General features: G+C 37.9%; 6 protein-coding genes across 7 annotated transcripts in view; 3 read left to right on the forward strand and 3 right to left on the reverse strand.

Moving 5' to 3' along the window:
- LOC126629619 (serine/threonine-protein kinase PCRK1-like) overlaps positions 1-1,851 on the reverse strand; it is a 3,509-nt gene extending 1,658 nt beyond the window's left edge. The window contains exons 1-2 of the mRNA XM_050299698.1: positions 1,378-1,851; positions 257-670 (exon numbers count right to left, since the gene is read on the reverse strand). Coding sequence (XP_050155655.1) covers positions 257-646 — 390 coding nt within the window. The 5' untranslated portion in view covers positions 647-670; positions 1,378-1,851. The remainder of the gene's footprint in view (positions 1-256; positions 671-1,377) is intronic.
- Positions 1,852-5,691: 3,840 nt separating this feature from the next.
- LOC126629614 (ABC transporter G family member 24-like) lies at positions 5,692-11,603 on the forward strand. The gene is made up of 14 exons (XM_050299692.1): positions 5,692-6,268; positions 6,514-6,590; positions 6,763-7,035; positions 7,165-7,228; positions 7,321-7,467; positions 7,664-7,698; positions 7,867-7,940; positions 8,112-9,037; positions 9,280-9,576; positions 9,699-10,193; positions 10,341-10,489; positions 10,583-10,872; positions 10,956-11,089; positions 11,241-11,603. Exons 1-14 carry the CDS (start codon positions 6,045-6,047, stop codon positions 11,395-11,397), a joined length of 3,342 nt encoding a protein of 1,113 aa, XP_050155649.1. The 5' UTR covers positions 5,692-6,044; the 3' UTR covers positions 11,398-11,603.
- Positions 11,604-12,980: 1,377 nt separating this feature from the next.
- On the forward strand, positions 12,981-14,870 carry LOC126630209 (pectinesterase/pectinesterase inhibitor PPE8B-like). Its single transcript, XM_050300322.1, has 2 exons — positions 12,981-13,389; positions 14,050-14,870. The coding sequence occupies exons 1-2, from the start codon at positions 12,981-12,983 to the stop codon at positions 14,757-14,759; spliced, it is 1,119 nt and encodes a 372-aa protein (XP_050156279.1). The 3' UTR covers positions 14,760-14,870.
- A 2,497-nt stretch (positions 14,871-17,367) lies between these two features.
- On the forward strand, positions 17,368-19,744 carry LOC126630210 (pectinesterase/pectinesterase inhibitor PPE8B-like). Its single transcript, XM_050300324.1, has 2 exons — positions 17,368-17,584; positions 19,047-19,744. The coding sequence occupies exons 1-2, from the start codon at positions 17,380-17,382 to the stop codon at positions 19,742-19,744; spliced, it is 903 nt and encodes a 300-aa protein (XP_050156281.1). The 5' UTR covers positions 17,368-17,379.
- A 9,496-nt stretch (positions 19,745-29,240) lies between these two features.
- LOC126629618 (ATPase GET3B-like) lies at positions 29,241-34,444 on the reverse strand. Its single transcript, XM_050299697.1, has 11 exons — positions 33,415-34,444; positions 32,198-32,409; positions 32,009-32,071; positions 31,726-31,836; positions 31,376-31,450; positions 31,233-31,301; positions 31,086-31,151; positions 30,360-30,434; positions 30,177-30,275; positions 29,824-29,958; positions 29,241-29,554 (listed from the first exon to the last, which is right to left on the reverse strand). Exons 1-11 carry the CDS (start codon positions 33,713-33,715, stop codon positions 29,417-29,419), a joined length of 1,344 nt encoding a protein of 447 aa, XP_050155654.1. The 5' UTR covers positions 33,716-34,444; the 3' UTR covers positions 29,241-29,416.
- Positions 34,445-34,967: 523 nt separating this feature from the next.
- Positions 34,968-37,215, reverse strand: LOC126629622 (uncharacterized protein C24H6.02c-like). 2 transcript variants are annotated; one of them, XM_050299708.1, is made up of 2 exons: positions 37,035-37,215; positions 34,968-35,674 (listed from the first exon to the last, which is right to left on the reverse strand). In XM_050299708.1, the coding sequence occupies exons 1-2, from the start codon at positions 37,111-37,113 to the stop codon at positions 35,196-35,198; spliced, it is 558 nt and encodes a 185-aa protein (XP_050155665.1). In that variant the 5' UTR covers positions 37,114-37,215; the 3' UTR covers positions 34,968-35,195. The 2 variants fall into 2 exon arrangements, with proteins under 2 accessions (XP_050155665.1, XP_050155663.1); XM_050299706.1 differs by having other exon boundaries at positions 34,968-35,692.
- Positions 37,216-71,216: the final 34,001 nt, after the last annotated feature.

Here is a 71,216-nt window from a genome sequence, read left to right on the forward strand (position 1 = left end):
ATCATTTCATAGTTTGTTATTTGAGTATCATATGCTAGGTTTTTATGAGAACATAATCATTCTTGTGCGAAATTGTGCAGTAGTTGTCAAAAGTTTAAAAATGCGTCGCATTCTTAACATACATAATCCACCTAAGTTTCACCGCAGTGCTGCTATTAATTTGGTTCCAATAACTCCAGCAATTATTACCATACTATTATCATCAGATTAGTGTATATCTTATGCGTATATACCAGCATAGAGGAAGAAGACTTGCCTGAAATCCCCGTTTACTCAGTTGTTTAACAGCTACATCTATTCTTTTTTGTTGATCTTCTGTGCTCCGGATATTACCCCTATACACACCGCCGAACCCACCCTCTCCAAGCATGAGGGAGAGACTAAAGTTCTTTGTTGCCGCTTTTAACTCTGAGCATGTGAATTCTCTGAGATTATTACTCTGTCTCTGAGACAATGCTGCAAATGACTTAGCAGACGATGTTGTGCTAAGTTCTGCAGTGGCATTTTGGGAATTGAACTCAGAACTTGATTTTCTTGGGTCGCGATCTAGTGAAAAGAATGAGGAAGCTGAACGAGTGGAGATAGACTTTGTAGTCTTTGGTTCATCATCCTTATCTCTGTTGGAGAATTTATAAAAACACTTCATTGCCAGCAGAAAGCAATGACCCCACTGCAATAGTTAAACAAAATTTTCATCAGGTCTTAAGAATTTCGGATATAAAAACAAAAATCTTGCATTTTAATCAAAACTCAAGTGATTTATTCCGAAAATCCCTCTTCACACATTCAATTAGCAACCAGTCATATCTTAAACCAAAAATCTATCAAGTCTCAAAGAACTTTTGAGATTGCTCACAGAATTTTTCTCTTTTCGATATATCCTGAAAAATTCCATCTCTCAAGTCTCAAGGAGACCAAAAATCTATTTAAATTGATACAAACACAACCTAAATTTTCATCTGATGTACCACAAACTTCCTCAAACCTTGATCCTTTTGTTTTTATTACAAACGATATTTCTACTCTAAACTTGAGGCGGAGGGTTCGAACACAGGATATAGTGGGATGAAGAGGAAGGCTCTAAGGCAATCCACCAATTGCCCTCAAACCTTTGACTTTTAAGCATTCATGTTCCAACTTTGGTCAAATTTGCAGAAACCAATTCACTCAGGCAAAACATCAAGACACAAGAACACAAAAGTCAAACCAATTAACATAAAAATCCAAGGATTCAAATTCTTGAAGAAACCACCAAAATATTGAAACCCCAGAATCCCAATTCCAGTCACTTGAATTATGGCATGCACAAGAAAATAAAAACAAAACAAAAAAAATACTAGAAAATTCAATTCACTTGGAAAAAAAGAAAAAACTTACCTCTCATAAATCACTGCAGGAAAAATCTGGCAACCTATGCAAACAGATCCTTGTAGCTTTCTGGTGTTGCTAAAGGGAGACCAGATATCCTGAAGAAAAATTTAGGAGCATCCAAGGAAACAACGAGCTCCCCATGATCTAAGGCAAGTCAATACAAGGCAGCTGGAGTATAACTCAGCTCAACAACTCAACAACTCGGAACCCCCGGGCACACACCAAAAAAAATAAATAAAAATTAAGAGAGAGAGAGAGAGAGAGAGAGAGGAAGAGACAGAAATATTGGTAAAGGGAAGAGAGAGCAAGAGATATACCCAAATAATAATTTATAAAAATAGGATGTTGTTTTGTTTTTGTATTTGGAGGAGGAGGACAGTGAAGAACTTTTAATATTTTGTGCGTGTGAAAGCGAAAGCGAAGACCGAGTGAGAAGAATGAGAGTTGGAGTGATGGATGGATAGCTTTGTTTTAAAGATAAAGGTTTATACTTTGGTGGTTTTCTGCCAAAGAACGAGTCATGATATGCTGCCAAAGCAAAAAAAAGAAGAACCAGTCATGTTCTGCACACTGTTTTATCTGCATATGCATATATATATATATATATATATATATATATATATATATATATATATATATATATATATATATTTATATATGGGAGGGATCCCTATTTTTCTAAAAAAATGGGAACACGCTCCCCACCGTTGTATTTAACTTTAATGAAATTGTGTGGTTGAGATTGTGTGGCTTGTGTTTTAATCTCAACCACACAATTTCATTAAAATCAATCTAACGGTAGGGAACGTGTCTCCAATTTTTTTGAAAAAATAGGGATCCCTTCCCTTAAGCAATCTGTGTATATATATATATATGACTATGTATTTATAAAAATATATACACACACACATTTGTGCTGTATTTTACAATGGAGGTTGTTGCCAGTTGGAAACCACACCCCAACATTAGCTGATTTTGTGGGGTAGCTTAGACCATAAATAATCCAAAGTTACCGATAGTTTATATATAAATTAGAACAGATATGATAAGAGATCTTTCTTAAAAATAAACTCATAATAGAGTCTTTGCTACATTATAGTTTAACATTAATGTATGTATCCATATTATAAAATACTGTGAAAAAAAATGGAAAGTTTATAGAGAATCTCACTTTCGCAATAGTACCCTTGGCAATTCTCAAATTAGAGAAGTAATGTGTCCCTAAAACAAGTGCAAGTTGCATGACATGCCCAAATGTTACCAACACCAAACGTATTAAGTTTCTCATTTAAGAGGGAATATGCAGTATTTATGTATCATCTATCTTTATCTCGCTTATCACATAACGAGTGGTCTAATTACACGAGTGAAATAGAAACAAGAATATATCTCATCAAACTTTTTCTCATGGAATGAGCGTTATGAGTGAAACTAATATAATCCATAGAATAAACTCTCACCACATGTAAGTTTTTCTCCTGACTTGATAACACGGCAAAACCAGTTCAACAAGGTTATCAAATACTGTGGACACATTTCATCTTCTGTTTTTATCAATCCGCCAGGAATGTGTTTTAGGTAGTTGAAATTGGAGTGAGGATCCTCATCGGATCCTCAAATCACATCCATTTCACGTATATTGTGCGGTCTGAAATCATTGTAAATTTTTTTATTTAAAATTGTATATAAACAGTATCTGACGAAAACTAACGTCACGATATACGAAGAACGAATGTGATTAGATGATTCTCACAAAGACAATTCGACGAGGATCCTTTCTCCTGAAATTATAAGAACTAACAAAAACGAAATTTAGATATTACGTAGTTATTCCAAACTTAAAAATCTACTGCAATCCAGAGTATCGTAGTGTTACAATACATTCATCGCGAATTTGTATGATCATTTTTGCTTGACAAATACATTAGACAAGGTTGTACGGTACAACTGGGCGAGTGGGCCCCCTTAACTCTGCAAGCAAAGTCTAGGGATTACGCAAAGCCTTGTTATCCCCGGACCATTTAAATTGGGACTTGGATTGTTTGCCCTCCTAGTTGTGGTGCCCTTCCATGCCCTCCTATTTTGTGCGGTCACGGTTAAGTCACGTCAATATTTTATATTAATTTTTTAATGAGATTATAAGATAAAAAATAATAAAAATATAAAATATTGACGTGGCTTAACCGTGACCGCACAAAATAGGAGGGCATGGAAGGGCACCACAACTAGGAGGGCAGACAATCCTTGTCCTTTAAATTGAGGCAGGTAGCCAGCCAGAGGACTGGGATCCTTCTGACCCTAAATTTAAAAATTATATATTTATCCAAATATTCGATCAAAATAAATAAATATATCATGCAAATTCGTGCGCATAAAATAATTTTCATTCTCAGTTGAGCCCATCCGAGACAAAACTGACTTATCACTAAAAGTAATAGATTCAACAAAAGTCGCTCAAGAAGTGTTTGTATAATGTTTCAAACGTGAAAGAATTTTATGAAAACTCAAAAAATCTTAGCGGGTGTTTGTATAGTTAATCTGATAAAGTAATATAATGATGGACTGGGCTCCAATATCTAATTTTAGACTTTGGAACAAAGGCCCAACAAAGTAGCTGAGGCTCAACTAAACGGGCCTTAGAAAATACAGTTCACATTTTTTGCTGTGGTTTTTTCATTTTTGTACACCCACAACTCTTTCTCTGGACACCAATTACTACGCCCACCCCAAGTTAATTTTCAAGTTTCTCTGGACACCCTAATACGATTAAGAATATACCAAAAATTGACCTTTAAAATGGTTTATTTTAAAAAAAAAAATTTAAAACAAGGCCACAATCATTGGCCTTCTCCCCCGCCCCTCTCTGTTCTATTCACATTGAAAAACATGGTCCTTGAATTCAAATTCTGTCAGAATTTCGGCGGATCTCGAACCAAATTAACTAGTGTTATTTTCATCCTTGTTCTCTCTACAAGCTCATACTAAGAATTCGTCTCTAAAGTCATTGTCGGTTTTTGGCTCTTTACGGCCAACCCCGGCCATCATGGGTGGAAAGACCCACATCTCAGCTAGCTCAACAGCAGGAGGGCCGGTCCTGAGAATTTTGAGGCTCGGAGCGATGCTAATATGTGCTCTACCTTCATATAAAAATAAAAATAAACTATTTGTTTTCACACGTAAGACTTCGTTAAAATTATACTTAGAAAAGCACTTCAAACACAATAATTTAGAAATACGGAAAAACTAATTTATTTTGTATTGAGAGAAGGGAACCAAAAAACCCCGGGCTTACAAGTAGATAGATTATGAGTTTTGTTTTCCTTCTATATGAACTTTTAAAGTGTTTTCATATAAATCATGATGTGTTTTTCTTATTTATTACCCTTGTCACTATGGAAATAAAAAAATTAATCATATTTTCTAATTTTTAGTTGATATGTATAAGCAATGAATGAACACTAATTAAACTTGATAGGACTAAAAAAATTAATCATATTTTGTAATCCTTAATTGATACGTCGAACCTAAGACATTTCAATTACCAGTGAAAGGAATACCACTAAATTGTAGTACTAATTGTGAGCAAAGGAAAACATTGGATACATCAAAGATACACCTAATTGATCTAGCAGCTCAGCTTATGAGTCTTGGATCTGTTGCGGCTAGCCTTTTTGGTGTTCAATGTGTTGATGCTGGCACCTCACTGTCCGACGAATTTTGTAGGTGGTCTTGGCCTGAGTGCCTCATCCCGCACTTGGAGTTGATCTGCTGATCCCTTCTCGGAGTAATGTAGTTGTTTTTCACTCGCCTTATGTGCATCATGGTGGCGCTGTTTGTTTTGACTAGATTGGTCTTCGCCTTTGTGTGATGCGTTATGTAGTCTCGTTTGTCAATGATGACTTGATGTGGCCTCGCTCTATCGTGATGACTTTATGTGGCCTCGCTACTCAACGATGACCATTGTGGCTTTCGTTTATTGTGACAGATCTGTACTGGTGGCACTTATGCTTTTGGCAATTGTGTGTTCGTGGTTATGGTAGTCTACTAGGGGTTTACTCTTATTTGTCTGTCTGTACAAATTCCTCCAAATTAATTTATTGGTCACTGGAGCTTTGTACCCAATGACACCCTTGTAATTGTTTGTGTTGATTAATGAAATACCACAATATTGTTTCTTGTCAAACAAAAAAAAAAGAGTAAATATTCATTAATAGAAAATAAGTACGTTAATCAACACTTGAATAATAATTTAATCATTAACAACTACGCCATATAATTAACAAAATATAATAAAACATTCTCCTTAATATTTAGACACGGACAATAAGACCAGACATGTCCGAAAGCCGTCACGAAGCAAAATCTGTAAGTTCAGACGTGCTTTCGTTTACTTCAACTCACAGGCCCCACCGCACTGCTTTTTCGTCCTTCAATCTCTCTCCCATGTTGTCTGCTCTCTGTACCTCCTCCAATCTCCAAACCCAGCATTCAATATCCAAACCCAGCATTCAGTCCTCCCCAGATCCTTATACCCAGCTCCAAACCCAGCTCCCTTTTTTTCTACTGATAAATGCATGAGTTAATTTCCAAAACCCAGAACCCAATTTTTTTCTTACACTTTTTTGGACTAAATTTGCAAAACGCTTTTGTAATTTGGTGATAGAATTCCAAAAATGATCTCCAAAGGCGCCAACTTTGGCACATTTGTTTCGGTTGGGGTATTGGTTCTGTGCTGGGTGCACTTTGTGGAGTGCCAGGATGTGGGGGACTATGACCAAATAGACAACCCGGCAGTTATTCCTCTCATCACTCAGATTGTCTACGGCCGAATCTCTAATGTCACTGCAGTCCTCAGCCGACAAATCAGCAATCGTTCCAGCTTCTGTGTGAAGAATCCGTAAGCTGCTTTGTTTTCAACTTTACTATTTTCTGTTTGGTTGCTGAGAAAATGAACATACGGGAAGAGAAAAAGAAATCGAATTGTGTAATTGAGGTGTGAAAAGTCAACTCAAGTTGACTAATGGAAACATTGATTAACTGAATTAGATTAATTTGATAGTTTATGTGTAGATATATTGTTGGACTCGTTTCAATTTAGTTGTGTGACAGAGATTAGTTTTGATGATCAAATTTGTGTTTCAGGGAAGCCGATTGGAACGAGGCTTTTAATTTTTCATCCAATGTGGATTTCTTAACTTCCTGCATTCAAAAGACTAAAGGTATATAAGTACTTTTGTAATTAGAATGAAGAATAAATTTTTACTGTCTGGTTGTTTCTTAAGTAATGCGGGGAATCGAAAAATTGAAAAGATTTTTCATAGGTTTCGTATCTTGGCAGTCGAATGTAGGTATTTGATTTGCTTCAGTTTGATAATTTATGATGTTCAACAGGTGACGTTACGCGGCGGTTGTGTACAGCAGCTGAAATGAAGTTCTACTTCAATAGTTTCTTTGAAAAATCTGAGACTGCAAATTACTTAAGACCGAACAAGAACTGCAATTTGACCTCATGGATTTCTGGGTGTCAGCCAGGATGGGCTTGTCGTGTTGGCCCAAATGAGCAGGTTGACCTCGAAAATTCACAGGACATCCCTGCCAGGACTCAGAGCTGCCAACCTTGTTGTGAGGGTTTCTTTTGCCCCCATGGTCTTACGTGCATGATATGTAAGGCCTTTTATCTTAATATCCGAGTAATCAACTTGTACTTTGTTTCTGTGCAATGTATTTTCCCTAATTAAAGGATGCTTCTGATTATTTCTTTGTTTTCGTCCAATTGCCATCACGTTCTTGAAGCTTGCCCATCAGGTTCTTATTGTCCCCAAGCAACGCTGAACAAATCCACCGGTGTGTGTGAACCGTAAGTTCAGATTCTTGCTTTAATGATCTCTTGACTTACGGTGTTCAATAGCTTATTATGTGTAAAAGTTATATATTGATATGTTTTTGCAGATACAATTATCAATTACCTCCGGGGCAACCAAATCATACTTGTGGAGGAGCAAATTTATGGGCTGATGTTGGTAGTAGTAGTGAAGTCTTTTGTTCAGCTGGATCATATTGCCCAACCACCGTGAAAAGCATTCCTTGTAGTAGCGGGTATTGAATTTCATTCCTACGTCATTTATGGAACTTGTTCGATGTTTGGTTGATTGTGTTCTTGTTATGTTTTTCAGTTATGTTTACAAGTCTGAACTAGGATCTGAGATATACACTTTAGATGATAAGTTAAAATTGGTCTATGCTACCTTCATACTCTATGTTCTTCCTAATCTTTTTTTTCATTCAAGTGCAGACACTACTGCAGGATGGGTTCTACATCTGAGAAACGTTAGTTTTATTTCATTCTATTTCTCGAACAAAATTTTGATATGTTTCTGATTGCAGCCCTTTTTATAAGTGGCCACGCAGCTTTTCCTTCTAACCTGGGATTTGCACTTTAATACAATCTGCAAGCATAAAGAAGCTAACCTTTTGCTATTTTATTTTATGTTTCAGGCTGCTTCGCTTTGACTTCCTGCAATCCAAACACTGCAAATCAAAATATGCATGCATATGGAATAATGCTAATTGTAAGTTGGCCATTTTACTTACTAAACAAAAACTTTATTTTTCAATTTCATAGCTGCACGTTATTGATTGTTCATGTGAGGCGCATACTGCTCATTTGAATCAAAGTGCGTATCTGAAATGACGCAATGAAAAAATGAATTGAAATTTATGATTTTTAATTGCTTATGCAGGCAGGTTTGAGTACTCTGCTACTTATTATATACAATTGTTCAGATCAAGTTCTGACCACTAGGGGGAGGAAACGGGCTAAATCCCGAGAAGCAGCAGCCAGAAGTGCAAGGGAAACAGCAAAAGCACGCCAAAGATGGAAATCTGCAAAAGATGCTGCTAAGAAGCATGCAAGTGGATTACAAGCTCACTTATCACATACATTTTCTCGAAAAAAGGACAGCTCAGAACTTGAGAAACTTAAGATGTTGACTCAATCTAGATCTGACACAGATGATGACCTTTTGATATCACCACATCCAAGTAGATCCGGTGTTTCTCAGTCCTCACCTGTGCCATCAGAAGGAAAGAAAAAGGAACCTACTGAGCTCATGCAGATTATGCATAAAATTGAAGAAGACCCTGAGGGTTATGAAGGTTTCAGTATTGGAGCTGAGGATACGAATGTAGGAAATGTGCCAAAAGGAAAGACGATCAATACTCATAGCCAAATTTTCAAGTATGCTTATGGTCAACTTGAGAAAGAGAAGGCTCAGCTGCAAGAGTACAAGGACCTAACCTTCTCGGGGGTGGTTAAAATGGCTACTAATAACGAAATAAGGAAACGGCCTCTCATTGAGATTTCTTTCAAAGACCTAACGCTTACTTTGAAAGCAAAAAACAAGCATCTACTGAGGTGTGTAACTGGTAAAATTAGGCCTGGCCGCATCACTGCTGTTATGGGTCCATCAGGGGCTGGAAAAACAACGTTTCTTTCTGCCCTAGCTGGAAAAGCAATTGGATGCAATAGGACTGGTTTAATTCTCATAAATGGAAAGAATACATCAATCCATTCGTATAAAAAAATCGTAGGGTTTGTGCCGCAAGATGATATCGTGCACGGAAACTTGACTGTGGAAGAGAATCTATGGTTCAGTGCTAAGTGCAGGTAACATTCATCTCTTTACTGATTCTACTCTAACAGAATATATACTATTCACATGTTCGCCATCTTTGCTACTATTTTTTTGGTTGTGTGATAGTTTATTGTCAACCTGCAACTAAAAAGTTTACAATGAAGTGATGGTACACAATTCATGAACCCCAAGCAACCATTATAGTATTGTGTGGTTTTTCTGCAAAACGCTGCTACATCTTGATGATGAACTTTTGTTTTTTTTTTTTTTGAAGATTATCCGTGGACTTACCAAAACCGGACAAAGTTTTAGTGGTTGAAAGAGTTATCGAGTCCTTGGGGCTTCAAACAGTACGTGGTTCCTTAGTTGGAACGGTAGAGAAGCGAGGAATTTCTGGAGGCCAGAGGAAACGTGTAAATGTTGGCTTGGAAATGGTTATGGAACCTTCACTTTTGATTTTGGATGAGCCCACATCCGGTCTAGACAGCGCCTCTTCTCAGCTACTTCTTAGAGCACTTAGACGGGAAGCTCTTGAAGGGGTAAACATCTGCATGGTGGTTCACCAGCCTAGGTAATCATTCAAAACAAGGTTCTTTACTCTTTATACTTTGAAAGTCCACCATTTCTCTCTCCTCTTTCGATATGCATATAATTCTTATATACTTTGATTAATGCAAAACCTTTTTGCATCAGCTATGCCTTGTTCAAGATGTTTGATGATATGGTACTCCTGGCAAAAGGTGGTCTTACTGTTTATCATGGACCAGCAAAGAAAGTAGAAGAATACTTTGCAGGCCTTGGGATCAATGTCCCAGACCGAGTCAACCCTCCAGACCACTTCATTGACATTTTAGAGGGTATAGTCGCAACGGAAAGAAGCTCGGGAGTGAGTTATGATGAGCTTCCCATCAGATGGATGCTTCATAATGGGTACTCAGTACCTCCTGAGATGAGGCAGAGTGCCACCGGACTCGCAATGTCATCGATGGATGAAAATTCAAATCGTGAAACAAATTCTTCTGTTGATGATATGATGGAACAGTCTTTTGTCGGAGAGGTATGGCAAGATGTGAAAAGTACCGTGGATCTGCATCGTGATAAGATACAGCTTAATTTCTTGAAATCCAAGGATTTATCGAACCGGAGAATTCCAGGTTTATTTCTACAGTACAGATACTTCCTGGGCAGGTAAGGAATCAAGATTGTGCCAAGTTAAAATTTTTTATTCCACAGAAATTGCTTCATTATTGAAGTCTTCAAAATTGAAACCATGGTGTTTTCTGCATTCTTATTGTAATGCTAATGGTTGATCCTCTTTATTTGATGTCATGACAGAGTTGGTAAGCAGAGACTACGGGAAGCTCGCATGCAAGCAGTGGATTATTTGATTTTATTTCTTGCTGGAGCCTGCTTAGGATCACTTTCAAATGTCAGCGAGCAGACCTTTGGTGCAGGCGGTTACACTTATACTATTATTGCAGTTTGTGAGTACAACCAATTATAAGTTTCTTTTTTGTAGACACAAATGCACAAAGCTTTTTTTCTTCCTAACGTCTTGAGTCTTGATTTGATTTCAGCTCTACTGTGCAAAATTGCGGCTTTGAGGTCGTTTTCTCTAGACAGATTACACTATTGGAGAGAGAGCGCTTCGGGGATGAGCAGCTTGGCTTATTTCCTGGCTAAGGATACTATTGATCATTTTAATACAGTGATCAAACCTGTAGTGTATTTGTCCATGTTCTACTTCTTTACCAACCCAAGATCTAGGTTTGCAGATAACTATGTTGTTCTGGTCTGCCTCGTGTATTGTGTAACTGGTATAGCCTACGCGTTAGCAATCTTTTTCGAACAAGGTGCAGCCCAACTAGTAAGTATCTCATTCATATTCTCAGTTTCCCATTCGGTTTTGGCACTCCATTGATATTTTACTGACAAACGGATTGCTTGCAGTTATCGGTACTTCTTCCAGTTGTTTTGACTCTTATAGCAACACGGCAGCAAGATAGTGAATTTATGAAGATTTTAGCTAAGTTGTGCTACCCGAGGTGGGCTTTGGAGGCATTAGTGACTGCAAATGCTGAAAGGTACTCCACAAAATTTATCTAAATGGAACATGCGAAATGTTTACGAGCTTTGTTTGTGAACTAGTATACAGATGTATATACTTGGAACTTCTAGTCGATTGTTTAAAACTGTCATTTTGATCTGTATGCTTTTGTTTCCTTTTTGCTACAGGTATGCCGGAGTATGGCTGATAACTCGCTGCGGGTCACTTCTAAAAGCCGGCTATAATCTTCATAACTGGAATCTTTGTATAATCATCCTAACATTCATCGGTGTAGTTAGTCGGGCGATAGCATTCTTTTGTATGGTGACATTTCAGAAGAAGTGAGTGAGATTATAGATCAACAGTCAGCGTTGATAGGGAAAGCATTGTCCAAAGCAGATAGGTAAAGTGTATGTTAGGAGCTATTGAGCACTACGCCTCGATGCTTTGTGTGGGTTCAGGTTTTGTTACTAGTAAGATGTATACATCTCCCATGAGATTGCTCTGGAAATTGAATGTGAATCTGAAGCTGTATATTTTTTGTAGGTTAATCTTTTTTAACTAGGGTTTCTTAGCTATTTTCCACAACCTCAGCAACCCTAAGACCGAAATAAAGCCGACAAAATTCGCACAAACAACTCACACCACAAAAATCTAGTATAAATCATATCTAAGTCTCGATCAAAGCACAAGAAACGAAGAAAAACAAATTGAATACTCAAAAATCTTATTTTGTAGATTTTGTAGACAAAAATAATAAAGAAAACTACAAATTGTCACAACGGTTACATAACTAAAGGACTACATCTCTCACTAAAGCACAGTGGTTGTTATTTATTTTTCTTATTTACTCATATGAAAGAAGTGGTTTCTAATATTTACTTAGCATTAAAAAGAGAACTAGCACAATAGTTAAATTGTCAAACCAGTTATCTTCATGGGTTAAAAGAACGTTCGTAATGCAAGGCTTTTGTTTATAACCAACAAATTAATTAAGTACTTGGGTTTTCATCGAAAATAATAGTATAAAAAGATGTGCACTCTTGTCTCTCTGCCATATCTTAATTAGCCCTATTTCTCATCATTTTTCGTTCTTTTTTGTTCACTCATGAGTCCATTCATGAAGTCGCCCTACCAATATTTCATTGTATTCATCGTTTGTTTTTGTCCTCTATCCACTAACTCATCAACATTGATCAAAGTTCCTTTGCCGGTATTCAAAAATTCGTTGGAGAAAACCATGGATGTTGTACTAAATGTTGCATCCACCATGTCACATATGCATGTTGAAATACATGATGGTCAAAATGCAAACATTGCTATTCCATATTGTGCGGATTTGCTTGGTTCAACGGCTCAAGTCTTGAATTGGTCCCTTTCAACAATTCATGATCTAAAAGGTGTCTTTTATTTTTCAATTTATTATCATATACCTCTAGCTCAATTTATCTCTTAGTTTTTTTTTTATTTGATATAGATATTTTTTTAATCAATATTTGATTTGGATTAAAACAAGTAAAAAACTGTAATACTTAGGGATGGAATTTAATTATTCCACTGTGTCATGCATGTGTTAGCGAGAGATTTTTTAGTATGCCCGGAACACAGGCACATATGACAAAATGTCCCGTATTTCAGGCGCATTGAAAAATCTCTTCAACAACAATGCACAATTCACAACAAGAAGTTGATCATTTATGTTGCAACTTTCTTAAAAGCTTCTCGTAAATCCTATAAATTGAATTCATCCTCTACAACATCATTAGTTAAGTATAATAATCGATTACAAATGTATGAGAATATATTCCATTAATTAATTAAAAAAAAGGTTGTTCTTTTTAACCTATCTAATGAAAATTTATACAGATGATGTGATTTCACATATGGGAGCATGGTCGAACACCTCTCTTTCAAGGCACAAGACATGCATGGAAGCCTTCGAAGGAACCAACTCCATTCTTGCAGGAGGCCTCAAACAAGTGACCACATCAATACATGGCCTTCTTGGCATGTTGCACGCGCACCAAACAGCTGATTTTGTTGGCTCTATTCGGACGTCTAAACACATTAGACCTTGGCTGCAGAGACCAAACTTCGTCGTTTCTCACGACGGGAGTGGAGATTTCAAGCTAATATCCGACGCCATCACGGCTGCACCCGATCATAGCCGGCAGTACTTTATAATTTTTGTTAAGAGAGGAGTTTACTATGAGTACGTGAATATTGGTGCCAAAAAGTCTAATCTGGTTTTGGTTGGAGAGGGCATGGACAATACTATCATATCTGGCAACAGAAGCAATGGGACTGGTTGGGGCACATCTGATTCAGCAACATTCAGTAAGATGCCAAAACTTTATCAAATTGCTTTTACAAAACAAATAAAAACTTTCGCCAATGAACACAAGATTAGTAGAACACTTGGCATGTTCTAAGGTCACAGGTTGTGGAAACAACCTTTTTGCATAGCAAAGGTAAGGTTGTGTACGATGGTTGTTTCCTCCGACCCTCGCAAAACGGAAAACTTTGTTGGCTTGGAGTTGCGCTTTTTTACTTGTATGTTCTGTTTTGGTACCCATCATAAGTGTTCTACTAATAGGCTATTGGATTATCAATTTGAAGATCACTTTTAAGAGTCTAAGACAATGAATATCAATAGGCTAATTGATTGCTAATTTGCAGCTCAACTTGTTAAGAAATTAAACTTAGAACCTCAAGCACAAGCGGTCTTGTTAACCGAGTTACAAGCCCTTGGAGTAGTAACAATTGTTTGAGTTGGGGGTATTTTCATCCTTATAATTTCAACTCATTAAAATGAGTTATTCTCTGAACTTTTGGAGAAAATGTTTCTTTTTTACCATTGTTTCAAGATTGCCAAATACAGTGCGTATCATTTATTTACTAACATTCAAAACCTAATTGTTGAAACTTCAAATGATGAGCTATTCAAATATTTCTCCCTATTTTTTGTGTGAATTAATTCCTTCTCTCTTTATGTAGCTGTAAAAGCCGACGGTTTCATTGCCGTCAACATTGGTTTTGTGAACACAGCAGGACCATACAAGATGCAGGCAGTTGCACTCCGGTCCCAAGGAGATCGATCAGCTTTCTTCCAGTGCAGTATAAGTGGGTACCAAGACACATTGCTAGTGCATGACGGCCGCCAGTTCTACCGAATGTGCAAAATAAGTGGCACAGTTGACTTCATCTTTGGCTACGGCACTGCCGTCTTCCAAAAATGTACAATTATTTCCAAGCAAAACGGTAAAGGTGGCCGAAACGAGATCACTGCTCATGGTCGCTTTAATCAAAACGACCCCACGGGCTTCTCTTTCCAGTTTTGTAACATTGTACATGATAATTCACATGGTACTGTATCTGTTGAGAATCAAACTCCCACGTACTTGGGTCGACCTTGGGGAAATTGCTCACGTACTGTTTTCATGCAGTCACAATTAGATGCAGTTATAAGGCCAGAGGGTTGGCATGAATGGAGTGGAGATTTTGGGCTGAAAACTCTGTATTATGGTGAGTACATGAATGAGGGGTTGGGTTCGAACCTTTCGCACCGGGTCAAATGGCCAGGTTACCATGTGATTACTGACCCATCTGTGGCTGATCAGTTTACAGTTGCCAAGTTTATTGGTGGAAATTCATGGCTGCCATCCACAGGCATCCCATATGCACCAGGGTTATTGAAGGATCGATGAGTTGAACCAAAGAATTAATTAACCGGAAGGAGATGCACGTTGGGAGGTTTGGTAAGGTTGGGAGAGTGAACCAAATCAACTTGCATTGGATCACAATTTCATTTTTCAATATGCCCATTGGATCACAATTTTTTTCAATGTAATTTAACCTTCGAGTTATTTGCTCTGCCCTTACATAATATCTTCTTTTTTTTGGGATCATTTTGGGGGGGAGGAATTCGAACTTCAGACATCCTTCAATAATGAAAAGAAAGTATGTATCCCACAGAACAAGGAACATCAATAACACAAAACCAAACCCCGAATCTCTTGATTCTGAAAATATCAAGAACAAGGAGTGCAGTTTTCAGTTAGAGATATGACCTTGTGCATAAGAAAACTTTAATTCATTCAGTATTCAAGAGAAATGCACAGAACAAGGATTACACCTCCAACTTCTACTATTATTTAGAGGTAGCAGGAATACCACTTACATTGAACCAAGTCGACACCGTTATTTTAAACTACAAATTAATAAGATTCTAATTGTCAACCAAAACTCTATGAAATTACCATTCTAACCTCTAATTAAAACTGAAAAGAAATAAAAATTATGAACAATTTAGTGATTACATGAACACAAATTAAATAAAAAAACTAACTTCTCTCCTCTTCCTCTCTCTACATCTCTCACCAGAAAAATCCTCAATCGCTTCTCCAATGTCTCCTCACGCTCAACTGATCGACTTTCTTAAAGCCACCCAATGGAGGTAGTTCACCGATGGATGACCAAGACTGAAAAATATGGTTTAGATTTTTGTCGCAAGCCCTATATGAAAAGGATTGTTTTTGCTGATTTGGTGACCATGTTCGGCATCATATTCACAAATATCCCTAAAAAAATGCATCTTTTTCTTACTTTATAAACTGTGCTGTAGTTTTGTGAATGCGACGAAACGTAGAAAATTAAAAGTAAATTTAATTGCACACATATCGCGTGTGTGCCATTTGCTAGTTATAAATAATAAACCATATATGTAACACACTATTACCTGAAACTTTTTAAATACAATTTATATTACCACTTTAATTTATACTAATGTGAGGGTTTGAATTCAGGATCCAATGAGTTTAAGAGGAGGATTCTAACCATCAGGTAAATCCACCGCATGCAATATATGAATGGATTCCCCATGTGAAAATCTATCCCAATCCAATAGTCCATGTGGTTAACTTTTACTAACTAAATAATTAGTATTATTCTTCCTCACTTTTAATAGAAAAGTCATCGTTATAGCCAACTTGACTAAACTTATGTATGCATGTGGTAGCGGCCATATCAAGGTACCTTCAAATTATAAAGGCTATTTTTTGTTATTTTTGCATAATTAAGATATTAATTAATGTTTATTTGAAAGCGATAGTAAATGTTTCAGGTTTTAACCATAAATCATAATCTACAATACATAAATATATCAGATTTGGCAACTCCTTTAATAAAACAAATTTGTAAACTCTTTAATATTTTTGCAAAAAGGGAGCATTCTTCACAGTGAGTGTGTGGTGTGTGTGTGTGTATAATTTCTTTGCTTCAACCTTATTTTCTCATGATTTGCATTTTCTGGTACATTCTGCCATATATGAGTCCATTGGTCATGAAGTCGTCCTACCATTTTATCATCGTTTCCATGATTTTTTTCTGTTCCCTATCCATTAACCCGAGCGCTAATAATGTCGATCCCCACTTGATAAATGTTCCTTTGCCTGTATTCAAATATTCATTGGAGCAGACCATGGAAGCTGTGCAAAATGTAGCCTTAGCCATGTCAAATATGCATGTTGGTGAAGATGCTAGAAGTTCTACTGATATGGTCATTTCATATTGTGAGGATTTGCTTGTTGAAATTGCTGGAGTCTTGAATTGGTCCCTTTCGATAATTCATAATTTAACAGGTTCATATACATAATGTCACATTTCATTTGTCTGTTTCAATTTTCTATTTTATATAACACTATGCATTCGAACTTTAAACTTCTTCCCAACAGTATAGAGAATACCTAACAATAGCTAGTTGGTCAAGAATTAAATCAAAGGAATCGGATTGAGGGGACAGAGAAAATGGGACAACCACTCCCTACATAGAATTTATAGACTACGTACGTACACTTCCATTCTTCCAATAAGAGAACAAAACTCGAACTTAGGATGTTTTTCAGCATTGGATTTAATAGACATATATACTACTTTGATTTTTTTACATTGATTTATTTGGTTACAAAAATACCATGTGTAAATGGCACACGTGTAAACTAATTAACCTAGCTAGCTTCATAGTATTGTATATATGGCGCAGGTGATGTGGTTTTCCATATGAGAACATGGCTGAATACTTCCCAAACCAGAGAAATGACATGCATGGAACCTTTTAAGAATGGTATGGACTCAAAGATTTCAGAGAGCCTCAAACAAGTGACCAGACTAATCGATGAGGTCATCGGCATGATCCAAGTGCAGCATCACCATCACCAAAATGTTGCTCAGCCTTTACTATTACCCGGTGGGACGAAATTCGAAGACCCAAAATTGTCCAGCACGCCAAATGCAACAGTTTCTCAGGATGGGAGTGGGAATTTTAATCGAATGATGGATGCCATTGCAGCTGCACCAAGTCATGGCCAACAGCGGTTTGTGATATTTATCAAGAAAGGAATTTACAAAGAATATGTCAAAATTGATGCCACAAAGACTAATCTGGTGTTGATGGGAGAGGGCATGGACGTTACTACCATATCTGGCGACAGATGCAATGGTAGTGGTTGGCAAACACTTGATTCAGCAACATTTGGTAAGCTATTTATCAGCAAGCTGAATTAAACAGAGATGTGTAGTGTGGTTTAAAAAAAAAGGAGTAATTAGGTTTTCATCCTTATTTTTACTACTCTATTGATTAAAACCTTATTACTTTTCAATTTTTGATCAAGGTCCTTTGTATTAATAATATCATTAATTATTTCAATAATAAAATATTTTTTATTTCTAAATATATTCATTTAATATTAAAAATGTTACAATTAGTATATTTATATTTATGGCTAAATTTTTTATCATATATTTTTATTTTTAGTTTGTACCCATTTTTAATTTGCAACCCTTTTTTAATTTGTACCAATTTTCCTTTCAATTTTAATTTGTACCCATATATTAATTTCTTTTTGTGCCCATATTTTTTAAAGTTTTATTTGTATTGTACCCATATTTTTTTATTTATTTGTACCCATTTTTATTTTTGCTAAATGTACCCATTTTGAAGAATGTACCCATGTTTTGATACAATAATTTTTTGGTTATTTTTTATGAATGTACCCATGTTTACACACACACACACACAATAGTATATTTATATTTTAATATTTTTAATCCCACAAATTATGGTTTTTTATTTAAAATCTCATTACTATAAACAACTATAAATTTTAATTTTTAATTTAAAAAATATAGTAACGTACATAGAAATAAATTATCAATTAATTTTAGGGACTTGGATCAAAAATTGAAAAACAACAAGGTTTCAGTCAAAGATTGTTCATAACTAGGGACCGCATCTAAAGTCTCTCAAAAAAAATGTATGATTTTCATTTCCGTTAAAAATCTGTCATGTAATTAATATTATGCATGATTAATTTTCGTTGTCGCACCGGTCGCTAATGAACCCCATAACAAATTTTTTTTTTTTATGATGAATTTGTCATACTTCACCTATTCCTAATTTTGTGAGAAACAGATCCTCGCATATATAAGAAATGGATTAGATATGACAACCCAAAATAATAAAGTTATGCATTCGATCACTAGATTATCATAGCCGAATGTCCATGCATAGAAATCCATGCTTCGATATTTTTTTTTTAGTATATCGATATTTTTATACTAAGGAGAGGAGGAGTTCGGTTAAGTCACACAATGGACAGTCTAATTTGGTATCAAATTCGCCATATACGAGATTCGAACCTAAGACCTCACACTTTCAAGTAAAGAGGAATAACATCAGACCGTATCACTGAGTAGTCCATGCTTTGATACTTATTGTAGGAATTTAAGGCCCATTTGGATTGCAAACCTAGGGATTTAGATAATATTCATTCAATCAATTAATCTTATATTTTCTAGTATTTATAAGAAAACTTTGTTGGCAAATTCAATCTTTTCTTTTTACTTCTTTTATATGTTCCAAAGTGTCCTTGTAAATTAATGAGTTATCATATATCCACTTATTGACTTTTGTTGTGAATCAATTCCCTTATATATAGCTGTAAATGCCGAAGGGTTCGTAGCAATGGACATAGGGTTTGAGAACACTGCCGGGCCAAATAACATGCAAGCAGTTGCACTTTCATCCTGCGGCGACCAATCAGTTTTCTACAGGTGCAAGATGAGTGGATATCAAGACACATTGCTGGTGCAGTCCGGTCGCCAGTTCTACCGAGAATGCACGATCAGTGGCACCATCGACTTCATCTTCGGCTTCGGCACTGCCGTTTTCCAAAACTGTAACATTCTTGCCAGGAAAAACATTGAAGGTGCGCAAAACACTCTCACTGCGCATGGTCGATATGCGGCAGATTCTTCAGGCTTCTCATTTCAATTTTGCAACGTTGATGCAGACTCCGATCTAGGGGGTAATGTTACTTCTTCACCCACGTACTTAGGTCGACCTTGGGGAAAATATTCACATACGATATTCATGCAGTCATATATGAGTGATGTAATAAGACCGGAGGGTTGGCTGGATTGGAATGGGGTTGGTGAGCTTGACACTTTGTATTATGCTGAGTACATGAACAATGGGACGGGTGCGTCGACTGTAGGTCGGGTCAAGTGGCCCGGCTATCATGTAATTACCGAGGCATCCGATGCCGAATTGTTTACTGTGACCAAGTTTATTGATGGTGACTCATGGCTGCCATCCACCGGTGTCCCCTACGCACCAGGATTGGAGCAAGTTTGATCACAGTTTGGGAGCGAACAAGTTTAACCCCACCAAAAATTTAATATTAATGCAAGCCTTGCAGAGTTTCCTGAATTCAACTGGCCTGATTGAATATATACCAGCCAAGTATACAACATAGGAAGATAAATACAATTAAGAATTAACCTTGATCAATTAAAATATATAAAAAAATTCTATTTAGCTCTTTTTAACCTCAATTTTCAATCCTAGGAACAAAATAATAGATTCATACCCTCTTTTTACAATAATATATTTTTTTTCGGACAAACCATAGATATATTATTAAATTCGAATTGAAACATTTGTATCAGCCACTAAAGTATTAAAAAGTCAAATTGACTTTATATAATTCCATCTATGGTTACCGCTGTGTCGAGAAGCAAACAAAGACAATGTGTGCTGCTCCATTACACGTTGCGGAGCCACACCAAAGGTTACAGTGGGCTGTAGCCCATGGAGGATTTGTAGCAATATGTATGTAGTTTAGTGTATTGCCTAATATAATAGACAAAAAAACTGCAAGAACAATTATGTTAATGAAACTAGCTTAGTAAGTATTTAGCACAACTAAAAATATAAAAATTACCATAGAAATTATAATGTCGTTTTGTTCAAAATTATTGTACTTTGATTTAGTGGGTTTTATATTGTTTTCAATCAATTTTTTAAAGATACCTTTAGTTCTACTTTCATTTTTTTGTTTTGTGCTAGTTGTTTTGTTGTAATTGAGATAGTCCATGTATCAAGTCTTCTATCTTCTTCTTGTGTTTGCATCTAAATATATGTGAAACTAGATGATTTACTGCAATTTTGTAGTTTGTAATTGTGTAGCTTATTGAGTTCATGCCAAGCGAATTTTAAAGTATACAAATACAAAAGTTAAACTTAAATGTTTGCATACAATATGTATGTAGAAAAAAAAAATATATCATTTGATTTTAGGGGGCTTTTTTAGTTAGCCCACCCATAAAAAAATTATGGCTCCCATGCACATTCTAGGAGCAAATGTATACACTACAAACCTAAGTTGTGGTAATCTTTTAGGGAATTGTTATTGGCACTCCAAAAATCTCATTTTGCACTCCAAATTTTCTATAATAAGAAAGAAAAATACACTTGTGAGGAGTGTATAATGAGATTTGTGGAGTGCTAATAACAGTTCCCTTCTTTTAATGCCAAATTAACAACAATCCTTCCAAAATTACAGAAACCTTTCTTACAGAATCCCACCTAATGCAGTAATCAAACCTCTGGTAGAGCTTGTAACCAATAGGAAAGAAATCCCATTTAAGATTTGCTTTTATGGTTTTTCTTTATTTCAATGGAAACGTTTCAAGTTCAATAGGAAAATAATTATGGTTTCATTTCTTTGAAAGGAAACGTTTCATGTTCAACAGGAAATAAATCTATAAGAAAGAAAATGGTTATAAAAGATTGCCAACTCTTTTTATTTGCATATATTATTACACACACACACACATATACATATAAGAGATTTTTCTTCATAGTGCAACCGTAGCTTTATCTCACTCATCCTCCACATATTCTGGTAAACCCTAAAGCCATGAGTCCATTCATGAAATCATCGTTGTCCAACTATCTCATGTTTTCATCTTTTATTTTACTTGTCTATCCATTGACACACTTGCTGAAAACACCAATCACTTTATCAAAGTTCCTTTGCCCGTATTCAAAAGGCAATTGGAGAAGACGAAGCTAGCTGCGCAAAGTGTGGCCTCGACCTTGTCACATATGCATCTTAGTGCAAATGATCAAAATTCGACCAACCGGATCATTGTGGTTTGTGAGGAAATGCTTAATTCAGCTGCTGGATTCTCTGGTTGGTTACTTTCTACGCTTCCTGATCTTAAAGGGTTCATGTCCGTAACCTCTAACTTTAGTTTAATAATTTATCTCTTTTAATTAGCTTCCTAACATGCACATTGTGTTAATGGTGCAGATAATATCTTTTCTGAAATGAAATCATGGTTAAGTCATTCTTCCCCAAGTATGTGCGCGTATCAATTTGAACATGGTATCGACTCAAATGTTGCAAAGAGGATCTACTAGGTGACCAAGTTAATTGATGACCTTGATACTATCCGATGACAGCAGCAATATTAAACTAAATGGCAAGGTCAAGTGAAAGTTTTTCTCCATATGGCAATGCTATTTCACAAGTTGAGAGTCAGAATGTTAATCGAATAATTGATGAGACACTGGTTGCCAATAAAATCCTTTGTAGAAATTGTGGTTCAAATTTTTCTCCCTTTTTTTTGGCTCAATTGTATTTTTTTTTTTTTTACATAAAGTAGTAATAATGGAAAATGGAAAATGGAAAATGACAATATATTTTTGCATTGAGACATTTGCAAATTCTAGGGGATTTAGGCATAACGAGGAAGAAATATATCACAAAGAATTAAATAAAAGGAATTATAAATTAATGTTGCAAATCCATTACATGAGCATTACAAATATATGTAAGCTCATCTCCATAGAAGATAAGTGTCAACAGAATAAGGAAAACGTTATTAGCATTCCAAAAATCTCATTTTACACTCCTCATAGATGTATTTTTCTTTCTAAATATAGAAAATTTAGAGTATAGAATGAAAATTTTAGAGTGCCTGTAACAATTCCCTAGATTAAAAAGACAACAAAATTTTACCAACGGATAAGTTTTATCTGATATGCATTTGACACCTACCATTCTAGGCGTTTGTTTTGACAGTATAGCCCAAACGTCAAATCCCTTCTATTTGAATTGTTTAATAAATGTTTCTCACAGGAAGAGGATCCTCTCCTGAGCTCAGGATGGGGATCCTTTTGACCAACTCATCTGGACCGTTCAAATTTAATCCAACGGTTGCACTTATTATAACTTTTAGAGGACCCTCCTGTTTGGAGCCGTTGGATTAAATTTGAATGGCCCATATAGGCTAATTAGGAATCCTGAGCTCAGAAGAGGATCCTCTTCCCTTCTCACAATCCACCAATGATATGGAAAGGGATCCTCTCCAGATCTCTTCCACCAAATTCACCAAATCCACTAATTCGGACCTTTAAAATTTAATTCAACGGTTAAAGCGATTATAACTTTTAAAGGAGATCCCTATTTTTAACAGTTTGATCAAATGTCAAGAATCCGGATTCGTGGATTTGATGGAAGGGATCCGTCCCTTTCCCAATGACATGATATACCCAGCCCAATTTACAAAAATTTTTACAAATTTTTTAACAATAGGGACCCACAATATATAATAAAAAAAATTGACTCATCCTTTAGAAAAAAGAAAATTTAGCATCTAACTTTCAAGTGTTTTGATATAAAAAAAGGGTAAATTACATAAAATTACCTTAATTATTGGGTCATTAACAGTTTCATACCTCGTCTTTAAAAAGTTTCAATGTCATACCTTATCTTCGAATTTGTTGCAATGTCATACATTTCGTCAGTTGTCTGTCAATTCCTCTGCTAAATGCTAATGTGGCATGAAGCAAGGCCCACTTTCTATTAAAAAAATTAATTAAATATTAACTAAATAAATAAATAAATAACCAATACCCATATCCCATCACCTTACCCCCACCCCCGAAACCCCATCCCCTTCATCATTCATCATCTTCCCCCCCCCCCCCCCCCCGCAACGCCCTTTCTCCCTCTCGAGCCTCCCAACCACCTCCCGAGCCTCCACTCTCTTCACCTCCCCTCCCATTCAAAACTTAAAAAAAGAAAAAAAAAACGAAAAACCAGTTGATGTGGTTCGACTTCGACGGGAAGGATGAGGTGATCTGGGGAAGGAAGGGTTGGGTGGGGTGCGACGATCTGGACAATATGGGTTCAGATTTGTTTCATATATATTTTTTTTTGAATGGGAGGCTAGAGAGTGGATGAGAGGGGGTGGGTGGGAGGCTCGAGAGGGAGAAAGGGGGGTTGGAGGTGGGGATGGGGTTCTGGGTTTGGAAGGAAGGTTTTTTTTTTGGGGGGGGGGGGGGATGACAGATGGCGAAGATGATGAAGGGGATGGGGTTTGGGCAGGGGGGTGGTGGGGTGGGGTGATGGGATCTGGGCTTCTTTTGTTTGTTTGTTTTTTTATTTTAATTTTTTTAATATTTAGTTAATATTTAAAATATTTTATTATTTTTTAATAGAAAGTGGGTTCGCCTCATACCCCGTCAACATTTAACAGAGGAATTGACAGACAACTGACGGAAGCTATGACATTGCAACAAATTCGAAAATAAGGTATGACATTGAAACTTTTTAAAGACAAGGTATGAAACTGTTAATGACCCAATAGTTGAGGTAGTTTTATGTAATTTACCAAAAAAAAGAGTAAATTGTAGCAATGGTCCCTCACTTTAATCAAATTGGAACAATGGTCCCTCAACTAAAAATCCATTACCATTGGTCCCTCAACTCATCAAAACATGTAGCTATGGTCCTTTTTATCAACTTCGTCAAAATTTTGTTAAAATGAGTTATGTTGGAATGATCATTGCTACAATTAGGGTCCCTTAACTCATCAAAACATGTAGCTATGGTCATTTTCGTCAACTTCGTCAGAATTTTGTCAAAACGAGTTATGTTGTAAGGATCATTGCTACAATTGGGTTAAAGTTGAGGGACCATTGCTCGAATTGGGGTAAAGTTGAGGGACTATTTCTCTAGTTGGATTAAAGTTGAGGGACCAATGGTAATGGATTTTTAGTTGAGAGATCATAAATGCATGTTTTGATGAGTTGAGAGACCAATGGTAATGAATTTTTAGTTGAGGGACCCTTGCTCCAATTGAGTTAAAGTTAAGGAATCATTGCTACAATTTACTCAAAAAAAAAAAAAAAAAAAAACAAACAAACAAACAAACAAACTTTCAAATGTCTTTCAGCTCTCATTTGAAATTTGACAATCTAAATTTAACTTGTCCATAAAAAATGCTCTAAAAAAATTTGTAAATGAGTCATTTGCAAATTATTTACACATACTTTTATAACGTTCATGTAGATGCATTTTTAATCACTTATATCTAAATTTTGGTAAACAATTTCTTTATCATGTTGTCTAAAGTCCTTAAAATTTGGAAGCTCCTCACTGAATACCCTGAAGAAAGATTCCTAATCAACTTGGCAAGGTTTTTGTTTATATTTTTATTATTTAATTATCTCTTTTTGTGAAATCCCGTTCCTGGATTTCATTGTTATGATTTACGTATTTGAATAATTGAGATTTTGTATTATTGTTCAAGAATTTATTTTAATTTGTTTGAATTTAGATTTTTATTAAAGTAGTTACGAGCCTTGAAGTTTGGAAATTAATTATTTAAAATTCGTAGACCATTCGAGGTTTATATTTTCGAATAGAGCTCGATCTCACGAACGCGTAGGCGCAAACCGTTCATGAAACGAAGTTATAACGAAAGAGTTATTAACGCTTAAAGTTAGGGATATTTTAGTAAATTTGGCCCTCATTAGAAGGCTCCATATTTTCTAGAATGATCAAATTGTGACACGTAAACGATTGAGATGAAAAGAAAAGAAGAGAAATGAGAGAAAGGAGAGAAAGGATGGAGGGAGGAGGACCAATCAAAAACAGAAGAAAGGAAGGGAGATGAGGGAGGGGAGACGGAGGGGAACCCGGACCCCCCTTCGATCCAGTTGCATTTTTTACCCGACCCGGCCGTATTTTCCGATTCCAGTCACCTTTGATGACGGGACCGGTGCCAAAATGATCCTTACTTTGAACCCAATCATTCTCCCTCCCATTTCCACCTGAAAAATTGTGAAAATTAGCTTGATTTTAGGTGAAACCGCACCGGTGGGTGCACGGGATGGAAGTAGCGATTCCGCCATTTGGGAAAAAAACACCATCAACTACCACCATGGATAGACTTCCCTTAATCCCTGGAACAAAGCCTAATCAGTTGTAGTGGTGGCGAAACACCGGAGATGACAGTTCGAAGCTTACCCATTTTAGGGTTTCTGACCGGTTTAAGTGAAATTGGGGCCTTTCCCAGCTAAATTGGTCTTGGCCACATGTATGAAGCTTGCTCCACTCATTGAGGTACACATTTTTGTAAAATTTGGTAATTTTTGAAAATAGTTGAATTTTCCTGCAAGTCGGGGCGGCCGACTGCCACCTGTGGCGGCGAGTGGCCAGTGGACCAACGATGTCTTTCTAAGTTCAATTAAATGCACTGATTTCATAATTGATATCTGTATGACGTGGTTTGATTGTTTGAACTTAGTTTCATTACGATACATCACTTGACCAAAATATGAATCGGCGATCTGATCATTGGATCTTTACTAAACTTTAATACATTATAATACATAATATTTGAGGACCATAGGAACTTATGGATTGGGAATCCGACATACGGATCTTCCCGAATTGGATTTCTAAGTTTGTAAAATCAAATGTTGACCGCCACTTGAATTCGTGATTGGTGGAGATCTGACCATTGGATCGTGATGAGATTTTAGCATGTTGTTCTAGAAGCATAATGTGGACTTTGGAAAGTTACGGATCAGACATCTGTTTGGCGGATCTTCCGGTTTATATTTCTAGGGTTGTGGACCCTACTCTCAACCTTGATCGACGGTTGGCTTTTTAGTCAACTAGCCCGAGTTCTTCTAGCGTGTCGGTTATCTTAGAGTGTGGATAAGATTTCATGGAGCTTGATGGACTCATTGTGATGACATGTCTTCTTGGTTGACGTGTGACTCGATTTGGGTACTAGTGGCATCGTATTATATTATACTTGTTTATTAAGTATGTTTTGATTTATGCATTGAAAACGTTTGTGGAATATGGTTTGATTTGTATGATGAGTATGATGCGATGAAATGTGATTTGAAGTGCTTGTTGAATTGTTTGATGAAATGTGATTTGATGTGCATATTTGAAATGTGGTTGATTTGCATTATTGATATGATGTGATGAAATGTGAGGGCTAGTAGTGGACCGTTAACCCATTGTCAGGGGCTTTGTTGCTTCGAGACTTATTTCACATATCGTATCATTATATCATTTCTCGTTTCGTTGAGCCGTTCTAATTGTGTACCTTGTGCTCTGTTCCATGTTGAGCCGTTCTAATTGTGTATCTTGTGCTTTGTTCCATTTCTCGTTTCGTTGAGCTTTGGTATTTTGAGTAAGGGTGGATTTTTTTGCCAAATCGCCATACCAACCGAATTACCAACCGTGCCATACCGATTTTGTGCCAACGGTAATGGTACGGTATTGTACCGTACCGAAAGTTTGTGGTACGGTATTGGTAATGGATACTATTACCACGGTATTACCATACCGTACCGAAAATATAATATAATATATAATTTATATAAATTATATAATATATAATTATAATATAACACATATTTATAAATTATATATATTTTCTTTGTTTGTTAAATGGTTTTCAACTTTAATTCTTCTTGCTACTAATATGTTTTCTTCGTTTGTAATATAGGCTTGACACAAACTCAATCTTCTACAAGTTCAATGCCTCCTCCAAAAGCTTCGACATCTTAAACTTGAAGAATTGATCAATGAATTTTACCTTTTGAAGTTTAGTTTCAATTTTCCTTTGGTTTGAAACTTTAACTTCTATTTGGATTGTTAACTTCTATTTGTTTTGGTTTGTAACTTCTATTTGGATTGTAAGCTTAATTTTCATTTTGATGCATAATTTGAATTATTGTGTGTGTGAATTATGAATGATGAATAATAGATGAATTTAGGCTACAATTTAAATTACTGCTTTATGTTTCCATTCTTTGTTTTAGGCTTATAATTTTCAAGTAATTCATCAACATTTCATGCGGCTGTAAATCCATTTGAAGGTGGAAATCCAAAATCCATTTGGGCACTTGTTATGAGAATTTTCTTCCGTCTATGCATTTGGTTTATATATCTTTGTCTTATTACAGAGGCACAAAATATGAAATGTTGAACAAAGCAAAAACAAATTTTGTCTCAAAATAAAGTGGCAATTACCATTGCCATACCATGCCAACCGAACATTTGGTAATACCGAACTTCGGTATACTGAAAGTTTGGTATGGTAATGGTAATAGATTTTACCAAACCGAAAATTTGGTACGGTAATTGGTACGAGGGTTTTGGTACGGTAACCGTACCGAACCCACCCCTAATTTTGAGTACTTGTTTCATGTCTTATTCTTCGAGCATTATTATATTCCTTGGCCCTCCGCTTGGTTCCATTGAGTGATTCAGAATTGGGTATCCGCTGGGGTTCCGTTGAGTGGTCTCATTCCCTGCTTTGTCTGGATTTCGTTGAGCGGTTTGCAATCCCTCATGATCTGCGATTCCGTTGAGTGGTCCAGAATCGTATCCAACTTGGATTTCATTAAGTGGTTATGCATTGTACTCCGCAATTCCGTTGAGTGGTCCGGAATCGTATCCACTCGGATTCCGTTGAGAGGTCCATAATCCTTTCTACTATGTGATTCCATTGAATGGTCTGGAATCGTATCCTAATTTGGATTTCGTTGAGTGGTCCAGAATCCCATTTGGTGTTTTGGTTCCGTTGAGTGGTCCGGAACCCGATGTTGATGGATTTCGTTGAGTGGTCCGAAATCGCATCATTTGACTTGTTGGATCCTTGGATTTGATTTCAGCTTATGAGATGTAGGCTTCGACCGAACTGTGTCGCTCTAGCCCTGCATTTCAGTGTTTTGTATGTGTTATTGATGATGTGATTGTGGAATGATGTTGGTTATAATTGTTGGCATTATGATTGGACTTCTTGATTAATATGGTTGAGAATATAATTGTGCTTCGTTCGTTTGTTCTTTGAAAATTGCATGATATGCATTGTGGTATATTGTTGAGACATAGTGATTTATGTGATGAATGTTCGAGTGTAGTGAATCAGTGAACTACGAATGGCTTGATCCCTATTGATGGTACGTAGGCAGTCTAACGAGGAGGTTAGATGCAGCCATAAAGTATACGAAAAATTACTATGCGAATCGATTCTCGAGTTGTAATTTGTCATATCCCGAAGGCGGGTTATGTTTGAGATACAGGTATTTGGTAACGTCACGTGTCTATCCTAGATGTATGTCGGGATCGGGACGTGGCTCTTGCAGCTCTGTTTTCTGTAGTAGTCATTAGCCTTGAATTATCGGTTTCCACTATTGAATTTTTATTTAATGTCCATGGGCTTTACGTTCGAATTCTCTCCCCGTTTATAATTCGAAAAAAAAAAAAGGCTTTACATTAAAAAGGAGAGGACATAAAATGATTTCATAAATGATTGTATCTTAAGAGAATTAAACCCACATCGGAAAAAAAGAAAAAAATTTGCGTACGCTCATAAATAGTTGGGCAACTTCCAGATTGCTAATAATTATATGAGATCTGGATCAAAATAATCTACTGACAAACCTACATACGGTGCTCGAATCCCCCTTACTATTAAGGGGGAGGGAGAGAGCTCGAAACTATTACAAAATGATGCAATACTGTGTCAAAAGAAAATTTTAATTTTTTTGGCCCAGTGGAGTGGAATGCCACTAAACGAAGCATTCAAACGAATCAACCAAATTTCCGAGATACCGAATGCTATTGAATCGAATGAATGGATAAACAAAAAAAGGTTATTTCTTTTATCATCTATTCATTCTGTGCAAAAAAGATGTTCATTTCCAAATTATGTCTCCCAGAAATCTAAGGGCAGGAACGCCTCTGATCTCCACATCAACTAGTGGAGCCTGGATAACTGTCAAGCCAGAGAGCTCTGTATCCTTCTGGATCATATTAAGAGCACGCATCTGATCCTGAGGTTATTCGGAAGAAAAATTAATTAGAATCCTGAGGTTAATCGGAATCGAACAAAATCGTGGATCTGCATAAAATCTAACGTAAAGTTTGTATGCACGCACGCACATGAGATGAAAGTGCATTTTCCTAAAACACTATTTTTTGCATGGTTTGGACAAAACTTCACCATTTTACTCGTCAATAAGCATGTGTCTTGACGCGTTTGCTAAAACGAGAGTTGATATATTTGCTACCTAAAAAAGAAAAAGGAGTCTCATTTACATACCTTTCTTTTAATTGAACAAAATTTGCAATCTGAGGCGGATGGGGGAAGAATCTGATTAACAATAAGTCGAGTCACAGGTACGCTTTCCTTCTTCAGAGAGGCATGCAACCTAGATGACTCACTAACGGCCATCACCTAGAGAACAAGAAAAAAATTGCAAACAATCAATTGGAAGCGAAAAATGCTAGTTAGGGATGAAAAACGTGAATAATATTATGCAGAGATCCATCTTTCATACAAGATTAGATTCTACATTGTAGAATGAATAATGTAAAGTGATTTCTATCAACGTATACTCAAGAAGGACCAAATTATAGCAGAAAGAGAAGTACGTCATATGACAAAGATCTTACCGTAGGTATTGTTACTATGACAAACTCTGTTGAATCAGTGTCACGAAAAAGTTCACGCACTTTAATCATCCTTTCCCTCAGTTTCTCTAATTTGTCAGCCTGGATTGAAGTTTTATGATAAAATATAAGTACACTTGTATTTGTATACATAAAGTATAAAGGCAAGTAACGACATAGGTTTACCGCGCCCATTTGGGGTTGCTCTTGCCCAAAAACAGATTTGATAGCTGAGGTGGCTGAAGATATCTTTTGTTTAAGCTGTATAACAGAGAATGTAATGATTAACATAAAATGTAAAATATTTGCAAATCAAGAGAATAACCAATTAGTAGCAAACATGTCTAGACATAACTTTTACGTATATAAGAATGCTAACAGACTAGCCATATGTTTACAAGGAAATACAAGACGGTCAAAATCAAGTGATCTAAGGATTTTTCTTCTAAAAATGTTCAAAAGATGTAGCTTACTTATCAGGGAAGGACCAAACCTTATAAGTCATAACGCAGCCGAAATAAAATAACGGACCTATTAAATTGTATTGACTAATGCTACTAAAGGAAAACTTGTGGACACCAAGATATTGATGATACCATAAGAGTGGCAAGCACTTAAGCTAAAAAAGATTTTAGAAAAGTGCCAAGAAACTCTGAGCATCAACACCTGTCTCTACACAGAGCTAGTATTTAAAACTTCTAAGAAAACATTTAAAAAGTCAAAAACAACAAAAGACATGCACGTACATTTCCTCACCAACAATACTTCTCAAGAAGATCATCAAGCAACACCGTCAATATTATAGTGTTTGTAAATAGAATCAAGTACATGGTGCATTTAACTCCAGAACAAGAAAGATGCCCGTGCACACACGCATATGCATAGTTATTCATTCTAAGTAGACATCATTACCTGCAATATCTTGCCAATTGATTGATCCAAAAAGTCTGGCAATGATAAAAGCCGCAATGTGTGACCCTGTTAACAATATCACATCTATAGCAAGCTATTTTTTCTTTAAAAAGTCATTGAAGAAAAACAGCAAGTATATTCTCTCACCGTGGGTGCAGTATCAAAAACTATGCGGGTAAACATGCTATATTCTGGGGCTTCAAGAAATTGTATCACCTGGAAAGAGGATTAAACATTAATAGAAGAGCAAAAAAGATTTTGTGTGTGTTGGTGAGCCAGAAAATACGTACTTTGGAAATTGCTAGAGCTTCATCCAAACCAGGAGGAGGTGTGTCTAGTAATTCTCCCAATTTTAAATCTCCTAACTTCAACCAGAAAAAGAAACACACAGGTGAAGAATAAGCAAGGATTATCATAAAGCATAAGCCAATCCCTATTGGTATAGATGCTCCTTTTACAGCTGCTATGTGAAAATCCAATATTAGTTAAATAATAATGTGAGCATTCATGTGCATGCACATGTGTGCAACCTATCAGTTAGGCCTTAATGCTTAAGAACATCTACACCACATAAAATGAGATCAAAAGATGATAAACACGATCTAAGGTTGCAATACCAATATCTCAAATAGAGCTTTACCTGTTCCGCAAGCATCCCAAGGCCCATACCATCCATGAAATCTTTGACTCCTGTTCCATCATTTTTCTGACTTACATTACGGAATTCTTCCCTTGCCTTCTCCGGGTTTATCTGTGGCATAGCTATTAGTTTAGTACATACACCATATATAAGATCACAAAACCATCTTAAGAAACAAAACAACAACTTTATCATTATAATGATCACCCCATCAAATAATAGCACAAACAGACGTATGTGAAGAAATTAGCAAAAGCTTTTATGGGAAGCTAACTCCACATACCTCAAGAGCAAAAAGTGGAGCTTCAGGCCCATCAACTGGTACAAGTGTCCCCCCAGCCAAATCCTACAACAAGATAACATGTATCATTATAATCTTGCGCACACACACATAGACATTATAACCAGTTAAATTCTGCTTTACAGGAAATGCAACTACTTCAAAACATTAATAAGTAAGAGCATTTTAAACCTGGGCAAAGGAATCACTCAAGGAATGTGCTGGATCAGTGGAAACCACAAGAGTGGGATGCCCATTGTTAGCAAATTTTACGGCAAGTGAAGCAGCACAACTTGTCTTCCCTACACCGCCCTTCCCGCCTAACATGTAATACTTTCTCTGAGTCCCAGCAACCATGTCATCAAACCCAGCAACAGCTTCTGCTGGAGTGGCCACTGATCTCACTGACAAAAATTAAGGCATAGTATAAGTGAAAAAAGACTCATTCTGACAAACTCAAGTTGAAATGAAAAACCCATGATAACATCACAGTACAAAACAAGTACTGACGCCTTTAATCAGGGACAAATGATTCTAGCAAGGGAACAGGATTCCATGACAGAAATAACAGTCAGTGTATGGAGGTGATTTTCCATACAAACAATTAAATATGTAGTTTGCTTGTCTAGACTCGAGAGGGAGGGAGAAATAAGTCTCATTTTTTTATATATTAGATTTCACCCACATAGGAAGTGGATGGTTTCAAAGCAAGAGAAAAAAATTCACAAAAGGGGAAAAATCTGATTCACGGGCTGCTTCCTAATACATATTTTGCAAGAGTACTCATCTTCTTTGCATCATTCCCATTTCTTATACACTGGATAGTGGATCATTCCAACTTATTGGTTATCAAAAATCAAGTTCTCAGACACGATCTTCACGGTTCCCTTAGATTTAGAGCCAAACATATTAACAGACTCCGGCATACATACATACCAAAGTTGAAGTTCTTTGAACAGAAACACTCATCCCCAAACTCAAACCGTTCCAATATGGTTACTTCAATGAGCTACTTTTACTCCAACAAATATTACAACAAAAAGAACCATTTCCTCATTCGAATAATCAAACGAAAACCTCCAAATTCTGTATCCCGTGTCTCCTTATTCGTCCATTTCCCATTCAACACCAATTTCCACTTCAATTCCTACCATATGTAATCCAATCCATTTCTTCTCCACCAAGCAAAACCAGTTGCTTAAAAACAATAATCAACAAAGCATCAACCAACTCGATACCGCTCCGAACCACACCAGTATTCAACCCATCAAAACCACCAATTCAAACAAAACCAATCCAAACACGAAAAGTTTCGATCTTTTTCCAAACCAGATAGTCAAACACATAAAAAAAAATAGACCCACATGACAAATAACAGTTGGTATTTGAAGATTGAAGAAAGAAACTACCTTGCAATTGGAAGAATTTTCTGGGGGGTTTTGCGGCGGTGGAAAGTGAGCTGAAACCGAAGCTTTTGGGGAAAGAGAGAGGTCTGAGGGTTTTGGGAGCATAAGATAGCAAACCCACCATTGTCATGGAGTTTCTGGCGGTCAAGTTGTGAAGAATTGGTGTGAAAGTGGAGGGAATACATGTGCTACTCGCCATGGTTTTTCTGGTTGGAGTTTTAGAGTAATTTCCGTTGGTCGGTTGGTATTTATATAAACTCGGATTGTAGCCGGATGGAGCTCGAGTACTTGACCCGTAAACCATAACCACTTGTCTTTTTTTTTTTTTCTTTCTGATCAATAGAATCTTCGTAATAATAAAACTAGTACAAGGCTCAAAAGGAACCCCATAAACAACAACAAATAAAGTAAAAGGCCCAAGGAAAGTGAAAGCAGCAACCCAATATACAACAGGAGGCCCTTACAAATTTAGGCATGTAGGCTGCAATAACAAACAACAAAAAAACCCTAGTCTCAAGCAGCATAAACAGACCACTGCTGCCGCCACATCCTCGGAAGCCAAACTTTGAACCAAGAGAACAAACACCAGATGCAAGTCCCCTTCACAAACATCTGCAAATAAATACAAACAAAATATCATAGATAGATGGTGAGGCTAAGGGGTATGTAAAATACTTAACACTTGGCCTTGATGGGGATTCGACAGGCCGGTTGGGGGGGGGAAAGTGAAGGAGGGTAGTGGATCTAGAATCCAATTTCTGATTGGAGGCCGCCGATCCGAGTGCATGGTGGGACGGAGATGGAGTATCGCTATTAAAGAGGAAGGAGGAAAGAAAATTAAAAGACAGAAAGCAATAAAAGTAAGTGAAAACCGCCGGATAAAGGGCATGAAGCCCAAATTTGAGACAAACTTGGGGGATAGTTGAGACCCGACTCAACGGAAATTGAGATAAACTTAAGGGAAAACTGGGAATAAAAATGAAGGAAGGAGACCGGAAATGGGAGAGGAAGATGAGGTGGATACTGGGAGGGGGATGGGGCATAAGAGATGAGAGAGGAGGAAAATGATGGAAAAGGCGAAACACTTGTCTTTTTTGTTTTCTCTATTACAAAAGTGATATATATTCTTTCGAATAGGCTAGATAATGTTTTCTCTATTACAAAAGCGATATATATATATATTTTTAATAGACTATATTATCTATATTAAAGGAGAGGGGGGTAAACTTAGCCTCACGTGGGCTAACAATAATTTGGTTTAAATTCGTTTTTGACGAGAATTGAATTAAAACCTCTCATTTACAAGTGAAGAGAAATACCACTAGACCGTAGTACTAAGTGGCTACCTTTTTTCTATTGTCTTGTCTTCACTTGTAAGTAAGAGGTGTTAAGTTTGATTATCGCTAATAGCAAATTCAAACCAACTTATTATGGTTGATTCATTATGAAATTTAGCCCATTCCCCCTTCCCAATAATGTAAATAGTACTAAAAAAAAATATTTACATTGCTTTAATTGGGATCAAATCAACCCCTTGCCTTTTCCTTAAACTCAGATTTACGGGAAAAGGCTTGCATATATCATATAACAGCACCAATCAAAATCGAATTATACATATGTGGGTTGCTTTTCTTGTATTTGATCAAAAACACAACCACCAAATTATACTAAAATTAAAATAATACTACATAAGGGTTAACGCCGAACACAGAAGCATATTTGTCTTAAAGAAAACTCTAATATACATGCCATGAAGCTTCTGAAACTATTCAAATTGCTTAAGTTCAACCCTGAAGTTTCATTCCGGCTATGTCTTCGAGAGTCAGATTCAACGTATCAGCAGAACCTTTCTTCACCTCTTCCCCACGGGCAGCCAGAAATTGCTCAACGTTGGATGGTTTTCCAAAATACCCGAGATGATCAGCAATCAGGTGGAGATTGTTACACCCGCCACAGCGAGCTACCACCACACCTTTCTCGTATGATTCTCTACTGCACGTCTTCATGGATCTTGTTTCACAGACAGTGCAGGTAAAAAGCATGGCCAGGTCATGCCTTGGGGATATTTTCTGCTCGGAAGAAGCAGAAAATTTGGTATCGGAACTGTTGATAGTGTTTGCATCATTATTGGGTTTCAAACTGCCATCTTCAAGATTTGCCAAATCCTCATTAACCAGATTGGTTGGATTTGTTTGCGTCTGAAGATCTCTTTTGTCAAATCCAAATCTTCTGAGTATAGAACTTGCAGAAGGAACAAATTGATCTGCCGCCAACAATTTGTATGAACAAAAACAAGAAAAGTTAAACAGAATAGTATACAGTTTAAGCATGAAAATATTTATCTTTAAAAGAACTCCATGGAGAACATATAAATGACGCGCTGAACCAACAAGTTCTTCAGCATAAGGGGAGAAACAAATGGAGGACTTCGATGGAAATAGATCAACAAATTCAACTTAGTATCCAGTAACAAGAATAGTTTTCTGTGTCTAAATTGATGGATAGCATTATCAGATACTATGGGTGTCCATTTCTGTGTTTTGAGTGCGAACAAACAAGTAACGCCAATCTGTCCTAACACCATCAATAAAAGAGTAAACAATAGCCATCTACTTGATGAAAAATTTCTGAGTTTCCCATATATTTTCCACCATCACATTTCTTTTTCTTTTCTCGATTAGCAATCTTCCGCAAAAGAAATGGACCATTAGCATGAATGTAAAGCTAAGAGGTCAAAAAACAAGAACTAGTGTTAAAATCAACATAATGTTACGAGAACAGAACTTCCAGATCCACGATGACAATATCTAAACTTAGATTCTAAAATCACTGAAATCATATTTCTAACAACTTCAAGTCTTGTAAATATCACAAGTCTCCATTGCACACGCACAACCCTGCTATAAATGCATAAACTGCTAGGTATGTCTTGCATTCTGCAATAGTGCAATGAATGTATGAGTTGAACCTCAAGTTCAAGGTTCGGGTTTTCTACATGAGTCAGTAGACTCCGAGTTACAGACATACGGAAACAGTGTAGGTGTTGTGGAAATTTCGTTCTTGTGAAGCTTGAGAGCCTTCGTTTCTGTACAGATACAGTTTCTCGTGGAGCCTCAAGTAAAGAGAGCCACCATGTATTCCAGTCGCATCTCTTTTCTGTAAGTGGGTTCTTATTAATTAGACGTATTTCACTTCCACGAGCGAGTTTGAGCTCCGATATTCAATTAAGTCCTACTAACTTGTTTGAAAGGATTTGCTTTAGACGGTTCTTAGAACTCTATTTCAAAAATTGTTCCACCAGCCTTCTAAGTGTTCCATGTTAGAGATACTAATACGTATTTACCTAATAAAATCATCCTCCTAATCAGGCATTTAAAACAACTAAACAAATACCCATCAACACAAATTAGAGAAGATGTTCATAAATTAATCCCTACAACTTAGTCTACAAATCCATCAGTAACCCAAGTTGTAATATGATCAATTTCCTTCATACACACCAAAATACACCATAAATTTTTAAAATTTCTTACAATAGCAGTTAAATTTCACACAAAATCGACTACGCAAAACGAAGAATTGATGAGCAAGATTTGTTGGGTTTTTGAGAGGGCGGGCCTAACCTTTGAAGAGATGAGAGTTAGGCTGCTGATTGCGGAGAAGGAGTGAGCCTAAGCGCCTCTGCAACATCCTAGCCGCCATGGTTGAGTTCTTGCTTGGATTGCTTGAGCTTGTCGGTTCGAGGTCGGTTTCTGTAAACGGTATTATGTAGGCAATGCCGCAGACACAGAGTGCCCTCCAAGTTTTAAAAGTCCTTTTATTTGGTATAAATTTATTTATTTTATACTTTTTATTTGGTGATCAGACTAAAAAAATAAAAAATTTAGCCACACTAGTATTTGAAATTGACATAACTCTTACTTTGGTGTCTAAGATTTGAAATCGATATAAGTGGTTTATGAGTTTGTTCACCATTAATCATTTTAGTCATTCCGTGAAAAAATATGTTACATTAGGGTTATACAAATATAATTGATGGTGCACAAACTTAGGAACACTTGTATTGATTTCAAATCTCAGGGGCCAAAGTGAGGAGTTTTACAAATCTCAAAAACCATTTTGGCTAAAAAAGTCTTTTAGATATTTTAAAAGATGACTATGTTGGCATCAACCAAATACTATCTTCAACCCGTGAGTTAAAACCTAAATTTTTTAACCCAAAAAATTTAGGTTTTAACTCAGAAACATTTTTTTTGCTCTAACTCTTAGAACATCTTCAACCCTTGGGCTAAAACCTAAAATTTTTAGCCCATAAACAGTTTTTCTGCTCCAACCTTTCTGGCCTAAATTTTTTAGTTCGAGATTATTGAAGAATAAATTTAGGCTAATTTTTTCTTTTAAAGTAATTTTAAAAAAAAATATGTACGCTATCATAATTTAATTTTATGAACATTTTAACCTAAAAATATTTAAATTCCGATAAATATTGAAAAATCACTTAATTTGGGTGAATTTTGAGTTAAGTAATTTTTAGCCCGAGATTATAAAGAATGAATTTAGGATAATTTTTTTTCTTAAGGTAACTCTTATAAAAAAAAATTATGTAGACCATAATTTTATGAACATTTTAACCTTAAAAGATTTAGATTCTGATAAATATTGACAAGTTATTAAACCGACACCATGAAACTCGTGGAACACTATGAAAGAATATAAAAACACATGAAAGAATTTCTTTTTTATAATTATTTTAGCCGTTGAATTTAAATTTGGACTGTTAGATCTTTTTTTATCGTTGAATTTGATCATATTAGATCTTAGTCGTTAGATTCAATGACTTTATAAATATAAAACTAAAAAAATACACTTATATGATGAGCTAGCTCACTATCTCAAAGAAGAATTCTGGCCTAAATTTATCCTAAAAATAAATTTTGGGTTAAAACTCATATTTAACCCAAGGGTTGGAGTAAGTCTTATGAATGTACCATCTTGTTCATTCAATTACGAATACAAATATCATTGGATTAAAAAAAAATTACAAATATCATAATCGGAATTTTATTTTGAAAACCAAGAATGTTCAGAGTAATAAACTGAGATTAACCATTTTATTTTTATTATTCTATAATATGCCTTGTTAAAATGATTTTAATGGTGTTTATACGAACGTTAATTTTCATGCACATAAAATATATATTGACTTGTCTTTCCAATCCTAACATATGTGTATGTTGATTAGAAAGGACAAAATGGTAGAGTTGATACAATTGAGCTTATTAATAAAAATACGTGGAGCACAGTTAATAAAAGTTATACGTTTTTTTTATAATTATAATAATGAGATTCAAACTTAGAGAATTTTATATATAAAAAATTACTCTTAAGTCTTAACCAATTAAACTCTTCCCATGAACATCAATCTTATTCAAAATTGCAGCAATTCTTTTACGGTTAGGTTAGGCTTTTTTCAGTCTTGTCATGATTCACCTATGCCAATTGGTTGTTTTTTATTGTATTTAATCATGATCTTCATCCGTGTTACTGTAGAGCCTCACTAGCAATTTCACAAATAAACGACAGCCAACTGGTATGTGGTATCTCATACGTATGGAAACAAAATAAATAACAATTGACCCAGAAAACAAAAAGATGTACTGTATACTTATGTGGGTCAACAAATTCAACAACATGAAGGCGTTGGAAGAAAAATGTATCTACGCGTTATAACTCACAAGTCATGTTGTAAACATTATGAGCTCATTTAGAAGTGCTTTCAAAATTATTGAAAGTTTTTACAAAAAAAAATTTGGCTTCCAAAATCACTTGACATGTTTCTTGCATGAAACACCAGTTATGTGTTGCAGAAAGACATTTTAAGTGTTTTTCCAATATTTGCTTATATTTTTACTAAAGATACCAACAATATTTTCACCAAAAACGCTTTCAACCATTTTGAAAGCACTTCCAACTACAAACCTTCCCTAGGCCCGACTCACAAAAGGTCTCCCTCCCCATGCTTTTTCTTGCGTTCTTACCTTAGTAAAAAAAAAGTACATTTATAAAATGGTAGAGTTGATAATTTGTTTTATACGCCATAAAGTTTTCTATGGTAGGAGGAAAATATTCTCACCATTCATAATGTAATACAAAATATGTTTTCAAAACTTGTAGTTGCATACAAATTTTGTGAACATCCAATAAACTGGATACTTGTTACGTTAGAAAATTCCAACTTGAAATATCTGAATTGATGACTTATCTTAAGTAAATGGATCATGCCATAATATACGACATGCAATTACTTTTTAATTGTTGAATTTGAACTTTTTTCCTTGGTATATAGAAAACTGCCATTTTTCACAAGAAGCAATAGAATGATCTTTCATTGAAGTTCATAAACAATTTACAGAAGTTGCCAATTGAATATATAAGATCTAGTGACTAAAAAATTGATCTGGAGTAAATTTGCGCAATGAAACAAACTACAATAAATCCCTAAACTGCTACCAAGCACTGTCATACCCTACCCTACACTACCCTAGCCATCTAAACGTGTGGGATAAGGAGAGAAGATGTTCTAGGGTAGTATGTTGTGGGTTTAAGGGGGTGGGTAAATTGAGATTAACTAGTTTGTTCTTTTGCTTAATTAGGTTAATTAAGCCCCTTACGTTTGTTCGTCAACAGATGGATTCTTCATTAAAATAGTAAAGAGTGCAATTAAGTATATGTCAATTAACCTTCCAGTTATAGCTCTCTTACCCTTCCCCTCTCTATGTGTACCCTATTTTAGAGTAGGATTCTCTCACATTCTATTCTCATCTTTTTCCCTCCCCTCCTCTCACACTCCTCTCACACTTTGCTTTTTGTCTTATTATCTTTATAAAAAAATCAAGGGTAAATATCAGTTTACTACTCTTAAGTTTTGTGGTTTTAATATTTGGTACATGAAGTTTTTTTCGTCCCAGAGTTGTACCTATTAATTTTGGGACAGTCTCGTACATCTGTTAAGTCTTCCGTTAACTGATGACGTGGCGCTCATGTGGATAATGACTGGGTATCACGTGTCATTAAGGGGTCCACGTGAAAATTAAAAATTCAAAAAAATAATTATTTAAAGAAAAGTAAAAAAAAAAAAAAAACCCAAATCCCCTTCGTCTTCCCCAAAATCCCCACCACCCTACCTCCCCCCTCCCAAACAACCCAGATCAACAGACTTCATAACCAATTAACCGAACTTCAAGCCTCCTTATCCTCCCACTTTAGGAATAGTCTCTCTCGATTCAGTGTAGATAAAAAATGGAGAAGCGAAAGCAATTTGAGACTGCCAAAATTTGCGTGGCGTACGGTTTTCTTATGATCTTCATCGGCAATGACAATGTTGCTATTGCTCTTTCAATCACCGTGACGAAGTTGGAATGTGTCTCGGAGCAAGTTATGTACGAGGGAGACACCGTTTCCGGAAACTTTGTTGCAATGGACCTACGCCACCCCAGAGCTATCTCCGTCGGTGCAATTCCTTCGGTCCTCTCTCTCTCTCTGATTTCCACGTCGGAGCTCCGCCCTCCCTACAGCACCCCCAGAGCCATCTCCGTACGCCCCCTCTCTTTTTCTCTCTTTACAATTTGAATTTTTGTATTTGGATTGATTGATTGGTTGATTTGCAGGATTTGAAGGAGGCGATTGTGGAGGGATTAGGGTTTCAAGTGGAGGATCTGAAGGTGTCGGGGTTCGATTTGAGGGACTCGCAGATGGGGCATTCGGTGGCCTACGAGTTTGACGTGGAGATGGACAACAAGGTCTTGCCGTTCAAGCTTCTGGAGGACGTCGACTGCTGGGACTACGTCGAGTTGCCCATTTTTAGGGTCGAGGACGAAAATGGGTTGGTCCAGAAAAGCAAATCGGGTGGTGGGAGGGTGGGCACGGGTGGGGATTTGGGGAAGACGAAGGGGATTTGGTTTTTTTTTTTAATTTTTAATTTTATTTTTAATAACACTTTCCTTCAAATATATTTTTTTAATTTTAATTTCCACGTAGACCCCTTAATGACATGTGGCGCCCAATCATTATCCACATAGGCACCACGTCACCAGTTAATGGAAAACTTAACAGCCAGACTAACGGATGTATGAAAATGTCCTAAAATTAACATTTTAGGTATGACTCTGGGACGAAAAAAACTTCATGTACCAAATTTTGAAAACCACGAAACTTAAGGGTAGTAAACTGAGATTTACCCAAAAATCAATATACGATGTTGACGTGGCTTAACCGTAACCATCCAAGTAGAAGGGTAGAGAATCCCCCTCCCCCTATTTTTGCCACCACAAGCAAAAGAAAATATGATGTACAATTACAGTCGTACACAATTTCTACAAATAAACAGCATCATTATGTGTAAAAGTTATTGTACTTTTACAACGTACGCTCAGCTTACTATACATACGATTAAGCGAACATTATGTACGAAACCTTCATAAGTAATATACATAGTATAGAAACTACATCGATCATTTACAAACAGATACATAGTATAGAAACTACATCGATCATTTACAAACAGATGGAGCTATAGGCACGTAGTTAGTCGAATGTAATACGTGCCAAGTACGTACATATATATTGAAAGTTGAATGCAGTTTTCGAGTATTTCTAGTGCATGTAGGTGTAGCTAGTGTGCAGGGAGGCGGCCTTGCGGACAACCTTTACCATCATAGCATATGCACTTGAAAAGTACGCAAGCTCCAGCAATCGCACCTTCTTTTGTGCATGCGTTGTTGCAGTTTGGACTCCATAAGCATGAACCCTGCCTTGTGCTACTATACGACCATTCACGGCATCCTACAAACCCGCTATCTGCATTGTGCAAGAAACATATATAGTCATATTTGAAGATCGAAATAAAAGAAAAAGGAAAAAAGGAGAAGAAGGGTCAATGGAGTTTACTAGAAATTTTTCTGTGTACTGCCACATGATGTTACTGTTTCACTCAAATTATAACACTTGTATTTGTTTTCTTGTTAATGCACTATGGAAGTAGACATATATATCAATTATGTCTTCCATCTGTACTATAGCACGTGGAATATTACATTACATGACAACTGTTCCTGATGCATGTAGAAACTCCTTCTTTCTTACCTGCTACCGCAAAGACAATGAACATAACAAAAGCACAGAAAGGCACATTGATTTTGAAGTTTTAGCCATCTTCTTCCTCAGTTTTGCAATAATTAGTAATTAAAATTACAATTGCAATGGCACAACTTGTTCGAGTTTTAGGGTGCTGTATATATGCTTTTCTTGCGAGGGGGAATAAGTTTGGGCTTCTGTTATAAAGTTAGGGTTTCAATTGAGGTCTACTTATTCCACCGTTTGGCCAGGTAAGCAAAGCTTTGCCACATTTAGCCTATAAACAACATGTACAGTTGGATAGAAACAACAACTACACCAGAAACATTGCTAAAATGCACATCTTCTCCTCTAATCATGCTTATGTTAACCTAATCTCTGTAAATCTCATGGTTTGTTAATTCAAAGTTTTGTGGGTATAAAGTCAGGGTTGGAAACGCCGGACTTTCAGGCAGGCAGGTAAGTTCGTTGGGTTATGTATGTACCTGGGGTATAGCTATATTTCGGTTGTCTTCTTAAACTTGGATGCCTAAAATATTAAACAAGTCCTCCGTAACTGTTTATTTTAACAAAAAATCATATTTTTACACTAAAAAGTCAATCCTGATACTATTCATTTTACCCTTTATTTTGTTTTTATCGTTAAACCTCAAAATTTTCAAACATTTTTTAATAGTGTTGATGCACAAAACCGGAGGTCTTGGAACAACGTAAATTCGACCGTGAATCTGCATGAAATGTAAATGACACAAGATGTATCGTGGTTCACCACAAGGTTTGGGCTACGTCCACACTGATTATGTATTTATCTGAGGGAGAGAGAGCTCTGAGAGTGAGAGCGTTGAGAGGGAGTGAGGAGCCTTAGGCATTGTCTCTAGATATGAGAGACTTAGGGTTTGTGAGGGTGAGGAGGTCCTTTTATAGAATAAGGGCTCCTCCCCTAATTACATATTTGCCCCTTCTTTTATTACATAATTACATTTAAGTCCCCTGAGTATTTATACGAGGTCTAAATACGAGGCTCTAAAAATGGTATAAACAAATAGTTTTCCTTAAATTTATAAATAGAATTCCAAAAACGACACTCAGACAAATGAAACTGTAAAAAGAAGATTTCATAAAAAATTAAAAAAAAAAAAAGTAACCTTGCCAGCACTGGAACTGTTTTGTGAATGGATCCAGATACCATCTTCGAACTCTCTTTTTGTGAATGGACCCAGATCGAGAAGGATTGAGAAGGCTGCATCATGACTCATGAGTGAAGTCGAGATGTGCTATGGAATCATGGATCAATGTGTGTGTGGGGGACCATTTGGACTGCACCAGACAGAGACATCATCTGTGCTTTTCGTTTTTTTGTTCGGTTTCTCCAAGGTACCATATCTTCTTAACCTAACCAAAGTTGTTAGCGTTAATTTTTCCTTTTAACAATAAAAAAACAGAAATTAGAGTAGTATATATATTACTCTGTGGGACTTTAACACTAACTACAAAATCACATAGTCATAAATAAGTGAATTTTTGAAATTACATCAACATGCCGCAGGATCATGTGATCTTTTTGTAGTATAAATTTTTTGCAGAAACTAGAATAATATTAATAGGAGAGAGGAGAATCAAACTACAATCTTGTGTGCATGATTAATTGCATTTAACTTCTTCAGCTACAAATCTTTTACGTATTTAAATGGGGATGAAAGCACAAACAAAAAAAAAAAAATGATGTGGAAATTTAGAAACTAACTTTTAATGAAACTGCTTACCGGTAGTTTTCGTTTTATTTCCATGAGATGGAGAGTGCAAGTGCAGTTATTTTACTTGACTCTTTCAAATGATCTAGCTTTTAGCAAGAAAATCAAGGATCAAATCTCACGTTCATGACTGAAGCATCCTCCTTTACATTCAATCCAAGTTCTTACTCGATGAAGGGAAAAACAAACGAATCACGAAAAAGTGGAAGAGAACGAAAGAACCAGTATATTGCTGAAGGCAGCGGTTGAGGAACTGTGGTGATCAAGAAAGAAATGTGATATCCACACATCCTTATTTACCCTTACACACTATTTTTAATTTCGGCTGTCGGATTAAATGATTTGAATAAAATTAAAAGACATAAATTATCTTGAGTGTTTGGAAAGTAAAAATGCGGACTTGAATAGCATCACCCTAAAGAAACAGTAGCTAAACATAAATAAATACCTATTAATTTTGTTGGAAAATAAAAGGGAAAGTATAACCACTCAGTACTACATTCTAGTGGTATTCCTCTTCACTTGTAAGTGAGAGATCATATGTTTGATTCTCATGGATGACGAATTCGATAGTAAATTAGGTTGCCCACTGTGCGACTTAGCAGAAATCCCCCCTCCCTTAGTGTAAATTATAGCTTGTACTAAAAAAAAAGGAAAGTATTTTAGGGATACGATTGATTTAGTGATTTTATATGATTCAATTAGGGTTTTGATATGATTTGATTTGGTCTGGGTTTCTTTGTCTTGTAGACAAAGGATTGTATATTGATTTATTTCCTAGTATTGCTCTTTTGTAATCTTGTAAATACCTCCTTATGGAGAAGAATAAAGTAATTGAATTTGTATTTGAGAATTGTGAGCTTGTAGAGAATTCTAACTTTATCCTAAACCCTTTATTTTCAACTAATTTGTAATGTGTGTTCTAGTGTTATAGTATTCTAGTTAAATGTTGAGGAGTGTTATGCAAACATATTTCTTATATAGTTCAATGAAATATATGTTATATATAAACATTTTTTTTTGTCAAACGGTAGATTTGTTAGATTAGATATTAGATTAGGGAACCGATCAGGTTCAAACTCATGTTGTGATGTAAGAGCAACACTCCTCTCCACCAATGTGATAGAGGATCACTTGTTATATATACTTGAATGTTGTCACTTGAACTAATAACTTTTGTTTTTTATATAATTCTTGAGAGATATATATATATATAGCTTGATCAACCTCCCAAATAATGTTTTTCTTTGGAGACACGGTTTCGTGTATTTGAGGAAATGTTTCAGAGAAATATTCCTAAATTCTGTTAGAGTAGTGCTACATTTCAACAACAACAACAACAACAAAGCCTTTTCCCACTAAGTGGGGTCGGCTATATGAATCCTAGAACGCCATTGCGCTCGGTTTTGTGTCATGTCCTCCGTTAGATCCAAGTACTCAAGTCTTTTCTTAGGGTCTCTTCCAAAGTTTTCCTAGGTCTTCCTCTACCCCTTCGGCCCTGAACCTCTGTTCCGTAGTCACATTTTCGAACCGGAGCGTCAGTAGGCCTTCTTTGCACATGTCCAAACCACCGGAACCGATTTTCTCTCATATTTCCTTCAATTTTGGCTACTCCTACTTTACCTCGGATATCCTCATTCCCAATCTTATCCTTTATCGTGTGCCCATACATCCCACGAAGCATCCTCATCTCCGCTACACCCATTTTGTGTACGTGTTGATGCTTCACTGCCCAACATTCTGTGCCATACAACATCGTTGGCCTTATTGCCGTCCTATAAAATTTTCCCTTGAGCTTCAGTGGCATACGACGGTCACACAACACGTCGGATGCACTCTTACACTTCATCCATCCAGCTTGTATTCTATGGTTGAGATCTCCATCTAATTCTCCATTCTCTTGCAAGATAGATCCTAGGTAGCGAAAACGGTCACTTTTTGTGATCTTCGCTAGATTGCTCCGGTCATTAGTATGGATAAGTATATAAATGGATAGAGATAGGAAAGCAAACACAAGATGTACGTGGTTCACCCAGATTGGCTACGTCCACGGAATAGAGGGGTTCTTATTAATTGTGAAGGGTTTACACAAGTACATAGGTTCAAGCTCTCCTTTAGTGAGTACAAGTGAATGATTTAGTACAAATGACATTAGGAAATATTGTGGGAGAATGATCTCGTAACCACGAAACTTCTAAGTACCGGAGTGTGGTATCGTCTTGACTTGCCTTATCTGTCTCATAGGTAGATGTGGCATCTTCTCTGGAAGTATTCTTCCTCCATCCAGGGGTAGTATCTGTAACTGGCGGAGATGCACAAGGTAATGTATCAATTTCACTTGAAGCTTACTTGTAGTTTCAGGCTTGGTCAAGCGCGATACAAACCATGTAGTAGGAGTCCCCCAAGTCGCCGGGCTAGGGGATCTGCTGAAAGAGGTGACAGACAAGGTAAGCAATCAGAGCTCCGGCTGATTGTTCACATTTTCCCTATCTTGCAGGCAGCATGAAGGATAAAGAGAAGAAAAATGAGAAGAGATGATATGGGATACTTTTGCTTTTGAAGAAGTAACTTTCCACAGGCTTATTCTTGAACCGGGCTGGAGGGTTTTCTGGTTTCCTCCAGAGTATAAGGCCGACTGAAGAATTTGAGGGTCAAAACAAGTCCATCAAATCTAGAGTACGTTCGACCCTGCTGATATGGGATACTTTTGCTTTTGACAGAGTAGTGGATGTATCAGCAAGTGTGCTGTTACGCTTGTCTCCACATGCTTCCTTGTATCCTTCTCACTTGCCCTATTTGTTCCTCAAGCAGATGCAGTATCTTCCCTGGAAGCATAAGATGTTGAAGATGAGTACTCGAGAGCAATGCCAGGTAAGTAATCAGGTAAGGGGTTCCAGGCAGTCAGTTCCTGGCTGGAAGCTTGATTCCAAGTGCTGACTGATTGCTCTCTTTCTCCTTATCTTGCAGGTAAGAACAAGGCCAAAGGAAAAGACAGGGAAAAAGCATGATATGGGATACTCTTGCTTTTAACCCTGATGATATGAGATATTCTTGCTCTAGTATAGCTTGTTTACAGAGGTATTATCGGGGGGAAAGAAAGCTGAATATTTCGAAAGGCTTCGTTGGGAGTGCCCTCTCAGATAAGAGAAAGGGTTGAGCATTTTTGCAGGTCTGCCTGTCCGTTAGGGATGGAGGTCGACATATATAAGAGTCTCCCTAACATCAAGTAATAATGCTATTCCTTTACCCTGCTTGGTCATAACATGGTAGTGGGAGCTGCTAGCTTCACATGTTTTAACTCTGTTAGAGCACTTTGAAAAAGTGGTCTGTGGTATCTGGAAAGCTGATGTTGCGTGTGAAGATTACAGACAAGCTTTATCCAAGGAGATCCAGCTCTTGAAGTTGGGAAAGTGGTGCCTCTTCGGTTTTCAAACAAGCAATCCTGTCGGGGATCTGGCTCTCGAGATTCGGAGAACGATGCCTCTTCGATTTTTGAGAAAGCAATCATGCTGGGGGTCTGGCTCTCGAGATTCAGAGAGCGGTGTCTCTTCGATTTTTAAGAAAGTAATCATGTTGGGAGTCTGGCTCTCGAGATTCGGAGGGCGGTGCCTCTTCGATTTTGGAGCAAGCAATCTTGTTGGAAGTGTTTTCTCGAATGTGAGTAAAGGTTGGGCGTGTTTGCTAGTCTACCTTGCCACGAAGCACAGAGGTTGACACACAGGGACTTTCCAATTATCCAGCAGTGGTACTGTTCCTTTACCTTCTCTTCGATTTTTGAGAAAGTAATCATGTTGGGAGTCTGGCTCTCGAGATTCGGAGGGCGGTGCCTCTTCGATTTTGGAGCAAGCAATCTTGTTGGAAGTGTTTTCTCGAATGTGAGTAAAGGTTGGGCATGTTTGCTAGTCTACCTTGCCACGAAGCACAGAGGTTGACACACAGGGACTTTCCAATTATCCAGCAGTGGTACTGTTCCTTTACCTTCTCTTCGATTTTTGAGAAAGTAATCATGTTGGGAGTCTGGCTCTCAAGATTCGGAGGGCGGTGCCTCTTCGATTTTGGAGCAAGCAATCTTGTTGGGAGTGTTTTCTCGAATGTGAGTAAAGGTTGGGCATGTTTGCTAGTCTACCTTGCCATGAAGCACAAAGGTTGACACACAGGGACTTTCCAATTATCCAGCAGTGGTACTGTTCCTTTACCCTCTCTTCGATTTTTGAGAAAGTAATCATGTTGGGAGTCTGGCTCTCGAGATTCGGAGGGCGGTGCCTCTTCGATTTTGGAGCAAGCAATCCTGTTGGGAGTGTTTTCTCGAATGTGAGTAAAGGTTGGCATGTTTGCTAGTCTACCTTGCCACGAAGCACAGAGGTTGACACACCGGGACTTTCCAATTATCCAGTAGTGTTACTGTTCCTTTACCCTTGTGGGTCATAATATGGTAGCTAGACCTTCAAAATTTATGTGTCTAAACTTTGTTAGTGTTGTTTCTTTGCAATTCTTTTACCCTTCTTGGTCAGAGCGATGTAGCGGGAGCTGCAAGCTTCACGTGTCTCAACTTTGTCAGAGAACTTTGACAAAGTTATCTGTGGTACCCATGAGTTACTGTTGCGTATGGGAAGTGGGTGATTGAACAATACGATTCATGTGCTTTCTACTTCGCCAGAAATCTTCGACAGAATGCCTATAATTTCCGCAAAGCTGAGTGTGCGTGTGACAGGTGCTGACAAGGCTGGAAAAGTAGGTGCCTCTTCGATTTCTGAGATCGGCATTCGTGGTCTCTTAGCAGCCCAGCTTTTGAGAAAGCAAGCCTCTTCGATTTCTGAGATCGACCTTCGTGGTCTTTGAGCAGCCCAGCTTTTGAGAAAGCAAACGCCTCTTCGATTTCTGAGATCAACCCTCGTGGTCTCTGAGCAGCCCAGCTTTTGAGAAAGCAAACGCCTCTTCGATTTCTGAGCAGGCGCCTCTTCGATTTCTGAAGCTTCGTCGAGTGCAGATTTTTATAGGGGTTGACATTAAGTTCCAAAGTACACTTGAATATCCACCAGTAGAAGCTCCATTCTTGCACTTCTAAGATCTTGATTTGTCCGACCTCTTCTCTCTTCAACACCTTTGAAAATGTCTGGCCCCTCCGACCGTCGTTTTGACTTGAACCTTGTTGAAGAGGCAGCCCCGCCTTCTCCAGACAACATATGGCGCCCATCCTTCATCTCCCCTACTGGTCCTCTTACCGTTGGGGATTCCGTGATGAAGAATGATATGACCGCTGCGGTAGTGGCCAGGAACCTTCTCACTCCCAAAGATAACAGACTACTTTCCAAACGGTCTGATGAGTTGGCTGTTAAGGATTCTCTGGCTCTCAGTGTTCAGTGTGCAGGTTCTGTGTCTAATATGGCCCAACGCCTATTTGCTCGAACCCGCCAAGTTGAATCATTGGCGGCTGAAGTGATGAGTCTCAAACAGGAAATTAGAGGGCTCAAACATGAGAATAAACAGTTGCACCGGCTCGCACATGACTATGCTACAAACATGAAGAGGAAGCTTGACCAGATGAAGGAATCTGATGGTCAGGTTTTACTTGATCATCAGAGATTTGTGGGTTTGTTCCAAAGGCATTTATTGCCTTCGTCTTCTGGGGCTATACCGCGTAATGAAGCTCCAAATGATCAACATCTGATGCCTCATCCTTCTAGGGTTTTGTCCAGTACTGAGGCTCCGAATGATCCCCCCACGGTGCCTTCTCTTTCTGGGGCTTTACCGACTGCTGAGACTTCTCCTAAGCAACCTTTGTGAAGGCTCCCTCTTGTTTGTTTATTTTGACTCAAGTATATGTACATATTTGTAACTTATCGGGGATATCAATAAATAAGCTTTCCTTCATTTCAACGTATTGTGTTAAATACACCAAAGCCTTCTTCGCTAAGTTCTTTGAATTTTCTTTTGTTGAAGCTTGTATGTTGAAACTTGTATGTTGAAGCTTTGTGAGTGGAGCATGTAGGTTGAGGTAGTGTTCCCTTAATTTCCCGAGTGAGGAAAACTTCTCGGTTGGAGAATTGGAAAATCCAAGTCACTGAGTGGGATCGGCTATATGAATCTTAGAACGCCATTGTGTTCTGTCCTGTGTCATGTCCTCCGTTAGATCCAAGTACTCTAAGTCTTTTCTTAGGGTCTCTTCCAAAGTTTTCCTAGGTCTTCCTCTACCCCTTCGGCCCTGAACCTCTGTCCTATAGTCGCATCTTCTAATCGGAGCGTCAGTAGGCCTTCTTTGCACATGTCCAAACCACCGTAACCGATTTTCTCTTATCTTTCCTTCAATTTCGGCTACTCCTACTTTACCCCGGATATCCTCATTCCTAATCTTATCCTTTCTCGTGTGCCCACACATCCAATGAAGCATCCTCATCTGCGCTACACCCATTTTGTGTACGTGTTGATGCTTCACCGCCCAACATTCTGTGCCATACAGCATCGCCGGCCTTATTGCCGTCCTATAAAATTTTCCCTTGAGCTTCAATGGCATACGGCGGTCACACAACACGCCAGATGCACTCTTCCACTTCATCCATCCAGCTTGTATTCTATGGTTGAGATCTCCATCTAATTCTCCGTTCTTTTGCAAGATAGATCCTAGGTAACGAAAACGGTCGCTCTTTGGTATTTCTTGATCTCCGATCCTCACCCCTAACTCGTTTTGGCCTCCATTTGCACTGAACTTGCACTCCATATATTCTGTATTTGATCGGCTTAGGCGAAGACCTTTAGATTCCAACACTTCTCTCCAAAGGTTAAGCTTTGCATTTACCCCTTCCTGAGTTTCATCTATCAACACTATATCGTCTGCGAAAAGCATACACCAAGGAATATCATCTTGAATATGTCCTGTTAACTCATCCATTACCAACGCAAAAAGGTAAGGACTTAAGGATGAGCCTTGATGTAATCCTACAGTTATGGGAAAGCTTTCGGTTTGTCCTTCATGAGTTCTTACGGCAGTCTTTGCTCCTTCATACATATCCTGTATAGCTTGGATATATGCTACTCGTACTCCTTTCTTCTCTAAAATCCTCCAAAGAATGTCTCTTGGGACCCTATCATACGCTTTTTCCAAATCTATAAAGACCATGTGTAAATCCTTTTTCCCATCTCTATATCTTTCCATCAATCTTCGTAAGAGATAGATTGCCTCCATGGTTGAGCGCCCTGGCATGAACCCGAATTGGTTGTCCGAAACCCGTGTCTCTTGCCTCAATCTATGCTCAATGACTCTCTCCCAAAGCTTCATTGTATGACTCATTAGCTTAATATATGTTTGCGTAAGAGTAGTGCTACACTTACGCAAACATATTTTTTAGGGTTAATATCAGTTTACTATCTTAAAGTTTTTTTATTTTCAACATTTAGTACATGAAGTTTTTTTTTATCCCAAAGTGGTACCTAAAGTCATAATTATGAGATAATTTCATACTTTAAGTTTTACGTCAGAATCTTTGTTATCTGATGATGTGGTACCCGTAGACAATGATTAGACGTCACGTGTCAATATGGGTCTACATGAATATTAAATATTTTTAGAAATAATATAAATTAATATATTTTAAAAAAATTACAAAGTCATCTTGCTCCCCCCTCCCGTCGTCCTCCATGCTGTATAAATCTACGACAGAGGGCATCGTCTCTCATCCATATTTGCACCAGTTCGAACGACGAGCCCAAAGTCCCTTTTAGCACAAACACATACACAATCAACCTCCTCTCACATCCAAATCCACACCCTCCCTTCAATTCCCCAATTTCCCCAGACTCAGTAATCCCAAAATCAACACCAAATTAAGAAATTTCAACACAAATTAAAAATGGAAACCCTAGAAACTTTTGAAAAATCCAATTTCCAAACCCCCTAGGATTGTTCGAAATTTGAAATTGGAAACCCTAGGCTCTCTTTGGGAATGAGAGATTCATTAGGGCGGCAGTGGCGGTGTCGGATCAGAGAGAAGTGGAAATGAATTCAGAGAAGAGGAAAAGAGAGAGAGAGAGAGAGAGAGAGAGAGAGAGAGATGATCTCCTCATTGGTGGTGCGGGGAGTGGAGGAGGGATGGAGTTGGATGGGTGCTAAAGAGAGAAGGGAGAGGAGAAGAGAGGGAGAGTCGGAGTGGGTATCAGGGAAGGGGGTTGGATGGGTGTAGAAGAGAAAAGGGAAAGGAGATGGGAGGGAGGGTCAGGGTGGGTATCATGGAAAGGAAAGGTGAGGTGGGCTTGTGGTCAGGATAGAGCCCAATTTTTTTATTTTTTTTTAAATTCTTTTTAATTTTTTAATATCCACATATTGACATGTGGCATCCATTCATTATTCATTAATTTTTTTAACAGCAACCATAACGAATGTATGAAAATGTCCCAAAATTATGATTTTAGGTACCACTGGGATGAAAAAAACTTCATGTGCTAAATGTTACAAACCAAGAAACTTCAAAATTAAGATTAATCCTAAAATTTATTTGTAAAGAATGGATCAAATTGGAGATCATATTTGAATAAACAATTGTCAATAAAATAATAATAATCCTATGAAAACTAATAATAATCTACCATTCTCTCTTCAAGACTTCAAGTGCATAAAAAGCAAACAAAATAAGTCACAATATAGTAATATACATTAATCCTTGCAGAGGTGGAGCCATGAAGAGAGCAGAATGGTCTCAGGTCTATTTTGACAATTTTTTTACGGTGAAAGGTTAGAGTTATGCCTATGATTTTGAATGTTTTTTTTCGTAGACTCAGTGCCATAATTTGACGTTTTCTCTTTCATTTGTTTCGCTGGGTTTGTTTGAGGTTGGTGACTCCTATGTAGTTTAGGCAATTCATTGCTTGTGAGATTCGAGGAGGGTGAGGGTTAGTGGAGGGAGAGAGAAAGAAGGTAAGAGAGGTAGATTTTTGTTCTTCGTCCATTTTTTTATCCTTAAAACATGTTAATGACACACCTCGATCTGGAATATCCAATTGGACTCCAAATCGAGCTGTGCTGGCCGACACCGAGAAGGTGACGAAGCCATAAAATGTATTGATGTGGAAAAATATGAACAAATTTAAACCTAAAAGTGACTAAATACAAGAGTGTGCATGTGAGCAGGATTAAACCCATTCCACACGTGATGCCAGATCATAAGTAAAATACAGTAAAAGTAAAATAACTCTGCCACTAGATCTTGAAAAGGTGAAAAACAAGGGTGAGTGGATCAAATGTATAACCCCTCGCCATAAAACAAGTATAGTTTCCAAATATAAATTGGTTTAGTTTTCGATTTCAGTAAAAAACTAAACCGAATATAACTGAACCCACACCTAATAGGAAGACAGGTAGAATTTTGCCTTCAGAGATTAAGCCGATGTGGAGTCCATGGAAATGGGACAAGGGGGCCCATTGACAACCTAAATTTGGCTTCGCCAAGTTCCGAGGTTGCCAGGGTTTCTTTCGCAGCTATCAGAGATATCTTTGAGGAGGTTGGCACTGGATTTGATATTGAGACCATCTCCAACGCTTGGGTTACAACCTAAATATTTTAGCCCAGAAAATTTAGGTTTTAACCCAGAAACAACTTTTTTGCTCCAACCTTTTTGGGTTAAAATTTTAGCCCAAGATTATTAAAGAATGAATTTAGGCTAATTTTTTTTTCTTAAAGTAACTTTTTTAAAAGAAAAAAATTATGTAGATTATCCTAATTTAATTTTATGAACATTTTAACTTAAAAATATTTAGATTTCAACAAATATTGAAAACTCACTAATCGACATGATGAAACTCGTGAAACACTATGAAAGAATATGAAACACATAAAAGAATTTTTTGTTAATTAATTTAGCCGTTGAATTTAAATTTGGACCATTAGATTTTTTTTTTTTTACCGTTGGGTTTCATCAAATTAGATCTTAACCGTTAGATTCAATGAATTTATAAATATAAAACTAAAAAAAATATACATATATGATGGGCCAGCCCCACTAACCCAGGGGGAATCCTGAGCTAAATTTGGCTCAGAAATGAGTTTTGAGTTTTAACTCATATTTGCCCCAAGGGTTGGAGCAAGTTAGGATAAATTTAGAATCTAAAATTTGAGTTTTACTCCAAGGATTGGAGTAGGTTTGAGGTAAACGAGAATGTTGGGGTGTCCAAGTTGAGGGACCCCTAGTGGATGTTGTAGAGTCGTTGAATGGGCATGTCGAGAGGGCGACTCTTAAGGAGAATACAAGGACTGGATCCACATGAGTCGGCGGTGTGAGCCAGATAAGCACCAGAGAAATTTAGATCTGGCAGTTGTTGAATACTGGACTGAAGTCTGCAGGAAAGGAAATCCCTCGTCCCGTTGCCGTTCCTAATGACGAAGTTTATCAATGCAACACCCTTCCAAGGCAAGACACCCATTTGGTTATCACGCTAGTCGTGGATATGGGTGTTTTGGCTAAAGGCGCTAGTGGCTTGAATAATTCTACGATGGCTCTACGTATATCTAGGTGGTGTACCCTTGTCAAGATCTCGACATGGTGAAGTGGATAGCGGATTTACCATACATGGGTTCCATGCTTAATGCTTGGTAAGCCCCCATCAATCATTGTTTTGTATTTACCACAGAGTCCTTCTAACTAGCTCTTTGTTTTGTAGGCAAATTTGTTCACTGAGATTAAGCAAGGAATTATCGTGCTAACATCTACAAATTGGAGGCGGAGGTTGCTAAATTGAATGAGAGGCTAACAAAGGAGGAATCTCATACCAAGTCACTGAAGTCGCGTATTTGAGTTGTGCATAGCCAAGATAAATCTGCATTTCAAACACACTAACCTAGCTTCAACTCCGCATGAAGAAAGTGGATTTGGAAGTGGCTCTAGTTCATGTGGCGTTGGACTTCACCAAGGTGACTGTAATAGACCAGGAGATAATGATCAACGAAAAACAGTTACAGCTTCTAGCCTCTGCTAGCCGGATTGCAGAGTTGGAGGAAAAGCTCAGAGTGAATGCCGTTGAATTCAGCAAGATGAAAGTCTTCATGACGCGGCTGGAAACAGAGACTAGGATGACCTACGAAGAGTAAGCCCGTGATGAGATTCAAGATCTGAAGGAAAGGCTGAACCAATGCGAATGTGTCTCTAGCTTTTCCTCCACTGAGCCTTAAATGACTCATCCAGAGGATACCACTATGTTCATGCATTTTGTGTATCCTCTGTCGCAGTGATGGTCTATCCATGTTTTCGTGATACTGCAATAAATTTTATTTTCTGTCTTTAATTTTAGATTGTGTATTAACTTCTGAACATCTTTCTTCTTAATGCTTATGTTTTTGAATTTCGGAGCACAGTTTAACTGCGATAGCTCTGCGGATCTTGATGCCCATTTTTATATTGGAATAAATGTTTTTTTGTTAATTGCTGGATTTTCCAATGTTTGCCTCACTCGGTATTTATAGCTCTGTTCTAAGTTTTCCTCAAACATAGTACAAAACAAAGATTGGTTGGGTATTCCCTTTGCCTCTATCTATCCGGAGTGATGCAACTAGTTGACTCTAGATAGATAGTTTGGATATACCACTTGGGAATTTTTTGGTCCGCTGTAAAGTGGAGTGATATGTTTTTTTTGACCTTATGTGGTGTGATGACCCTCACTCGCTAGGTGGAGTGACATTTCTCGTTCCTGATCGGAATGATGTCATCATGCCATTAGACGGCGTAGTGACTCTTTCTATTGGGCGAATCAATTACGACTTGTTACCCTTTTGTAAAATTGCCTTAGTGTTCGATGGTCGGGAGTTAACATTTCATTTCTAAGGTCGACCTCGGTTTCGAATGGTCCCGTCATGAGTTGGACTCCGAGTAGAGTCTGACTGGATTTTAACTCTTGTAAAGGTGTTAAGTAATGTCCACCGTAAAGTTTATAAATTCGGCTTGAAGGGATTCAGCATTACCTACTAGGATTTGACCCGACCACCCTCACCTAGTGCTGGAAGTTCTCTTAACAAATGTCCACCAAGTACCCCCTAAGGAGAACTTTCACCGAGATTTTGAACAAATCCTCCCCGTTTGTGATTGTCCGCTTTAGGAAGTTATGTCAAGGCTTAGATCTAGTCTGCGCACGTTGGAGGTTATATGTCGATCAAACACAATTATCTAGTAAAACTTGATATATTAGAAAAGATTTTACAAAAAGAATAGTATCTACCCTTTTGTTAGCTAAGTCGCAAATACAAACATCACGAACTGGCACAAATTACACATTGTTTTTATAGGCTGGGCCGGAGTGCAGGCCTTGGCTGTGTGATTACATACAAAAGAGAGGGTTTTAGTAATAATGTTGTAGCTTAGAGATATTCGAGTGTTTTTTGTATAAACGATCCGTCGAGAATGGCGAGGTTGTAAGTTCCTTTGCCCTTCACTCCGACAATTTGATAGCGGTTTTCCAAGTTTGTGCTTAATTTTCCCTTTCCTTGGATTTGGGTGTTTTGGAACACTTCACACAAGACCAGGTATGTGACTTGAAAACTTCGAGGTTTAACCCTCTTATTGTAGTAGAACCTGACCTACTATTGGTACGCGGTTAAGCGGATATGGGCAATCTTTCTTCATTCTTCTAAAAAGTCTAACTTCCGCCAAATGATGTCATTTTCCATCTCAGTACGCAAGGTCCTCTGGATGAGGATGATGGCCTCAGTTCCGAATGCAATGAGAATGAGGTTTCGACCGTGGTCTTGCGTGTCGTTGTTTTGTACGCTCAAAAGACTCATCTAGTCATTTGCTTTTCCTCACTTCGAGCCTTTTCTTTAGGCAATTGAGGGCGGTTTTGTTTGAGGCCTCGTCCTACTCATTACCCTGTGGGTGCCTCAGAGTGAATGTGCAGTGTCGAATTGTGTGAGACGCTAAACCTGCAGATGATACTCTTCTATACGAAAACTTTTATGGCTGCCCTGGTGATCAATTTGGTGAAATAATCGGTTTAGACTACCAAGTACTTTGTTACCCTTGCTCGGTTTAGACCATCAAATTCAACTCTTTATCTGGTTGGTGAGTTATCGGGGTGAACCTCTGACATTTCCCGCATGTTTGGGTGTAGTCGTGGTACTCCCTAATCATTAAGAGCCGAAAATAGCTAATTGTGAGGGCTTTTTGGGCGAGTGTCTAGCCTATGGAGTGATTACCGCAGACTCTGGAGTGTATATCCATCATGATGCTCAGTCTCTACTCTAGAGTGACACAAAATAGGTGTAAGTTGGAGTGAGAACGACGTTATAATTTGTCTTAAAAGATAACATACCAAGATGCTTGTTGGACGACCTTCCTTGTCAAGCCTGAATCATTTGGGAGGGTGCCATGTTAGATGTAGGCCAATATTTCATCCCTTCAATTCTCGTGCATGTCCACCATTTCAACTTGATGTAAGATGTGCCTTATGCTGTTAGGAGCCTTTAAGTACTCAGAGGGGATGCTTCTCTATAATTGATTGTCAACGGAGGATCCTAGGATGGTTTGTGCGTCTATGTTGCAGTTTTCAGTCTGTGAGAGTTGATGAATACCATACTTAGTGAATTTGGCCAGCAACTCTTTGGCCTTTTCTAGGTATATCACAATGACCAGATTGTGAGCTGTACATTCACCTGTAACCTGGTTTGCCGCTAATAGAGAGTTGTATAAGATAACTATTTCTTTTACCTAGAGTTCGAGGACAACTCTCAGTCTTGCTAATAGGGCCTTGTTATTTCTGGCACGGAATCCTAGCTTCAATGCTTGCTCCAACACAGATCCATCTTGAGTGAATAAGACTAACCTTGCTCTGGTGCCATTTGCAATTTGGATTGGCAAACCCGTCAACATATAAAATCGATGCGCACATTGGTCTCAGAGGATTCCAGGGCGGACTCCCTCATAGTTGTGGATTCCGGAGTGAATTCGACAATGAAACTACGAGTGCCTGCCCGTTGATGGCAGTTTTAGGTTTGTAAACCAACTCATGTTGTCCCAGCTCAATAGCTCACTTGGTGAAGTCGTTGGGATCGTGGAAAATGGACTAGAGTTGGAACTCGATTATTACCACGATCCTAAATGAATTGAAGAAAGCCATCACCTGTGCCAAAATCAGCTTTTCCATCTTTAATGCACATTATCTCTAGTCCGATAAGAGCTTTCGAGATGTAATACACCGACTTCTAGCGTCCGATAAGAGCTTTCGAGATGTAATACACCGACTTCTAGCCATCTAGGTCTCTTTTCGGACTAGAGCAGCACTAACTGCAGCCTCAGACACAATTAAATACAAATATAAATCTTCCTCAAGTATAGGCTTCGAGATGAGAGGGAGTAAGGTCAAGTTTTCCTTTAGTTTGAGGAACACTAGTTCGCACTTCCTCGTCCCACAATATCCATATGTTTTTTTATTGGGCAAAAGACAGTTTACTACCCTCATGTTTAGTGGTTTTCAACATTTAGTACATCAATTTTTTTTCATCCCAGAGTCATACCTAAAGTGTAAATTTTGGGACAGTCTCATACATCCGTTAGTTAAATTGTTAGTTCTCCCGTTAAGTGATGACGTGACACCCTGATTGGGCGCCACGTGTCATTAAAAAATATTAAAATTTTATTTAAATAAAAATAATATTAAAAAATATTAAAATAAATATTAAAAATATGGGTAAAAGACTGTTTACTACCCTAATGTTTCGTAGTTTTCAACATTTAGTATATCAAGTTTTTTTCGTCTTAGAGTCATACCTAAAGTGTAAATTTTGGGACAGTCTCATACATCCCTTAGTCAAACTGTTAAGTTTTTCGTTAACTGTGACGTGGCGCACTGATTGGGCACCACGTGTCATCCACGTTTTTTTTTTTTTTTTTTTTGCTTCTACCTTCCTTCCTCCTTCCTTTCCCTTTCTTCCCCTTCTTCCTTCTTCTTCCTCCGAAATCTGGGGAATGTTTTTTTTTTTTTTTTTTCTTTCTTCTTCTTCTTCTTCTTCTTCCTCAAAAAAAAAAAAAAAAAACACTTTCATCTTCCCCCAAATTCGGAGGAAGAAGAAGAAGAACGAAGAAGGGGAAGGAAGAAGGAGAAGAAGGAGGAAGAAAAAAAAAATTGAATCTGGGCAGATTCGGAGGAAGAAGAAGAAGAAGAAGAAGAAGAAGAAGAAGGAAGGAGGAAAGAGAAAGAAGAAGAAGAAGAAGAGGAAGAAAAGATAAAAGTGTTTTTTTTTTTTTTTGAGGAAGAAGAAGAAGAAGAAGGAGGAAGAAGAAGAAAGAAATAAAAAAAAAAAACAAACTTCCCCAGATTTCGGAGGAAGAAGAAGAAGAAGAAGGAGAATGAAGAAGAAGGAAGAAGGGGAAGGAAGAAGGAGGAAGAAGAAGAAAGAAAAAAAAAAAAAAAACATTCCCCAGATTTCGGAGGAAGAAGAAGGAAGAAGAAGGAAGAAGGGGAAGAAAGGGAAAGGAAGGAGGAAGGAAGGAAGAAGGAAAAGGAAGAAGCAAAAAAAAAAAAAAAAAAAAAAAACAAAAAGTTGCAGTCGGAGGAAGAAGAAGAAGAAGGAAGAAGAAGAAAAGAAAAGAAAGAAAAAAGAAAAAGAAAAAAAAAACGTGGATGACACGTGGCGCCCAGTCAGTGCGCCACGTCACAGTTAACGAAAAACTTAACAGTTTGACTAACGGATGTATGAGACTGTCCCAAAATTTACACTTTAGGTATGACTCTGAGACGAAAAAAACATGATGTACTAAATGTTGAAAACCACGAAACATGAGGGTAGTAAACAGTCTTTTACCTTAAAAATATTAAAATAAATATTAAAATTAAAAAATATTTAAATAATAATAAAAAATAATTTTTTTTCCTCTTCTCTTCTTCTTCTTCTTCTGGGTTCGGTTTCTCTTTTTTTTTTTTTTTTTTTTTTCTTCTTCCTCCTCCTTCTCCTTCTTCTTCCTTCTCCTCCTCCTTCTTCTCCTTCTTCTTACTTCTTCTTCCTCTTCTTTTCTGGGTTCGGTTGTTTTGTTTTTTTCCTTCTCCTCCTTCTTCTTCTTCCTTCTTCTTCCTCTTCTTCTTCTGGGTTCGGTTTTTTTTTTCTTTTCTTTCTTCTTCTCCTCCTCCTCCTTCTTCTTCCTTCTTCTTCTTCCTCTTCCTCCTTCTGGATTCGATTTTTTTTTCCTTTCTTTCTTCTTCTTCTGCTCCTCCTCCTCCTTCTTCTTCTTCCTCCTTCTTCTGGGTTCGGGTATTTTTTTTTTCTTCTCTTCCTCCTCCTTCTCCTTCTTTGCAGGTGGGTTTTTTTTTTTTTTTTTTTTTTTAATATTATTGAGGAAGAAGAAGAAGGAGAAGAAGAAGGAGGATGAAGGAGAAGGAAGAAGAAGGAGGAGGAGGAAGAAGAAGAAAGAAAAAAGAAAAAAAAAGAAGAGAGAAACCGAACCCAGAAGAAGAAGAAGAAGAAGAGAAGAAGAAAAAAAAAAATTTTATTATTATTTTAATATTATTTTTATTTAAATAATTATTTAAATATTTTTTAATATTATTTTTATTTAAATAAATTTTTAATATTTTTTAATGACACGTGGCGTCCAATCAGGGTGCCATGTCATCACTTAACGGGAGAACTAACAGTTTGACTAACGGATGTATGAGACTGTCCCAAAATTTTTACTTTAAGTATGACTCTGGATGAAAAAAAATTGATGTACTAAATGTTGAAAACCACTAAACATGAGGGTAGTAAACTGTCTTTTGCCCTTTTTTATTTTATTTTATGGCATTAAAGAAAGATTTGCACTTATCTGTTGATATGGTGAGGAATTTTTTTTTTTTTTAAGAAGAAACAAATTTATTAAAGAATAGAGAAATACACATAAGTGGATAAGAAGTCCACCAACAAAATAGAAAGGAAGATCCCAATAGGATTTGGCTACAACAACTAATTCTAGACTTAGCTCACTTAACTGCTGCTAACAAATCCCACAGTATTTGAGATAGAGAGCAATTATTAAACTCTTTAGTGACCGAAGCCCAAAAAGATGCCCAATATTTTACTCTCCCCCAAAGTACTTCTGCCCCCACTCCATTATAGTCTTCAAAAATCCTTTTGTTGCGTTTCAGCCATATATTCCAAAAAATTGCCGATACCAGGCAACCCCATAAAGCTTTGGATTTTTTTCCCTTTTCCAAGTGCCTTAAAATTGGTGCTTAGTAGCTCAAAACACCCTTTAGGAATGACCCAACTTACTTTAACCTCCTGAAACAGTTTCCACCACAGTTGGATCAAATAGGAGCAATGAAGAAAGATGTGATTTACACTCTCCTCCTTAGCTTTGCATAAACTACACCAATGTGGGGATAAACACATAAGAGGATTTCTCCTTTGAATTCTGTCGCAAGTGTTGAAACTCCCATTAGCCACAAGCCATACAAGTATTTTGACCTTCAGATGAGCTTTTGATTTCCAAATCTGAGAGTAGAGTGGATAATAGTGCACAATCCCATTGTTGCTCAGTAATGAACGATAGGATTTGCATGTGAACAAACTTGAAGCTTCCAGGTTCCACCTTCTGTTATCCATTTTTGATGGAGACAAGCGAACCACTTCCACTTTCTGTAGTAAGCTGGCCGCATCTTCTATCTCCATCTCATTCAGATTTCTCCTAAAATCAAAGTTCCAACTCAAGGAACTTGACGAAACTTCCACGAAGCTGGATATGTTATGATTATGCTTCCTCGATAGTAGGAATAATCTGGGGAATTGCTCCTTCAGCGGTCCCCCTGCTATCAACCTATCCTCCCAAAACCTCACCCTCTTTCCATTGCCCACCTCAAACTTGCAACATCTAAGAAACTGATGAGCACTACTCGAAATGTCTTTCCATGGGCTACGACTTGAAACCCTCCTTGGAGGAAGTGCATTCCATTCATTAACTTGTAGCCCATACTTGCTTCTTATCACCTTGTGCCATAGAGAATTAGGCTCCCTTGGGAATCTCCACAACCACTTAGCCAATAATGCTTCGTTCTGATTCCTCAAATTCCCTACCCCTAGACCTCATTCCTCCTTGTTTTTAGTAACTGACTCCCATTTGACCAAATGGGTTTTCTTACCTTCATCCACGCCTTCCCAGAGAAACCCTTTCATTAATTTTTCTAGACGTCTTCTTACCCCGCAAGGAATTTTGAACAAGGACATATAGTAAATCGGCAAGCTTCCCAAGACTGATTGAATTAGAGTTAATCTACCTCCTCTGGATAGGAAAGCCTTCTTCCAACTTTGAAGTCTTCTTTCCATTGTTTCTACCACTGGATCCCAAAACTTTATTGCTCTAGGCCTTCCCCCAAGGTGAAGTCCCAGATACTTTATAGGCCAACATCCTACCTCGCATCCCCAAGAAACTACCATCCTGTTTAATTTCTCACTTTCTGAATTTATTCCTGCCAAAAAGCACTTAGCTTTGTTGATTTTCAATCCTGAGACCGAATAGAATAAGTTGAGCACTTGTAATAGGTTGTTCCCAACTTCCTCGTCTTCCGTCAAGAAGAATATGGTGTCGTCGGCAAATTGAAGATGAGAGATCTCCACCTTTTCTTGCCCGATACATAAACCTTTGATGAGATCATTTTCTTGAGCCTTCTCCATTAACTTGCTCAAAACTTCGACTACTAAGGTGAAGAGAAAGGGTGACAGTGGGTCGCCTTGTCTCAGTCCTCTTGAAGCTTGAAATTTTCCCATTGGCCTCCCATTGATCAAAACAGAAAAATTTGCAGAGCATAAACATCCCTGCATCCAATTCCTCCATCTATTGCCAAAACCTTTTCTTTGTAGTACTTCTTCCAGAAATCTCCATTCAACATGATCATACGCTTTTTCAAAGTCGATCTTGAGCACCAATCTCTTCTCTTTTTTTCTGCCTTATCTCCTCTACCACTTCATTTGCAATGAGGACAACATCCAAAATTTGTCGATCCTTAACAAATGCCCCCTGATGTGGAGAGACCGTGGTAACCAAAACCTCTTTCAATCTTGAAGCCAGTGTTTTTGCTATAATTTTATACAATCCAGTTACTAAACTTATGGGCCTATAGTCCGTCACCTTCAAAGAGTCTGACTTCTTTGGGATTAGGCAAATGAAAGTTTCGTTCGTCACTGCATTTATTATCCCTTTCTCAAAGGACTCCTCCATGATCTTCATTATATCTTCCTTCAAAATATCCCAACAATGTTGGAACATTTGCATAGAGAAGTCATCTGGTCCTAGTGACTTATCCTTTCCATACTCGAAAACTGCTCTTTGAACTTCTGCTTCCTCAAAAGGCCTCTCAAGCCAAATTGCCTCAAGGGCGCTTATTAGGGCCCAATTTATACCTTCTAAACCCCAACATGCCTCATCGTTACTGCTAAATAAGGATTTGAAAAAATTGACGATATGCTCTTCAATCTCTTTTGCATCCTCTATTATTCCCCCTCCAACCGGCTCCAACCTTTCAATATAGTTTCTCCTCCTTCTTCCATTTGCAACTCGATGGAAGAATCTTGTATTACCGTCCCCTTCCTTTGCCCATTCCACTTTGCTTCTCTGCTTCCATTTCACTTCTTCTTTAAAAGCCAAGTCTCCCACAAGGTTTTGGAGTTCTTCTCTTTTACTTCTAGCTTCAAAATCTAAGCCTTTTGTCCTCTCTCTCCTATCCAACTCCTCTATGTTTGCTTCAGCTTCTTTCAAGACTTTTTCGATTTCGCCGAAGCTCTCCTTACTCCAGCTTTGCACCTTTTTTTTCATGGCTTTTAACTTGATCATAAATTTATAACCCTCCCACCCCTCCACTTGCTTCGATTGCCACCATTCCTTGAATTTGTTCCTGAATTCTGGATCTTGGAGCCACATGTTTTCAAATCTGAAAGGACATAGCCCCCATTTCACTTTGTTGGTGTCTAGCTGGATTGGACAATGATCAGAAATGACCCTAGCCAAGGCTGTTTGTCTAGCCTCAGGAAAGATATCTTCGCAACCTGTAAAGCATAAAAATCTGTCTAATCTCCGGCACACAGGTTCTTTTTTGAGATTTGACCAGGTAAATTGTGCATTGAGCAGATCCAAATCCTTGAGTTCTGTCTCTCGAATGAAATCATTAAAATTCCTCATGCTTTTAGTCAGCCTCCCCCCGTTTGATTTCTCATTTATAAATCTAACCACGTTAAAATCTCCTCCTATACACCATCTTGTTCCACATATACCATAAAGTCCCGCCAATTCTTCCCAGAACTCCTTTCACTCTCTATTTTTACATGGACCATAGACTCCGGATAGCCACCACTCCATCCCATTGGGAGCCTTAATTTTTATTGATGCAGAGAAAACACCAACCAAAGATTCGGTTACGGAAATGTGTTTTGTGTTCCAGATTACAGCTATGCCCCCTGAGCTTCCTTGAGCAGGGACAAAAATCTACTCTTTATATCTACTTCCCCACATGCTAGCCACAAGATTTCTGTCAATCAATGATTTCTTAGTTTCTTGTAGTATGATGATGTCCGGCTGTAACCGTTGGAATTGCTTTTTCAATGTTAGCCTCTCCCGTCTACTTCCCAATCCTCTAACATTCCAACTAATTATCTTCATTAAAACTAATAGTGCCCCTGTGAAGTTTGCTTTCTCCCTTGAAACCACCCTCTCCCTTGGCTCTTCTGACTTTCCCATTCTTCGTTTCTTGGAATAGAGACCTTTTCAAAGGAAACAAGGAAACCTTCATTTTAGACAAATATTTGGAACTTAGATGTTGGGCCTCACGATTGGCTAATACACCTGCCAATTTTTTCCTTCTACTGTACTTTAATATTTTCTTGTTTTTTCCTGTTTCCTCAGTAACGGACTGCTCCTCGTGATTAGATGCCTCCTCCAATGTTGTCAATGCTTCCAAATTTGAATCAATGAAGAGATTGTGAAGGTTCTCACAGGATAATTCAAAATCGTTAGATATTTCTTTTTCCTCTTGAGAGTAAGCATCCACCTCCCCATCAGCGACAGAAGATTGAGCGGAGAAATCTTTGTCGTCACTGTCTAACAATTAAACCGAATCCATGCCAAGATCCTCCATCCTTCTCCACCATTGATCTGCTAAATTCTTCTCACTCGACCCGCCCGGTGATCAGGCAAGGTCATCATCGGCCTCGCACTTCAGATCTTCCTCTAATTCACTAACTGAATCGGTGAATGTGAGGTTAGAAGACAAGGCTTCCGTCGGATTAGGCCATTCTAGATTATTCTGACAAGAGCCAAAATCATGTGGAAGAAGAAGCTTTAGCCGCATTCCGCCCATGTCGGGTTGTCTAAATCTCCCAAAGAAACTCGAACTTATGCTCAATGAAGGTCTGATTGGAGCGCCAGCTGCATAGAACTCCATGGCCCGTAGATGCTGGGGATCGCCTAGCCATATACTGTGGCGCGGTATGCCTTAGAGTTGGCAGCCTTAGATCCTCAAACGGATTCGAGAACGTTAGAGACTTACACAGAAAGTCCATTTCGAATTGATGATGAGATCTCCGCCCGTGAGTAGTTAGGGTGATTGGGCCACTACCTGACCCATTCCAATGTAGGTCGAAGCCCACCGAATTACCATTTATAATTGTAAGTAAATGTTTGGCAGCCATAGGCCCGCTCACCCCAATTTTATCTTCAATATTTGGGCTTTGTGGATCAAGGCCCCCCACTCTACTTGTTTTTATTGGGCTCGTTCCCGTCACAAGCATTTACAATATTTCTAGTAAAGATCTCCCCTCTTGTTCCATTAAAATACTCCATACTTGTTGAAGTATGTGCCCCCTCTGTATTAGAGCCACCGCCATCTTCTTTCCAATTTAATTCCAGCCTTTTGCTTTTACCCGGAGAAAACGTGATAGCTTCTACTGATTGACTGGCAGTCGCTGTTAAGTCCTGTATTTGAGATTGCGTCACACGCTCTCTTTCAGAGAAAGTAAGGTCATATAGTAGATTTGCAAGTTCCTCGTAACTCGCGCCCACTGTCACAGACCTGTTGTGATCAAGCTTTCTGTCACATCCGATGGTGACTGGCCAGTGAAAGACGCCAATTCGGAAGCTGGTGCAAGTCCCCGTCGCGTGGGGCTGCCTCTCCGAGCTCAGCCGTTGCCGTATGATGTATTCCAAAAATCTTTTGTAATTGCTAAACCTTTTTCAAAGGCCCAACTAAAGATTCTGATTTACCCCGATCTTCAGCCGAATGCGTAGGTCTCTTCACCGGCGATATTTACCGGATCCTGACCCTGAAGACTAGATCTCCGTCAGCCATTTCTACTACTTCAGGGATGAAACCAGTAAAGTTGGTTTTTAGTTTTATCTTTGCTTCAAGTAGAAAACCGAAACCAACGGTTGTTTGGTCAATATCCACTAGACCTCCGTAAGCCTCGCCAATATCCTGGAAGAATTTTTTGGTCCAAAGATGCGGTGGTAAACCTTCCAATGCAACCCAACCTCCATAACTGACCGCCAGTCTTGAAGATTACATCTCAATGATTGCCTTAATTTAGTCCGGATTAGCTTCAATACCCCTCTAAGTTACCAAATATCTATGAAATTTTCTACTTTGAACACCTAAGATGGAATTCTCTGGATTGAGTCATTTCGTATGATGTATTCCAAAAATCTTTTGTAATTGCTAAACCTTTTTCAGATGCCCAACTAAAGATTCTGATTTACCCCGATCTTCAGCCGAATGCGTAGGTCTCTTCGCCGGCGATATTTACCGGATCTTGACCCTGAAGACTAGATCTCTGTCAGCCATTTCTACTACTTCAGGGATGAAACCAGTAAAGTTGGTTTTTAGTTTTATCTTTGCTTCAAGTAGAAAACCGAAACCAACGGTTGTTTGGTCAATATCCACTAGACCTCCGTAAGCCTCGCCAATATCCTGGAAGAATTTTTTGGTCCAAAGATGCGGTGGTAAACCTTCCAATGCAACCCAACCTCCATAACTGACCGCCAGTCTTGAAGATTACATCTCAATGATTGCCTTAATTTAGTCCGGATTAGCTTCAATACCCCTCTAAGTTACCAAATATCTATGAAATTTTCTACTTTGAACACCTAAGATGGAATTCTCTGGATTGAGTCATTTCGTATGATGTATTCCAAAAATCTTTTGTAATTGCTAAACCTTTTTCAGATGCCCAACTAAAGATTCTGATTTACCCCGATCTTCAGCCGAATGCGTAGGTCTCTTCGCCGGCGATATTTACCGGATCTTGACCCTGAAGACTAGATCTCCGTCAGCCATTTCTACTACTTCAGGGATGAAACCAGTAAAGTTGGTTTTTAGTTTTATCTTTGCTTCAAGTAGAAAATCGAAACCAACGGTTGTTTGGTCAATATCCACCAGACCTCCGCAAGCCTCGCCAATATCCTGGAAGAATTTTTTGGTCCAAAGATGCGGTGGTAAACCTTCCAATGCAACCCAACCTCCATAACTGACCGCCAGTCTTGAAGATTACATCTCAATGATTGCCTTAATTTAGTCCGGATTAGCTTCAATACCCCTCTAAGTTACCAAATATCTATGAAATTTTCTACTTTGAACACCTAAGATGGAATTCTCTGGATTGAGTCATTTCGTACTTGTAGAGTTGGTTGAATGACTCCGCCAAGGCCGCCAAATGATCCCCTTCCATTTGCTATTCACGACTATGTCGTTAACATATTCTTTCGTGATTGTTCTAATTTTCTCCTCGAAAACTTGGCTCACCAACATTTGATAAGTAGAACCTGGGTTCTTCAAACTAAACGGCACTGCCTTATATTAATAAATGCCCTTATCAACTACAAAAGAAATCTTTTCTATTTCAGAATCATCCATGCGAATTTGGTTATACTTGAAACTAAGCCTTTTTGCCCTAACGCGGCGTCTAAAAGCTGATCAATGCAGGGGAATGGAAAGCTGTTTTTGGGCAAACCCTATTCAAGGCTGTGAAGTCCACACAGACTCCCTATTTGCCATTTTTCTTCTTGACCAACACCACATTAGCTAGCCATTTCGGATGAAATACCTCCACAATGAACTCTGCGTTTGAGTTTTTCGATCTCAGCCTCAAAGATTTTGCCTCGCTCGGGGCCATAGTTCCCATTCGTCTAAATGATAGATTTGAAATTTAGATCCATATGTAGCTTGTGGCAAATCACTCCAAGATCAATTTTAGGCATGTCTACCGCCGAGTAAGGGAATACGTCTTTATTTGTTTGAAAAACTTTGTAAAAAGTTCTTTCTCTTGTGCCAAGTGTTTGGCTCTGATCTTGGCCCTCATCTCCGGTCTCTTCGGGTTGAGCGTTATGTGCTCTGTGTCTTCGTCTGCCTTCAACTCCGGTGCACAATCGTCTTGTGGTCGAGGTCAATGTCAAATTCCTTGAAGTTCTTCATTGAGCCACTAGGTTTTGATTGTTACGCAATGTTGGTAATCAGAGCGGCCACCTTCACTTTGTGATCTTCAGGATTAGATTAAAGTTCAAAACTGCACAGGAGCGAGCGCTAGCCTAATCTCCCATGATTCCCTTCATTATGCTAAGAGTGAGGTATTAGATCATTTGATAATAAGTGTCCACAACGACAGGTAAAAGCTGTATTGTGTTGAGACGAAGCATCGAGGATGGGAAAATTGATCATGAAGTTGTAAGGGTTCACAACGACGGGCAATTTGAGGGTTCCCAAGACATTCCCTCAAAGGCCATTAGAATAAATCTGGACTTGGTGACGTCGTTAAGCAGCCCTATGTGTTCCAACGTGTCTTTGTAGAGTAGATTGACTCCGACCCCACTATGTACCAAAATGTGATTCACCTATGCATGAACAATTTGCAAAGTAACAATAAGGGCATCATCGTGAAGGCAACACACCCTTTTTAAGTCTCGATCTAAGAACATCAGGATGTTGCTATCGATAGGGAGTGGTTTGTATGGAGAGTAGATCTTTTCACAGTTCATCCATCCTCATTGCCCCTGTTCCTCAAGGTCGTAGCTCGGTTATTGTCTTAACTTCCCTCTTTCATCTTCTCAATTACGAACTCTCAACAGTGACCACGATCCAGCAAATACTTAATAAACTCTTTAAGCTGCGGTAATTCCTCGTGGTGTGGCCATTGGCCTTGTGGCAGTTGCAATACTTCTTGGAGTTTGGACTCAGATTTGGCATTAAGTGTAGCTTCTTGAAAAAGGTTTATCTTGGATCTCATTTAAACCTTCATAAAGCTTCTTTTGGGATTCTCATCATGCCTCTGACCAGTCTAATTGTCGCAGACGTCCCTGTTCGCCCCAACAATGCTCATGTCAAGACTCATTTGTTCCCTGTTTTGCTGCACACGACTTTCTCTGCCCGGCTCTGCTGCAAACTGAGGTTTAAGTGACCTTCCATTCATTCTATACTCCTCGTCCCATATGACTATTTCCTCTCCCTTGTCAAAGCACTCCGCCAACGTGATGTGCTCGTATTTGGGCTTATGGAGCTTCTTGCCGAGCTTAAATTTTATCGAGTCCTTTCTTAAACCCTATTGCGAAGACGATCATCTGGTTTGTCCACCTTTGCAAACTCGATGCGAATCGTTTGATGTAGCGATTGAGGTTTTCATCGTCATTCTAATGGATTATAAATAAGGTATCCGCCTAACGTTTCACCTTTTTGTACGCAGAGAAAACCTTTATGAACTCATCACTCAAGGTTCTGAAGTCTGTGATAGACCCATATGGAATGTCAGCATACCACTTCATGGCATTCCCCTTGAGCTTAGAAAGGAAAATTTTACATATCAGGGAGTCAATGTGGTTGTACAGGGCCATGGCATTCCTATACTACATGATATTGTCGGAGGGGTCGGAGGGGTCAGAGTCTCCCTTGAAGTATTTCACCCTTTGTTGTGTGAATTTGTTTGGTGAGATCTCCCCCATACTGATTATTAGAGAGGAGATCTCCCTTGAAGTGCGAATGCGTTCCGTCATCTGAACGCGTTCCTAATATCAAAGTTAAGTTGTCTAGGCTGTTAAGGGGAGCTCTCATCTGGCTCTTTGGGCCACTAGATTGTAACGTAGGTGGCTGGTTCTTGCAAGGACTGCTCTTGTACAAATAGGTGTTTTTGTGACCACAAGGTTAAGAGTAGGTTTTTCCATGGTATTTAGATAACCTATATCGATGACGATAATTTTGGCGGTCTCGCGATCTAGCCGAGACTCTAGCCGTAACAAGAGCCTCTCAGTGTCACGAGATGAAATTGCATGGTTATGTCGGAGGCTTTCCATGTCACCGTTCATCTTCTCTAACATCATTTTTAGCGATAAGGTGGATGACTCTTGCAAGGATTGCTCTTGTACAAATGGGTGTTTTTTCCATGTCACCGCTCATCTTCTCTAACATCATTTCTAGAGACACCGACAATGCAGGTGGATGTGGTGTTGCACGATCTTCCTCGAATACGCTGGCGGTACATTTTTAGCAACAATTGCCTCAATCATTGGAAGAGTTGCATTTATCTCAGAGAAGTCTAGTTGGTACGGTGGGCTTGGATGATTAGCTATATGTATGAGTTGAATTGTTTAAGGAATATGAATTTCAATTCTCAATGAACGCACCAAACAATTGGAGTAATTTTTTGACAGCTACAGAGAACCCAACCTTATAAAGTGTGAATGTTTAAGTGTTTGTGGGTTCAGAGTGCCTAACTCCTTGTGAGGAGTCAGTTTTCCTATTTATAGGCCAAGAAGAGCCTATAAGCTTTCTAACACTCATTTGAGTTGTTAGAACAGGTGGAGGGTTGGTGGCAAAACGTGTCATGTTGGACATGTCCTCCGTTCAAAGCAGAGATGTCTGCTTCTTCTGTAGTGGAATGGCATATCAGTTTGCCTTGACACTCCACGTGGGCGAAAGGGTGTTGCCCTAATTGGACAAGATAATTTGTTGAGTGGGAG

The sequence above is a fragment of the Malus sylvestris genome, chromosome 7 (assembly GCF_916048215.2).
Source record: "Malus sylvestris chromosome 7, drMalSylv7.2, whole genome shotgun sequence".
Classification (NCBI taxonomy): domain Eukaryota; kingdom Viridiplantae; phylum Streptophyta; class Magnoliopsida; order Rosales; family Rosaceae; genus Malus; species Malus sylvestris.

Coding starts and splice junctions, on each gene's coding strand:
- LOC126630210 (XM_050300324.1), top strand. CDS start 17,380: ATGATGGATGCCATTGCAGCTGCACCAAGTCATGGCCAACAGCGGTTT. Junction 17,585..19,046: donor ACTTGATTCAGCAACATTTG/GTAAGCTATTTA, acceptor CCTTATATATAG/CTGTAAATGCCGAAGGGTTC.
- LOC126629614 (XM_050299692.1), top strand. CDS start 6,045: ATGATCTCCAAAGGCGCCAACTTTGGCACATTTGTTTCGGTTGGGGTA. Junction 7,229..7,320: donor TCCACCGGTGTGTGTGAACC/GTAAGTTCAGAT, acceptor ATGTTTTTGCAG/ATACAATTATCAATTACCTC. Junction 11,090..11,240: donor GTGACTGCAAATGCTGAAAG/GTACTCCACAAA, acceptor TTTTTGCTACAG/GTATGCCGGAGTATGGCTGA.
- LOC126629622 (XM_050299706.1), bottom strand. CDS start 37,113: ATGGCGGCTAGGATGTTGCAGAGGCGCTTAGGCTCACTCCTTCTCCGC. Junction 35,693..37,034: donor TAACTCTCATCTCTTCAAAG/GTTAGGCCCGCC, acceptor GTTTTTGTTCAT/ACAAATTGTTGGCGGCAGAT.
- LOC126629618 (XM_050299697.1), bottom strand. CDS start 33,715: ATGGTTTACGGGTCAAGTACTCGAGCTCCATCCGGCTACAATCCGAGT. Junction 32,072..32,197: donor TGAGTGATTCCTTTGCCCAG/GTTTAAAATGCT, acceptor ATCTTGTTGTAG/GATTTGGCTGGGGGGACACT. Junction 30,435..31,085: donor CAATTGGCAAGATATTGCAG/GTAATGATGTCT, acceptor TCTGTTATACAG/CTTAAACAAAAGATATCTTC.
- LOC126630209 (XM_050300322.1), top strand. CDS start 12,981: ATGGAAGCCTTCGAAGGAACCAACTCCATTCTTGCAGGAGGCCTCAAA. Junction 13,390..14,049: donor ATCTGATTCAGCAACATTCA/GTAAGATGCCAA, acceptor CTCTTTATGTAG/CTGTAAAAGCCGACGGTTTC.